Genomic DNA, 72,089 nt, shown 5'->3' on the forward strand with positions numbered 1-72,089 from the left:
CATGTCAAACCAATGACCACACATGACTGGTGTCACACAGGATACAGATCCATGTCCTCTAATGTTTGGGATCTACACCCTTCTGAGGTGCAGGAAAATGCAAAGGCATCATGGCTAAAAATGTTTGCATACAACAGTAAGGTGGGTGTTAGCATTCCCAATCCATGTGATGTTGACATCATGCACAAAGGCCACTTGACACCTATGACTGTTTTCAGAACCCTGGACATTACCTCAATGCCAAGAGATGTGCCGCCATTACCTTTGGGAACACCATGGTTCACATGAAGTAATACACTGGTGGTAGTCCACTGAACAGTGACGTTGTTATAACAGAATGCGGAACACATGTTGACAGTCAGCTGTCTGATGACCACAACAGTGCCTCTGACATCAGAAGGTACTTTGATATGTTACATCTCCTGACTAAGTGTGTGTTATTCAGCAAGTAAAAGCACATGGTAACCCTGTATCATCCCCTCAGTAGCCCAATCAATGTGTATAGTGGCCCTTTTACTATGTTCCCCACTGGACACCTGAAACAACTGTAGAGTCTGCAAACATAGCCCACAAAGGCAATACCATGCCTTAGACACATGCTCTGTATGGACACTCTCCAATAACTCTAATGAGTCCTCGTATCATACTGTCTATGTAGGTGCAATCACTACCTCAGTTACACAGCCATGTCTCACCAAACTAGGTCAGGAATGCTACATCTGAAGATACCAATATGTCCACACAGCATCCCCCAGAGACCTCAAGCACACTTCCACACTTCAAAGAACTTGCATGTCGGGCAGGTGCATAACCCAGACACTGTCCATGTTATGGAATATAAATCACATACATGTGAAGCAGTGCACATCACTGGCCACTCACAAAAGAAATCTGGATGACTGGATGGGGAACACAATACCCAACCCTGGAGACCACTCCAGTGACTATACTCCTGAGCCACACTGGGGACTATTGTCAAGTGGCCTAATACCAGGGTATTCCCTTCAGCTAGCCTTGTAGAACCTTCAATCCCATTCACCTACTCCACACCTATGAAGCAGTGAACCTATGGATCTCAGTACTGGCAAATGTGTGTGTGTGTGTGTGTGTGTGTGTGTGTGTGTGTGTGTGTGTGTGTGTGTGTGTGTGTGTGTGTGTGTGTGTGTGAGTGTGTGTGTGTGTGTGTGTGTGTGTGTGTATAGTAAACTTAGTGTGTTTAGTAGATGAATATCACCTGTGACTGGGGTTATTAGCAACTGGAGGTGTGTCCAAGCCACAAAATGTACCATTCTCCACTCTCCACTCTCCAACATATGTTGTAAATCAATATATACCTATGTGCAACCCTCAGCCTTATAATCTGTAAGGCATATACACTCACTATGTCTCAGACCTGGGAAATCCCTGTAGATACAGCTGTACCCTGCCTAAGGTATGGTGGATGTGTTAACACACTGCCATACCCCTTGGTCTTGCTGCAGGGCCACATCCTGGTGACACACAGACACCTAGAACAGAAACAGGATACAGCATGTGAGAATATATTCACTCAGCACTTCACTTGTGGGGAAGAGAAGGGTAAAGCTGGCAATGAATGAGTTGCCAAGACTGTGGCCAATATCTGTTGTCTCAGGATAGGTATTAGTATTGTGCAGTAACCCACAGCACTTGTGTTTAATGCTGTGGAGGTCATTGATGTAACTGTCAATGGCTGTTGTGACTGTCATCAGTGTCTGCTGCATGTCTACCTTCATAGATGCCTGTAGGGGATTCCATGAGGTATCCCAAGTTGTGTTTGAGGCTAATAAGGGTGCTCAGCTATCACGGGATACCATCTTTCTCTGCAACAGTGTCCTCCTTCTGTTGTACACTTTAATAATGGCAGGGGACCATCACATTGTCTCCCAGTGTTTGGAGAACAGGTCTGGGTTCTATTGGCTCTGACTCGTACCATACATTCATATACCTGTTTGTGCATATGTGTATGATTCAACAGTCATGCAGCTATTTTCCATTGCCATGGGTGCAGTGAAGTCATCCACCCTGTTTTCATGGTTGCAAAGTCAGCTTTGGAGAGGTTTTGCAAGGTGGTTGCCTTTGTGGCGGGTGTGGCTGACATGTTGAGTTCCATGTTGATTACAGCCTATGTGGCTGTTACTATGCAGGGTTTGACATCTGTGGATGAGCAACAGTCCTATATTTAAGTAGTCAATACAGGACAAGGTTGTTGCATCCTCTACTGGGGGTCAGTATGAGCCAGTCCAGGGCATTGGAATTGATGAATCCCAGGAAGTGTTGGGCCACTGTACTGGCACTTGGCCACTTTCCCCAGGTGATGGAGGGGTAGTTGAAGTCTCATACTATGTCAGTGTTGTCTAGGACCATCATAGATGGCAGGGTGTTGAGGAATGTGCATTGACAGTCTACATTGGACATAGATGTGGACCCAAAGCAGGCTATGGTCTGAATTGCACTATTACTCCAAGGCAGTTGTACTGGAAGTATCTCCAATGCATTATGCTGAGATACTAGTCTGGAGTTATTCCTATCCATAATGAATATGGAGACAACACCACCTGTGGCAGCATGGTGTGGTCCATGTTTGGTGGCTGATAGCTGTGGAATGTGTTATAGCTTGATATCGCAGGGCTGCTGTCTGCTGCTATGAACCACATCTCCATTACAGCAGACATGTTAATGTCCTCCACTCCAATGAGTGCTTTGAGTGACTGTATCCTGACAGTTGGATGTCTACTGTTGAACAGCATGGCCTCCGATTGCATACACATGTAGCTGTTATGGTGTTAATTACATTAGGAACACTGCCTAATAAGGCATCATAGGGGTGGCAAGACACTTATCCAGTACCTGGAAATCCAGTGCTGACAGATGTAGGACATCTGTGGCAAGTCATTGAGTTCTGTCAATCATGTCATCCCAAGCAGAGAGGTACTTGATCCCCTGAGAATGACACAAAACATGTAAGCCAATGTTGCAGTCAATCATCTGTTGATAGTACCTCAGCATCATTCTGGGTGATGGCAGTACACTGCAGGACTACTGTCACACCTGCCTGGACCACATAATCAGAGAGTTCTACCATGTATCTTGCCATGTAGTCCAGAAAGGTGTGTCCCAAGTCATTCCCAAGTCATTCACACCCACATGGATACAGAGTGATACTCATAGTTGTTGTGGAGTGCCATGACTGGCTGTGTCATGTGTTGGATGCTGGCATGTGATAGACATTTGGCTGTTACCTGCTCCATATTCAACTTAGTGAGTGGGATATGTGCATGCCTCAGTATTGAGTTACCCATGATCACTGTATTGTGCAAGGTGGTTAGCCTTAGGATCATAGGTTGAGGGGCACACTGTGTAGGTTAAATATGTGTCCCTTGGCATGTGCCATGTTGTGGTGTCTGACTGGGTGTCTGTCTTGCTGGTCTGTGCTGTTTGGATAAATGTCCATTGAGTGCCTCTGTGAAGCTAGGTGTGTGGCTTTACACTGTATGTTATGACTGTCAAAGTGGGTGTCATGGTAAGCTATATGTTCCACATGTTGTGGTGCAGGTGTTGATCTTATCCTCTTGACCTGCAAGTCCAGTCTATGCTGGAGAGTGCATATATCCACACTGGGTGATATATGAGTAGCTCTCACAGGTCTGAGTGTTTTGAGTTTAGAGGGGATGGTTGTCTGTGTACATGAGGCACTTGCAACACTGCCTCAGAATGGACAAGTGCACCAGATTAATGGGTGAAAGCACAGAAAACTGCCCTTCAATCATGCTAAGGGGTGGACATAACTAGTAATACTGGGGCTACTTATGTGATAAACAAGCACTGCTGATGTCTCCCAGGTGTGCCACACTTCTTGATGCAATAACCTGGTGAAGTGCAAAGCTATTTGAAGTGCAAGACAGAAAGAACTAGCATGATGTAAGGGTGGAACTGAAGGCAGACTTTCTGCCACTTGCAATACTGTACCTCTGCTGTGCAGTGATCAGCAGCTTTGGCCATGTGAAAATTCAGTAAGCTCTGTAGTACATGCAGTAACTATGTAACACTATAATAGATATAACTAGATAGGAAGGAGTTTTAATCTCAATACTAGCAAGAGTGTGTGTGAAGTATGTACTTTCTGGCTCATACCATTTTTGACATGTATATTACCCTTCACACTTCCCCTTGCCCCAATCTAGTAGTCCTGTTGATGTCATCCACCTTAGAAGTACCTTTGGAATAGGAAAAAATGTATAAGCTCTGGGGCACATCTGATAACTGAGTAGCACTATAATAGCAATAACTAGATAGGCAGGAGTTTTAGTTATCCTACTGGTAACTGGATGGGTGAGTGTGTTTGTGTGAGAATGATGTAGTGTGTGGGTTGAACCATTTTTGACCTGTGCACTACCTTTTACACTTCCCCTCGCTCCAATTTAGTAGTTCTGTTGATGTCATCCACCTTAGATGTACCTTTGGATTAGTTATAAATGTATAAGCTCTATGGTGTGTCTGATAATTGTGAAGCACTATAGTAGAAATACCTAAATAGGCAGGATTTCTAATCCCAATGCTGGGCAACTGTATATGTGTGTGTGTGTGTGTGTGTGTGTGTGTGTGTGTGTGTGTGTGTGTGTGTGTGTGTGTGTGTGTGTGTGTAAGGATTGTATCTTGTGTGACTTATACCATTTTGATGTGTGTACCATACACGGCTGGCGACCACCCACTGCCATTACTTTATATAGTGTGATAGCAGCATCTGCCTCACATGCTGCAGGTTAAATCATTGTACAGTCCTCTGTAAAGATGTGTCTGGAATACCCAGATGTTTGCAACCTATACATGGTTGGAAGTAGTCTGTGTGCTTTAACAATGCCCATGTATATGATATTGTAGCCAAATAGGCCACAGTGAGTGTACTTACACATATGGCAGCATGAGGTATCATACCTGACTGAAACATCATGCTGATACAATGTCTACCACCCTCACAGGTGGCCACCCATGTAAGCGCAATACATGAATCCAGATGCTTGGTTTTACAAGTGAACTGTTAATGTTATGGGTCACATTAAAGGCTGGAAGAGGTGTGGACTGACATATTGTGGTCCTAATTTGTATGCAACAGGAACACCTTGCATCTTAACAGGGGTGTGTACACAATTTATATCCACTGTATACCACTAATGTGTCACACATGTCTCTACCTTAGGCCGTTTGTCCAGCCCATTTTACTGGTCTCTTGTCAGACGTCTTGGCACTGACAAGTTGTGACATATGCTGGAATGTTGAATTCACATCATATAGGCCCCAGTGGTGACCACTGTGATGCAATGCAGTTAACGCCACCACAAGTGAATATGCACATAAAGCAATATAGCTATTACATAAAGCAATACAGCTATTACTGATAGTCGTGTGCATGGTAAATTGCATGCCCTTCACATGCCTAGGGTATTGCCAGGCAACAACAGAACAATGTCATACTCACCAGCTTTAGTCTGCTGCCCCATATGTGAACCAGAGGGTCCTAGGTAGTTGTGAGAGGAAGTCATTGTCAGCAGACTCACATGTGGCCTTGGTACAGGATTGATGCAGCATTTCTGCACATTTACAGTACTAACCCCAATAATACACAATGTTCTTTCCTAACCATAAATGTGCACCTCTGTGCAATAGAAAACCCCATCCACAACTGCAATCAGACCTGACACATGGATGTCGATATAATTCAGAGACATGTATGTGTTTTACATTAGTGTATTAATCCCCACTGGTCCCTTACCTGCATGCTCCTTGTCCAGTGTGTGTGTGCAATCCAACTCCACAATGCTTTTCTCAGCTTCATGGCTTGTGCATTGGTCGGGTGCCCCAAAGTTGGCAAGGAGATCCTCATTGGGTGTCAGTGGGGGCTGGATGGCTGGGTCCCCACCTGTGGCTAGCTGATTCATAGGTTCATAGGTATATACTAGGCTAATGGCCCTGGAACATTTACAAGCTTAGCCCAGAGGATTACCCTGGTATCGTGCCACCCAACCTTAGTTCATAGTGCCTCTGTCGAGTAGAACCACTGGAGTGATCCCAGGGGTGAATTTTCTATTTCCCATCCACGCATCAAGATTTCTCTTGAAGAGAGCCAGTGAGGTGCTCTTCTTGACATGTATGGGAAGTCTATTCCATAGCATGGGCAGTCTGTGGGTTATGAACCTGTCACTGCAGCATGTTCTGTTGATTGTGGTAATGAGGTTGAGGTCTCTGGAGTGTGTGGTGCAGAGGGATTGGGATTTCTTTAGATGTGGGTATTTCTAACAGAGCTGGGTCAGACATGGCTTTGTAAGTCAAGCAGAGATCGCCTCTAAGTAGGCGATATGAGACAGAGAATAGTTGGAGTTTTTTGAGTCTGTCCATATATGATGTGTTTAAGGCCAAGGCCTAGGATCTTCTTTGTGAGGTACTTTTGCGGCCTCTCCAGTTGTTGTAGTTGTCTAGTCAGGTACATGCCAAATGGGGCATTGTACTCAATGATTGGCCAAATAATGGAAGAGTAGAGGGAGACAATGACCTCTTTCTTCCTGGATGCAATACCCTTAGTAATGAGATGTGTCACATAGAAGGACTTTCTGACCACAGTGGCAATGTGGTCGTGAAAAGAGAGGTTGCTGTCAACCTGTGTTCCCAGATCTCTTATAACACCTTCAGGGTTCAGTGGACTACCATCAATTTGGTAATTCAAGGGAACTGGGTTTTTCCCAAAGGGGATGAAGACACAATTTTTGGCATTGAGCTTAAAGCCATGGTTCTGACACCAGTCATTGGTCTCATTGAGGCCTTTCTGTAGGATATCAGCATCACTTAGGGAATTAATAATAGCTCCCAACTTGCAATCATCTGCGAACTTTATCAGCCAGAGTCCCTTCATTTCTGGCCTGGACTTCAGAGAAGTAGATACCAAACAGGAGAGGACCCAGTACGGAACCCTGTGAGACTTCACTCGTGACTGGTTGGCAGTCTGACTTGGAGTCAGCTGCTTTCACATTGTGGGTTCTATCTGTGAGACAGTTTGCAACCCACCTAGTGATATAGATGTTGATGGCTAGCTTAGTAAGTTTTTCTATGATTCCTGAGTGGAATGGTATCAAAGGCCTTGGCCAGTTCAAGGTAGGCTGTATGAACCACCTTACCTTCATCCACAGGTATGGTGACTGACTCAAAGAAATTAACCAAGTTGAAAAGGCATGATCTACCCTTCACAAAACCAAACTGTGTAGGATCCAGAGTTTGGATAGTCTCTATATCCTTGTTTATTAGGTCCATGATGATGCATTCCTTAGCTTTGCATATCAGACTCATCAGGCTAATGGGGCGATAGTTCCTGGGGTCCGTAGTCGCTCCTTATTTGTGGAGAGGGATGACTGTAACAGTGTGTCATTCGGTAGGGACAAAGCCTGAGGTGAGGCTGTGATTGAACAGAGCACACAGGAGAGGTGCCAATTCACTCTGTAGTTCATGCAGAACACAGCCAGGGATACTGTCAGGTCCCATAGAAGCTGTGTTCTTGGACTTGGACAGTGCTGTTTTAACCTGTGCAGCAGTAATACTGGGTGCCTGGCAATCTGGTCCCTCACTACAGCAGCAGCCTGTTGACAGGCATGGCAGATGAGGTCAGTGGCCTAATGCTGCATCTGCTCATACATTCTGTTGTGCAGGCTGGATTCATTTACCCTGTGGACCAGATTGTTACACAGAGTGGTCCTCTCCAGCACATCTTCTGCTCTCCATCCAAATAACAGGGCATAATGTTCAATCACATATTGGGTGATTATGTCAGCTTCCCCAACAGAGAATGCTGGTAGGTGAGCCCTCTGCATGTTACCTTGAAGACATAAACAGAAAAAAGATCACAGAACCTCATGCGGTTGACAAATTGCACATCAACAGTGGATATTACTTGCAAATGATCCAAACTACATCATAACCCTCCAATCTATCATGGCTGTAGCAGCTTGCCTTACACTCCTGGTCCTGAGCTATGTTATTCCCTCCAGTGTTGAACACTTAATTGCATAATCCTCTATTCTCCATTCATGTCTGTGTAGAGGGTTGACAGTGGGCATCTCCATGTGGATGGTGGCAGGTCTGTGCTTTACTGTGGTGTGTAATGTAGCTGTGAGCACATGCTTGAGTTCATGTAGGCGGCAGATAGTGATGTTATTATGCCACTTGGAGATTTGCTGTTGTTGCCATTACTAGGCAATATGTACATGCTCGTCATTACTGAGGAGAAGAGTGTGGTTGATGTGCATATCCCCCTGTACAACTGAGGTGGACAGGGTAGCAATGTTACCACCTAATCTGTCTGATGCAGGTTGCCCATAACCATGGCATGTGTGTATGAGGTGTTCTTTACCCCCAGTACAGGGTGAATTGTGTTGTTTCCTCTGAGATTAAAAACATACGCGGAGACACTGTTGCAATTGTCCTTGGTGGTGTGGATCTATCTCATTTATAGTCATAGTCAGCCTTACAGGAAGTCACCTGTGAACTTACATACTTGCTCAGATAGAGGTGGACTTGCTTCAAAGTTGTTGCCTGCACCTATGTGTCCCTGTACAGCCAATATAGCACCCTATTATGTGGTTTGTGTATTGCTACTGTCCACCATAGGGGATTACTCTACCTTGTTGGAGGCTGGTTATACAGGTCAGGTACTGCTGAGTCCATATAGCTACAGTGGATATAAAGGGTGCACACCCCTGTTACAATGCCTGGTATTTGTGCAGTTGAAACATGACACCACAATAACTCATTTCAAAACAGTTCCCACCTTTAATGTGACCTATAGCCTGTACAATTCAGTTGAAAACATAACAATCTGGTCTGTGAAAACAAATGGAAATAATAATCAGTACAATAGGCCAGTTGAATGAGTGTGCACACCCTTAAACTGATATATTGTGTATGCACCTTTTAAGATGGTTACAGAATCCCTTTGTCTTGGTTTGGACTCTAACACAATGGCACATCTTCACTTGGCAATAGTTACTCACCTTCCTAGAAAAATCTTTGATTGTTTTTCAATGGAATTGTACAGGTTAGGGGTCACATTCAAGATGAGAAACATTATAAAATGATTTTCTGTGGTCTCATTGTCATACAGTACACAAACCTGGGATTCCAACAGGGGTGTGTACACTTGTGATATCCACTGTATATAGATGTTGCTATACCTGTTAGTGGTAGGCATGGACAGAGGGTCATAATGCAGTTGGACACTTCAATTACTACCTGATAATCATGCCTACTCTAGTACCCGTATCAGAGTCAGGGCAATGCAACAACAAATAGCTGTACACATTTATGTCTGTTGTATGTGATAACACTGATATTGCACACATGTGCAACATGCACAACCTATGTACCTGACTGCTTGAAACCCATGTGATTAGTTTTGTGCCTTCCAGCTGAACATACGCATACATACATGTGCTCAGGGGATACTGGTATACATTTCTGTTCTTTGTTTGTATGGCACACTAGATTTGCAATCTTGCTGCTCAATCATACTTCTCAACCTGTTATAGCAGTACATCTGGACAATGGTACACATAAACGGGTGACAAAAGGGACATCAGTATTGATACTGTATTAATATAGCTCCACCATACATTAGTAAGTTGATTGCACAGTAGGCTTTGACATCACTGTGATAACCTGTAAGATGTCCAACAGTCATAAGTAGGCTATTATGTTACATCGTCATTGCCCACAGACTTGCCAATGGTTTGGCTGACATAACACAGGTATATGTGTATGTGACTACAGATATCAGTCACAAACATGCTTAAAGTCCAGCAGAACACTGTACAGTTGAATTTTATTAGTTCAGTATATCACATGCAGTTCAACACACATGTCTGCAACAGTACTTTACTATGCACATGCTCTATATAGGTCTCTTAGCTTTACAAGACAAACATGTGTCATACTCATATTCACAGGTAACATATGGATATGGACAACATCCCATTAACTGGCCTAGTAGTGGCACAGTCACAGCTGTTTGACAGAAATCCCAGCGGTTGTCATATGTGAGCTGTTCTTTCCCAGGGTGAGTCAGGCTCCTGAGCTGTGATCCTACATTGAAACCTCTTAGAGTATCACATCTGGACAAAGCCTAAAATTATGGGGGGATAAATAGGGACAGACATTAAATATTCCTGTTACAAACTTAGGAAGTTTGCAGAATGATACATTTTGTATCACCCTGAATATTCTTAAGGATGTGGAGTCTTAAACTCAAGTGTTTGTCATTACTTGATTACTTCAATCCTCAGCTATTTGCCAGAAAAGTACAGATTTCAGAAGGAACAGACAAAAACTATGATAGGAAAATCTGAACATTCTGTGAAGATGTGTACCGTTGAGAGGTATAGCTGTGATCTCTCCCACTGCAGAGAGGGCCAGATGCTATGGCCATAGCAGCTGTTCAGCAGGACATTAGTACAGCAAGCCTTGCTGGGACATATAGTCTTCCAAATCATATTTCCCAATATTACAGACCAATTACTATATTCAATCACATGCTTACATGTTCAACTTTCCTTTGTTTTCTTTCTCTTTTCTGGTTTTGTTGTATTTCTCTCTCTCTCTCTGCACTACAGGGATAGAGGTGGTTTGAATAGGTGGCAGCATGGCTTTTGTATGTGATGCTCATAACCAGGTGATGGCCTGAGCACCTATTGGTGTTCCCCACTTGTTAATTGCATACAGAGCAGCTGTGTAGTTCTTCCAATAGCCAAAGCCATGGCAACACACTCCTATAATTGAGTACTCCATGTGGGTGTTGGCCCTTTCCCTTACTTGCAAGGAAGACATTCTGGAGTTGTATGAGCTACTACCTCTTACAACAAGACTTGTGGAGACAAGTCAACTAAATGGTGGAGAAGGTTCAAGACTTAGGGGCAGAATGTGAGTATTGCTGTTATATGTTTGGAATACTGCTAATTTAACAGGGTTTGTCTGCACATGCTACTTCTACATGGGTTTTAGTTTGACAAAGTTCTGTCTCTGCATAGCTCTCAACTGTAGGGCTATCCACATAATGGCCACAGGTTAGCCTGTTATGTTTGGTCTGTTCCCAGACAGGTGTTGTCCTTGGCAAATCAGTAGCATACTCTGGTGACTGCAATCTGTAAATGCTAACATCCATTTGTTTTTCTGACTTTATAGCCCTCAGAAAAGATATGTTACAACAAACCATGTAATACAAGCAACATTCTCAGTGTATAACAGCAATATTTAAAGTATGGCCATGTATTTGGGCCTCTGTCCACCAATTATGTCAGGCTTTGTCCAGATGTCATACAGTAGTAGGTTGATAGGTATAATGGTCTATCATTATTTAGTGCTGTCATTCCTACTGAGAGGGAAAGGCTGGAAAACATGTTGAAGTCTGTACATTCAAGAGGTTGGTGTATAGAGAATGCTCTTAGATGCCCTTGTAACATATTTTATGTGAGGGAGAGTAACACATGCTTTAAAACTAGGTTTTTAGAATATGTGAGACATTTTACTGATAAGAAAGATGACAGTTCTATAGCCGTACATTTGAATAAATCTCACCATGGGGACAGTAGTGGTTTCCAAGGTACTGTTTTGGAAAAAGTCTGTTCTTCATTTTGATGAAACATTCATAAAAGGACATTTGTTATGTACAGACTCAATGTATTAATATTAAATGTGATACTTTATCCCTTAGGGGTTTAAAATAAGGAGTGTAATTGGAGGCTGTGTATTTATGTTAATTGCTTCTTGTGATTAAGGAAAGTATTTCTTGTAATGTTTTACTCCTTGAAGGCTTTTGCCAAGACATCAGAGTATAATAAATGTGTGAATTGCTGGCTGGTTGTATTTCTCTTTGCAATGTCAGTCGTTGTAGTTGTTTTGCTAAGAGGCTGTTGTATGTCTGGCCATTGTGTATGGCCTATTATGACTGTGGGGGGGTGGCAGATGTGAGTGTCATGAGTCCTTTTGTATCCAATCAGCAGCATATATTTGTATGAGCATTTTGGGACATGTATGCTTATATACATATATATATATATATATATATATATATATATATATATATATATTTTTTTTTTTTTTTTTTTCAAATATATATTTCTGTGTGTGTGTGTGTGTGTGTGTGTGTGTGTGTGTGTGTGTGTGTGTGTGTGTGTATAAATATATACACACACACACACACACACACACACACACACACACACACACGCGTCAGTATTTATTGGTGGTATATCTATAGATTGTTATACACATATATGTATCTCCATACATCTCTCTCTCTCTCTCTGTATATGTTTCTTTTCAGATATATGTACTTTAAAACTACCTCCTACTTCTTGCTGACTCTATCCTCCACTTGGCTTTCTTTTTCTATTCCCACTTGTCTTCCTAATACTTCTTTCCTTGTTGACTGTCTTACTTGCTCTCTTTTCCATAACTAATCCCTTCTAACTTCCCTCATTCTTAGCTCTCTTTTCTCTTACCTCCTATCCTGTATCTTTATCATACAAAGTATTTTTTATCTTTGTATAATTTTTTTTTTTGGACTGTAACTGTGTGTGGTAGTAATTAATTCATTTAGTATCTTTATCATACAAAGTATCTTTTATCTTTGTATAAGTCTTTTTGGACTGCAACTGTGTGTGGTAGTAATTAATTCATTTAGTAATAATATTATATTGTAGAGTTGTTAGTTTTTGTCTTTTACTAACTTTCTTACAAACACTATGATGTTTTTCTTTATGTATTCTCTGTGGAGCTTTTCTCCCCGGGCCTCTACTGAAAATGGAAATATCTCCAGCTAGACTAGCCCGGTCAACAAATGTAAAATAAAAAATAAATAAAAAAATAAAATATATAGATACCCATCCTTCCTAATTGCAGTGTGTCTCTTCCCTATTGTAAACTGGTTGTAAAGAAGGGTATGCTTGTGAAAACATCCTAAAATCATACATCTGATGTGGCTTACTGGTAAATTACTTTGATTATTATGTGCAGGGTCTTGGGTTCAATACTTGCAAGGGCTTAGATTTTGTTGCTAGACAGAGCAAGGACTGTTGGATACAGAGTGATTAAGACAGTTTTGAGCAGCTTTAAGTATGTTTTCATGATGGTAAGTGATGCTAACGTATGGTTAAATGAACAGGTGCTTACACTGTGTAGGCTTTGCTTACCAGTCTGCAAATCTGCTTAGCATTTACATTTAAGCAATGCTTAAACCTGCTAGGCATAGCTTGGCCAAGGTAACCAATTCTCACATTCTAGTCTGATAAAATAGCAGGGTAATGACATATTTAATAAGTGCAGTTAATTTCCTGCACATAACATGCTTCTATGTGCTGTCATTATGGTAGCAAGGGGTGTGATTATACTGTATGGGACACCTGGGTAAACATGGGTAGTACCACAATCTTTTTTCTTTGCATTTGTTTTATACATGGGTAGTATCCCAGGTTATATGCAGTCACACTTGCATGTTACACCAGCCACAGTGCACTGGTTGACAAAAATAGTTTAACACATATTGTGTCATTACGTTAGTACTTTTAACAGTGCTTTTCCAAATAAAAGTAGATTGCAGATTGTAGTACTAGAACCATACACTCATGCATAAAAAGCTGGGACTCTTGAGTACTGACTGTCTTGTTGTTGGTGTTTGAGCTGTATGTTTTTATATATCTCCTATTAGATATCAATCTGATATTTTGATATTAACTGTAGACTACTATGATTTTTGAACATGTCATTGAGGACTGCTGTCATGTCTTAATGGCATACCTTTCATTTTCAGACTTCTATCTTTTAAAGCATTCATCCTAATGCATAACCTGTTGGCTATCTACTTTGTCTGTCCTCTGTACAGATGTGCAGATGTCAGGTTTCACTAAGGCCATACCACTATATAGGTGCCCACATAGTATTGTGCTGTGGGCCTGGACACTGCTGCTAGTTCTGACATAAGGGACATTCCGTGATGTAGGCCTTGCCCTTCCCATTGTCTGTGTGAGGGACATTTTAGAGGTGGTGGACTACAGATTTACATACAGTAGGTGGCAATACGTCACAGGACAGGACATGTGGAGACAGCCAACAACATGGGGGACATATCCCCAGATTTGTGAACAGATTCTATGTCATCAGTGCTGTTATACATTTGGTGGATTGATAATGTGACATGGTTTGTGTGGACATTTATTTATTATTTATTTATTTATTATTTATTTTGTTTTACATTTGTTGACCAGGCTAGTCTAACTGGATATATATCCATTTTCTGTAGAGGCCCGGGGAGAAAAGCTCCAATATATGCAATAGTATCATAACATACAATATATGCAATAGCAGGAAGTTACATTAAATTAATTTAGATCAGACATAAAAATGTGTACAGAGTCAGCTAGAGAAAAAAAACTTAAGATAACATATCATACAATAAAGAAAAAAATAAGCAAGATTTGTTATTATACATCAGAAGCCTGGTTACAGGCATACAAACTTATGCTTACTTACAGCAAAGTAGAGGGTGAGTACTTTTAGAGTTAGTAACTCATTGAATAGAGCTGAGAAGAAGTCTTCTTTAATTCATAGGTAGTGGTTAGCATTCTTAGTTAAAACAAATAGACATCGTAGGACAGAATAGAGGAGATAAGTAAAAGTGGGAGACAGGGAATGAGATGTTACTCAAGCTTAGAGCAGGGGCATAGCCAGTGTGTTATGAGTGTGTTATGAGGTATTCCTTAAGATATTTTTTGAAGAGCAGTATAGAAGAAAGAGAAGAGAGTTAATTTAATGAGTGACTTCATGACTGACAGTACTATGTCTCTGACATACCTCTCCACTGGCACGCTCTCCACAGACTGGCCGCATGTTTGCCTGTTATGTTTTGTCTGATCAGTTGTGGACTCTGTGGAATGTAGTCAGTAAATACTCACATCTATTGGTATTACTGACACCACATTCCTCATAAAGATGTTACACCAAATCCAATAACATCTGCAACTATCTCAGTGTATGAGAGCAATATGTCCAATCTACCCCTGTGTTTGTGCCTCTGTCCCCAAATGATGTCAGGCTTTGTCCAGATGTAAATGAGGTACAGACATATTTATTATCATTATTTCTTGCCTTCATTCCTGCTACTGTCCCAGTGATGTAGTAGACCCACAGACGTGTCAGGGAAGAGGCCATAGATATGAGTCCTGAGCCTACACACTCTGAGGTGAACTGTACATGTGAGAAGCCTGTGTATTTCTAGCCATTGTCAACAGATGGTCACGATTGTGTACACATGTCATGTGTACATGTTATTTGGGCTGTGTATGGAGGGGGGTGGATGTAAGTGTTATGGCTCCTTCTTTATCTGTCTGTGCATGCTCCTCCAGTGTCTGCTGATCGATTGGCTGTATGTGTTTGTAGGGGCAGACTGAGACATGTCATGTATCAAGGTCAGGATTCAGACTACACTGAGAATTGGGACTGTATATCTAGGGCTAGTTTGTGAGTGGCAAACAATGATGTATTTGTTCACACAGTCCATATATTCTACTGTTCACTTTACTGGTATGTGACTGTGAATGTTGTGATATTGGTTGTGGGTATGCACTTTCACACTGGTGTCTGTTTGTCAGTGCTGTTACATTCTCATAGTGCTTGATATATTTGCAAATAGAAGTGTAATTACCCATAGCAGATTTCCTACTTCAATTACTTGTGCTATTTCACTAAATATATGTTAGAGCACACAGGAGGGTGTTACTACAGCAATTGTGTTAGCTTATATATGACAGTACTTCAGATACATCCTCATTTTAATGGTTTCTACCCACCACTTTGTCAACCTTGCTCCAGACTTATTGCAGAAAGGGGTTCTGTGCATACCTGTCAACTGGCTGGATTGTTTCAGGATGTCCAGGTTTATTGCTCATATTTCTGGTCTGTTTTACAGATTATTATCATTTCTCTGGAAAATCACTGTAATGATCTGATTATTGTCAGAAAATGAGGACATAGAGGACATACATTTCATTTACCTACCTCACATCCATCAGAATATGTATGCTGAAACAAACTGTGTCAATCTGTCAAGAAGAGTACAGGGGGATAATGACCTCTTTCTTCCTGGATGCTAATGCATTAGTACTGAGATGTGCCACATTGAAAGACTTTGTGACCACAGTGGTAATGTGGTGGTCAAGAGACATTGCTGTCAACCTGTGTACCCAGATCTCTTATAACACCTTCTTTGTTCAGAGGACTACAATCGATGTGGTAATTCATGGGAACATGGTTTTCCCCAAAGGGGATAATAACACGTTTTCTGTCATTGATCTTAAGGCCATAGCTCTGACACCAGTCATTGGTCTCAGTGAGGCCTTTCACTATGATGCCAACATCACTTGGGTAGTTAATAATAGCTCACAACTTGCAATTGTCTGCAAACTTTGTCAGCCAGAGTCCCCTAATGTTGGCATGGACTTCAGAGAAGTTGATACCAAACATGAGAGGACCCAGGACAGAAACATGTGGGACTCCTTTTATGACTGCTCAGCAGTCTGACTTGGAGTCAGCTATTTCCACACTATGAGTCCTATCTGTGACCCAGTTTGCAACCCACCTAGTGATAGAGGGATTGATGCCTTGCTTAATGAGTGTTTGCATGATTCCTGATTGGGGAATGTTATCAAAGGCTTTGGCCATATCAAGGTAGGCTGTATGTGCCCCCTTGTCTTCATCCACAGCTCAGGTGACTGATTCCAAGAGGTTGACCAGGTTAATTGAACAGGTATGACCTACCCTTCACAAAAGTAAAGTGTGTGAGATCCTGAGTCTGCAGATTTCCATATCCCTGTTTATTATTTGCATGACGATACATTCCATAACTTTGCATAACAGACTGGTCAGGTAGTTTGGGTGGTATTTCCCAGGGTCTGTAGTCACACCTCATTTGTGGCAATGGGTGACTGTAGCAGTGCAAAATTCCATAAGGACAAAGCCTGAGGTGTGGCTGTGCTTGAACAAGGCACACAGGTGAAGTGTCAGGTCACTCTTACTCTGTAGTTCATGTTTTTGGCCCTGGACAGTGGTGTTTTAACCTGTGCAGCAGTAATGCTGGGTACCTGGCAGTGCACTGGTATTGTGATTGGTCCTTGTGGGGGCAAGAGGGGTAAAGTTTGTAGACAATATGTCAGCCAGTATATTGGCAATATTTGTTGGCTCAGTCTAGGAGGCATTGTCTGTTAGCTCAGAGCAAATTTTGGTATTGTCATGGAGATTCTTTACATAACTGCCTGAGGCCTTTTTGTTGTGTTTACTATGTGCTCCAATTCTATTTTCACAGCTAAGTTTGTAGAATCTGATAAGGGGTATCAACTTAAAATGAGGCTGATAAGGGATTTTTCCAGTCTTGGGACTTCACCTTATTCCATATCAGTTCCCTCCTTCTGTTGTACAGTTTCTTTGTGGCTGGGGACCACCAAGTTGGCTTCCTTTTTTTGAAGGTGAGGGTCCTGGTTCTGTTGGGTATGGTGGTATCCATGTATTTGTCTATGTGTTCAGAGTGCATTGTTGTTTGATTCAGCAGTCATGCAACTAGTCTCTATTTGCATGGCTGCCATGAGGTTAGTCAGCTCTGTTTTTAGGAGGCCATAGTTAGTTTTGGAAAGGCTTTTCATGGTGGTTACCTGTGCAGGTGGGGTGGGAAGGCTGTGGAATTCCAAAGGTGATTAATTTGTGTTCAGATATAACAAGGGAGGAGTTGACTATTGGTGTACAGCAACAGTTGTCCATGTTAGCAAGGTCCAGATCGATGTGATGGGCATGTGCATCAGTACATGAGTAGCTTTCCCAGTTAATGGTGGAGTAGTCGAAGTCAACTAGTATGACAGTGTTAGGTTGGACACTAATATTCTCCAGGGTGTTTAGGGACATGGAGTGGGAGTCTTGGGACATGTATGGAGACCAATAGCAGGCTACAACCTAAACCACTGTCTTACCCAATGTTAGCTACACCTGCAGGATCTGAAATGCATAATGTTGTATGTTATCACTCTGGAGGTATGTGCATCCTTAATGAATACGGAAATGCCACCACCTTTGGAGCTTAAGTCCAAGTTCTGCAGCCAAAAGGTGTGGAATGAGTTATAGGCTGGTAGTGCAGTGGTGCTTCCTGCTGCCTTTAACAAGGTCTCTGATACAGCACAGATGTCATTGTTCCCCATTTTAAGGAATACTTCCAGTGAGTGCATTTTCAGATTTAGACTTTTAGGGTACAGCAGCATGACCCTCAGATTGCATGTGTTTGTATCTGTTATATATTTATGTATATATATATATATATATATATATATATATATATATATATATATATATATATATATATGTATATCTGTATGTATGTATTTATTCACCTTTATATATATATATATATATATATATATATATATATATATATATATATATATATACATATATATATATATATATATATATATATATATATATATATATATATATATATATATATATATATATATATATATATATATATACATATATGGGTCTACCTGAAAATGCTGAAATTCCACAACGCCGACAACGAGAACACCTACACCGGAAGATCGACAATGGAGAAGACCGACAGTTTTGAATCCCGACGCTGAGAATACCGACATGTTAAGGTAAGTGTGTGATAGGGACGGACGATAGGGTCAGGGTGTGGGTAAGGTAAGTGTGTGATAGGGACGGATGTTAGGGTAGGGTGCAGGTCAGGTAAGTGCGAATAGTGAAGGACTTTAGGTTTAGGGGTGGGTTAAGTGAGTTAGGGTTATGGTGCGGTTAAGATAAGTGTGCAATAGTGATGGACTTGAGGGTTAGGGGCAGATTACATGAGGTAGGGTTAGGGTGCAGGTAAGGTAAGTGTGTGATAGTGACAGAGTTAAGGGTTAGGGGCAGATTAAGTGAGTCAGGGTTAGAGTGCGGGTAAGGTAAGTGTGCTTTAGTGACGGACCTTAGGGTTATGGTTTGGGTTAAGGATAGTTGTGTATGTAAGGTTTAGTGTAGGATTGTAAGGTTTTTGGTGTGCTTATGTTGTGTGTGTGTTTTTAGAGAAAGGTATTTGCTTTGTTGATTGTTGGGATTTTGATTTGTCGGGCATGTGAAGTTTTGTGATTTTTTAACTTTCTTTTTTTTTCTTTTTTTTTGTGTAATTTATTTCGTTGTCGGTGTTTTGGCGTGTCGGTGTTATCAGGTAGACATAAATATAAATAAATATATTCATATATATATATATATATATATATATATATATATATATATGTGTGTGTGTGTGTGTGTGTGTGTGTGTGTGTGTGTGTGTGTGTGTGTGTGTGTGTATGCATATATCTAGGTATAAATTTAGATGTATCTCTCTCTCTCTCTCTCTATATATATATATATATATATATATATATATATATATATATATATATATAAAATGTATAGATTTGTCCACATATATGCATCTCCATACATATATACCTGTATATATAGAGAACCTGACTGATTCTACAGACTCCTTTCCCTACTTTTGAATGACTGTACTAACTGATATGTTTGGAAAATCATCACTTTTTTTCTTTACAAGAGCTCAGATGGTGTAATGATACATTGCTTTGATTATAGTTTATAGGGCCCTGGGTTCAAGTCTTCGCAGGACTTATTATTTTGTTGCAAGGCAGAACAGTTGCTGCTGGGGTGGAAGGGATAAGGGCAATAATTAAAAGAAGTCCCTACTTTAGGCCCCTTGACCCCCATTTGACAGCCTTTGGACAGATATGTTGCAGTAAGAGGTTCAGAGTGTGGATCTGATGTCCGACTGTGCTATGTATATATATATATATATATATATATATATATATATATATATATATATATATATATATATATTCAGATATATGTATATATTTATAAATAGAGATGAAATTTGTTTTAGGTACATACAAATATATATATATATATATATATATATATATATATATATATTTATACATATGTGTGTGTGTGTATTTATTTACTTTTCTATATATCATATATGTGTATATTTTATATGTATATCTCAACATATATTATTTATTAATATATATATATATATATATATATATATATATATATATATATATATATATATGCATTTCCATACACATATATATTTATATATGTACAAAACTTGACTAATGTTAACAAACCTTTTCCCTACTGTTAAATGACTGTGCTGAATGATATGCTTGAAAAAACTTCAGACCTATCTACGGCTTAGTGGTAAATTGCTATGGCTATGGTGTGTAGGGTCAAGACTTGCAAGGGATGATTATGTTGTTGCTGGGAAGAACAAGGGTTGTTGGATACAGAGTTATTAAGGCACTTTTCAGTAGTTGCATGTGGGTTTGCATGGGTTTGCGCGTCGGTAAGCAATGCTAAATTCTGGTTAACTATGCTGACAGACAGCCTTAAAAGTGCTTAATCTCTGTAGGCATCGCTTAGCACTGGGCAAACAGGCTTACTCCCGCTTACCTCACACTAATTTCGTTAAAAGAAAAGAAAAAACAGGTGATAGGAAAATGGCGAAAACGGAGACACGAAGATGGAAATACAATATGAAAGATAGCTAGGGATGTACAGGATGGCTGTATGGCAGGTCCATATCTGTCCATTTCTTTTACAGCAACAGCTGTGCATATATACTGAATTTGGAAGTATATTTGGACACTCAAACCCCTGAGAGAGAGGTAAGGACAACAATAATGTGTTGTGAAGCTAATTAGTCCAGATTACATGTGTCCAGTGGACATGTGCACAAAATGAACAGCTATGTATGGGGCATCAATTTTTGCGGGTGAACAGATTGCCCTTTTTTTTAAGGTGAGAGTGGAGTGTTGGGGAAGGATAGTTGGTATATTTGGGGAGGTAGGTTGGGTAGGAAGACAAACAAGACAGCATACAGGGGTGGCATATGACACATGGGGGTGAACACCTTGGATGGGGAGGGGTGATTGGTAATCAGAAGCCCATGTGCCCCCGAATGGATACAGTGGGATTGAGGTCCCCACCCATGGGCAGTCACCACTGCACCTTCACAGCCACAAAGGTGGCTATGCTGGTGCTGAGCAGGAGGGGCAGGTTGATCCTCTAAATGCACTATGTTGCCCTCAAGCTGGCATAGAAGATCTCCCAATTCTCTGCGGAGCTCGCTACGCACCAGACCCTAGACCTGGCTTTGGGTGACAGGATCCTGTCCATGCCCCCACCCAGCGGGGGACAAGCCCCATTCCCTGAGGTGGTTCCAACCAAAGATGGTGCAGAACCAGCAGACAATGAGGTCCCATGGTGGGTCCCAGATGTGCTGGTACCCAGTTCCATGGCCAGATGATGCAGGAGAGGGGGATCCGCTGAGATTGGCTTTACTAGACGTGCTATGGTGTTGCAGTTTTAGAACATATGTCGGTTAGTAATGGTAAAGACATTCTAGGATTAGTTATAATACATGCATGAGTATTCCCATTAACCCAAAACAACAGATTTGGAATATTTGTGTAGCAAACAGAACACATGCATATATTGAACCACAGTGGGCATCACACTGGCATGCAGGTTGCATTGATAGCAACAGGCCACCAATGATAGTATTTGAACAGGAAACATTAATTGGAATACATTTCAACATTTGTAAAACAATACGACACATGTCCCAATGGTAGGTTTGGTGGAAAACATACCCATTCATTTATGTGTTTAGATTATTGGTGAAGATAAGGTGGGAGAGAGAGAGAGAGAGAGAGAGATGTCAATTAGCAAATGTAGATTATTGCAGTGGTCACAGCTTTAATGATCATTGCTCTAATCATTACTCTGTAGGTATTATTACAACAACCTATGGCCTTGGGTTGGACAGTGGTATGTTTGTACACAGTGTATAATTACAACCTTCTTATAGCTACTTTATACCCTCTCTTACCTGGAAGACCTGTGGAGGGAATTTTTCTTAAAACAACCTATCTGTTTCTACCCATCTTCACATAGTCAGGGTTACACATGTTCATAGGTTCATAGGTGTGCACTAGGCTAGTGGCCCTGGGGCCTTTACAAGCCTAGCCATAGGATTTTCCTGGCATAGTGCCACCCGACCTTAGTTCCCAGTCCCTCTGTCGAGCATAGTGTGTGTGTGTGTGTGTGTGTGTGTGTGTGTATGCTACTGCCATGCTGTGCCTTGATTTCTATCGGTCACCCTGGTTGTTGGCAGCAGGGACCAGTAGCTGTGATAGCATGAGACTTTTGAACATTACTTCGGGGAGACCACTTGGTATATGCACTTATCTTGCTGTCATTTGCAGCCTTGAGGTTGGAGCATGGGTGTTGGACAAAGTATAACTACAGCCTTCTTATAGCTACTTTATACCTTCTCTTACCTGGAAGACCATGAAGGAAATTTATGTTAACACTACTTGACTGCTTCTACACATATTCACAAAATCCTAGTTGTAATTATACATACAGCTTACTACCACACCCTGGATTTGAACCACAGCTGTTTCTGCTAAAAATACAAGTTTGTGTGTCATCAGAATGAGTTTTTGAGAAACTGCTGTTTCTTTTTGAATGTTTTTTGTCTCATTCTCTCTTGGCTGTACAATCTGACCTTGTAATCACAATATTCTTATATATACATTCATATACATACCTTTTGACATAGTACAGTGTGGAAAACAATGGTTAACGCAACATTACTATTCAGATATCAGATCTTGGTGCATGAAACATTTCATATCAGTTAATCTCGTGTCTTATAGAGGCACTAACTTTGTCAGATGAGACTTGATTGTTTAATGCTTTCAGAGCTATAGTTGCTGTGCATAACCTGTACACATTTCAGTTCATACAATACCAGAGTAAACACAACTAGTCCAGGGTTTTGAATTTTATTGACAATCAGTTACAGTTTTATTTATATATAACCTATATGAGACTATTACTGTAATTTTGTCTGGTTTATTCAGTACAAACCATATCCATTTTAATACTGCCAGGTGTCATTCTACTCCTTTATATTTATTTGATATGAATACTACAAGCTAGATTGTTACTCACCAGCCTCACAATGCAGCGTTTGCAACCTGCTTGCATGGGATTCCTGGTTCACAGCCCACTCAGCTGGTGCTGTAAAGAAGACAGAGAAACATTTATGCATACCTATCCATCACATACACAGGCTAGACTTTGGTAAACAGTTATTGATATGAATACTTACACATGCCTGGGACATTACCCCTCTGCCCTGTTTTTTGACCCACTGGTCCAAGAGCTCCCTCCTCCTCTGCTTCAAGTCAACATAATGGTGCCATACCTGCTCACCAGTCTGAGGGATGCCAGTGGCACTGGTGAGATCATGGGTGAGACTTTCTCAGGCCCCCGCGTTGTATTGGGAGCCCTGGTACTGGTCCTGCAGTAGTCTCACATCATGGTTTTTAACAAGGAGTCCTACCATGACCTTGGACTCCTGTATGCCCCAGCACTGCACCTGAAAGTGTATACCCTCTCCAACACCAGCCATACTGCCTACAGTGGGAAGCTACAACTGGTTTTGAGCTGTATTCCCCCTTCCGAGGTTTAAATATGGCCGTTTCCAACACTTTGCCATGATTGGACACTTTTGAATATGCTGAGCTAAGCTAAGCTATGGGCAAACCTGCTTAGCTATGGTTGGCAGTGCTTAAAGGGGCAGATTCAGCACTGTTTACCAATGGGCAAATCCACTTAGTTGGTCTACTCATTGCTTAGCATTCATATTTAAGCAATGCTTACACCTGTTAAGCATAGCTGTCCAATTTGTCACATCGCTTAAGTTTTATTTTTTAGACTATCAGCTGTATGGGACTGATTCATCGTTCCTGAAATATTATAATTTAGTTAACCTTTCCTGACATCCCCCTGTGTGTTTTCATTACATTTATTCTTGTGTGACTATACTTTATGGGGCACTTGTGTTTATATGGGGGTTTCACAACTTTATTACACAGATACCTCACATCAGGACCTACTATACTACTCTGGTTATCAAATATATGTTATTTACTACCTAATTAAAAAAATATATGTACTGCTTTCACATGTAAAATGCAAATTAGTTTCAATGGGGATCAAAACGGTAACAGCTACTTGTAAAGCAAACGGTCTAACCACTTCACTTTTTCCACATTGCTTCTTTTGGAAGTATATTCCTAGATAGCTCCTTGTGATGTGTAATCTAGGTTGAACACAGCTGCACAATGCACACACTCACTCAGCTATGCTTAAACTTTATTGCGGATTGAGAAAAAAAATTAAACAGTTGTGTTTTATTTTTTAATGTAGGGGTATACACATTGCTTTCTGCAACATTATCTGTGGGGGGCTGTACTTTTCAAATGGTGATGGCATGATGGGCTTTGCATTTGAGAGGTATGCTCCACGGACAGTAACAGTGTCTGCCATACCTCTCAACTGTACAGATTTTCACAGAATGTCCAGATTTTTGCTTTATATTTTTTGTCCATTCTTTCATATTGTGGCTTTCTGGCAGATTAGTGGCAAGGCATTAAAGACTGCAGTTAGGGAATAATGACGGACATTTGAGTTTTACACTTCATAACCTTTGGAAAATTCATGCTAATGTGAATCATGTCATTCTTTTGACTGTATAAGTTTGTGAGAGTAATATTTCACATTTGTCCCTTGCTTTTTATGGCGTTGTCCAGATTTCTTCTGAGGCTGAGAGGTAATGGTGTCCGCGGACACTCTCACTTACTTTACATTGCTGTATCGCAATCATCTAGTGCAGGGGGCATGGTATTGTGAGAGTACTGCTCTCACACACACACCCTGCGCTCGTACAAAGAACCATGTCTGTATTAAAGCATGGTGGCATGCCTTCTTGAATTTGCATGGTGCACTGCCATGCTGCACGGGAATTGTCCCTTCCATGCAAGAATAAGCTATTCTCACACAGAAGTTTGCTGAATCCCAGTGTAAGCTATTGAAGGCAAGCAATGGTCATTCTATGCATGAACTAGATAACATTACTTTAGCAATGACTGCCTCTGCATTGAGAAGTGCTGCATCGCGTTTATTCACAAATGAAAATGTTTCAAATGTAAATACTGCGCATGATGATGTTATACATAATACCTCGCTAGGAAGGGACTTATCTATACATACAACCACTAATTGTAATAATGTTAATACATTTATATTAATTATATTTATAATTAATACATTTTTTCCCTACCATATCCATAGCCTCCTATGTAGTGGTTTGTATGCTGACCAGGTCCCTGACACCTACAACAATCAGGCTTGTACTACCCCAGCCAACTCCAGAAGAACAGCCCTATACAGAATACTGCTCAATTGGAGGAATTTCTCTACAAAAACAGTATTTGAATGTCCCTGACACCAACAACAATCAGGTTTGTAGTAGCCCAGCCATTTCCAGAAAAACAGCCCTATACAGAATACTGCTCAATTGGAGGAATCCCTCTACAGAAACAATAGTTGAACATCCCTGACGCATACAACAATCAGGCTTGTAGTACCCCAGCCATCTCCAGAAGAACAGCCCTATACAGAATACTGCTCAACTGGAGGAATCCCTCTACAGAAACAGTATTTGAATGTCCCTGACACCTACAACAATCAGGCTTGTAGTACGCCAGCTAACTCCAGAAGAACAGCCATATACAGAATACTGCTCAGTTGGAGGAAAGCCTTTACAGAAACAGTATTTGAATGCATGTTCAGTATTAATAATACATACTCCTGACTGTATTGCCCTCTTATTATGCCCACTGAGTACTGCTCCTGGTCAGCTACATAGCATTGCTGTGAACCCTCCACCCCACTGACGTATGTTATTTGGCCTTTAGCCTAGTCACCTATCTTCCTTCCCCCTACTGAACTTCTCTAACCTAGCTCTCTTCTTTCCCTCCTATCCTCCACTGCATACCCCCCTCTTACCTCTACTTCCTCCTCTTGCCTGTCCTTCTACCATCCACCTTGCTCACTCGGACCCTTTACTACCTTAGACCTTGTGCCCCCTGTCCTGCCAGGGCTTTCCCAGCTTACTCCATAGTCTAGCCTTAGATATCCTGTGCTCTTCCCTCCTTATAGATTTTAGGCTTCCCTCCTCAAAGATTTTTGTCATAGCATCTCTTTCTGATGAAGGTAAATACCAGACAGTTAGGTGTAGAATAGCTTTTCCAGGAATGTAAATTGCTATTCAGTGTATTTCAAGCCATAGCCCTCTACTAGCTGATTGTTTTCCATAACTGCTGCTGCTGCTCCTCTAGGACAGTGCCATGCCACCTGCTGGTAAAATCAGGAACAACTACTCCTTTCCCCTAAGACATTACATCACCACCCCCTCCCAGAATTCATTGCTCCTGTTTAAAACTCACACTTAGGTTTCGGCGCCATTTCCCTACCATATCCATAGCCCCCTATGTAGTGGTTTGTATGCTGACCAGGTAAGCACCCTTATTGGGCCTAAACTGCATTATGCATGGAATTGTTATCTCTTGCTGCACATGTGTTTTTATGGTGTATTTCAACTGAAATGTCTGTTTGCTTGTACCAAATAACAGTTTGCCCTAAACATTGCATATGCTGCAAACGGCTCTCATTAGTGTAACCTCTCTCTGCCATATATGTATTTTCACTTTGCAGTGGCAGATGTACTTGAGATCGCTCTGCTGAAAATGGGATATGTTTTCTGCTTATAGATGTATTAATAGTGATCTCTCTGTTGAAAGAAGTGTTTAACTTCTTGGGTTTGCAATTAGGTTAGTGTTTTCCACTTGTAGTTGGGATATTTGTGATCTCTCTACTCAATAAGTGTTGTCACTACTTGCATTAGCAACCAGGATAAGTGTTTCCCACTTGTAGTTACTACTAAACACTCTGCCATTCAGTACCTAATAGCTGCTCACCTCAACGCTATTGCCGATATCAGCTCTCTTTTAGAGTGTACATCACTCTATTATACTGAATTAAGTGTAACTACATGCGTTTACAGTTAGGTTAGTGTTTTCTACTTGTAGTTGGGATATTTGTGCTCTCTCTACTCAATAAGTGTAGTCGCTACTTGCATTTGCAATCAGGATAAGTGTTTTCCACTTGTAGCTACAACTAAAACATTTTGCCATTCACTACCTAATAGCTGCTGACCTCGAGTATGCTATTGCTGATATTGGCTCTCTTTTAGAGCATATATCACTCTATTAATGACACCCTAAACTATTCCTCAGTCTGGATCTATCTGTAGTATCTAGAATCACCTGGGGAAAGGACTCATATGTTCAGTGCACTCCCGCCGTGCTCTGAATCCTGTGGCATCCTGTTACAGTTTTGTGCAGATAACAGCAGGCTTTCACATCTTATGTCTGCCTTCGCCTCATGAGGATGTAGGTGAGTTAAGCACTTGAACTAGAGATAGGAACTAGAAATAGGAATAGTCTTTATCCATGCAGGAATAGTTTTATATATGCAATCATCCATAACTGTGGCAACTTAGTTGACTATTAAAGCTCACAAAATACACTCTACTGAACCTCGCCCTTAAATATATGCTTGGTGAGCAGGCTCTGTGTTGCGATACTACTATTTTCCCCATCACAAGCTGGTAGGGGCCCAGTCACTGGGATTGTTTGTAAAGGGAGGTTCTGAAGTCCCGTAGGAAGCCCTACATTAAGCAACCAACCTACTCATAGGTTGTAGGTTTTAGGAAGTATAGGTATTACGTTGCTAGTTATCTTATGCCAATGTTAGGTTCATTCCTGTCTATCTACACCACTGACTGCTCATAAATGTTATATACTGCATCCTTCCAGACCTAATGTGTGTTAATATAGATTGTATACTGCATATAACCTCATGTGCTGTGTGTTATTAGTGAATGTATATTGCATTTACCCAATAGATGTATGTGTCATATCCTGTCTTATCAGTGAAAGTATATTGCATTTAATCAATAGATGTATGTGACATATCCTGTCTTAGTAACAGACACCCATTAAGACTCTTCTAAATCGAGGACTTGTGTAGTGCTAACATGATGTACCATGCTGATATCTGTTTTTGTTTTATGTTTTAACAACATTATTGAAATATTAATATCACTATCCTGCTGTAGCTTCATTTATCTACTCCTTCTACCTCCTATCTACCTCCAGTCTATCACTGCACATTCAAGTAACTCCCTCTGACTCTCCTCAACTACTCCTCCAAATAGTCATTCCTACAGTGAAATACTTTCATTTTCTGTCTCTTCCTTACACCTCCCAACTGTATCTACTGCCTTTAAACACTGACTTACACTCCTGACTATTTAATATCACTCCCCACTTCTCTCTGCTGTCCTACTCTAACCTGGGTCTCTTCTCTATCTTTTTACAGGTCCCTGACACCTACAACAATCAGGCTTGTAGTATGCCAGCCAACTCCAGAAGAACAGCCCTATACAGAATACTGCTCAATTGGATGAATCCCTCTACAGAAACAATATTTGAACATATGTTCAGTATTAATAATACATACTCCTGACTGCATTTCCCTCTTATTATGCCCACTGAGTGCTGCTGCTGGTCAGCTACATAACATTGCTGTGAACCCCCCACCCCACTGACATATGTTATTTGGCCTCTAGGCTAGTCACCTATCTTCCTAACCCCTACTGAACTTCTCTAACCTAGCTCTCTTCTTTTCCTCCTATCCTCCACTGTATACCCCCTCTTACCTCTACTTCCTCCTCTTGCCTGTCCTTCCACCATCCATCTTGCTCACTTGGACCTTTTACTACCTTAGACATTGCGCCCCCCTGTCCTGCCAGGGCTTTCCCAGCTTACTCCATAGTCTAGCCCCATATATCCTGTGCTCTTCCCTCCTCATACGTTTTAGGCTTCCCTCCTCAAAGATTTTAGGCATAACATCTCATTCTGAGGAAGGTAAATACCAGAGAGTTAGGTGTATAATAGCTTTTCCAGGAAAGTAACTTGCTATTCAGTGTATTCCAAGCCATAGCCCTCTCATAGCTGATTGTTTTCCATAACTGCTGCTTCTCTAGGACAGTGCTGCCCCACTCCGTTCACTCCACTCACTCTGCTCCCCTACTCTACCCCCATTCTCACCCACCCCCATTTCAATTACACTTATAGCTGCTAGCCACTCCCTGCCCAACTCACACACCTAATCACTCAACCTAACCACGCCCTCAGTCTTCACTCACACATACCACACCACACCCTTTTCACTAACACCATTAACTGCTCCTCTACCACCCACTCAGCTCCTAATATCACTCACCACTTCTCTCCTACTACAAAAAGTAACATAAAAGGAGAAGAAACAAACTAAAACAATGGCTCTCCTACACTTAAAGGAAGCTTTCTATACATTAACTGCTTTGGTTCTTCTCTGGTTATCCATCCTTACATCCTACCATACACAACTTCATCTCACCTATCCAACTCAGTGGCAAACAGAAACCACAGCCAATACACTAAAGCTAACACACTTCCCTATATCTGCATTTGACTTTACCCCAACTCAACTCCACCCCTATGTTAATTATAAAACAACAAACAAAATTAACCCCTACTTATCCCAGAAACAAAATAAAATACTACAAAAACTACTTACGCTCTACCTATACCTAATTCTAAAACTCTCTTGCTGTGGAGACATACACCCCAATCCAGGACCCATTAATTCACTCCACCCAGACCTAACCCAACCAAACCATCTTTATAATAAACCAACCTCCTCTCTTTTGCTCTTAAACATTAATGTACGAAGTATACTCAACAAAGTTCAGGACCTCCATGCACTATTGGCATTATATAAACCAGATTTAGCCATACTTACAGAAACTTGGCTTAGACCAGAACACCATGATAATGAGATAACACCCCCTGGTTACAATATTATATGGAAGGTTAGGCAAAGAAAAAAAGGAGGAGGTGTAGCCATTCTGTTTCAAAATAATCTCACAGTAGAGCAGCTTAACTACAACTCCCAAGATGTCAATGACATAGAACTCATTCTTGCTAAATTAAAACTAAAAAAAAAATTTTTTGTAACTTTTGTTTTGTGTGGTAACTGCTCTACGCGATGGATTCCTCAGTTGTAGAACTTGATTATAGACCAGAGTCGAGGGAATTCTCAGCCATACCAGAAGGACTGCTACATCATGTTTCTAACCCTTTATTGACTTTGGAATTAGGTGGGTCGTTCAATGCTTCGGCACCCATTTTACCTGAAGAAAATACTGCTGATTTTAACCAGACTGTTAAAGACTTTGAAGATAAGTTATACTTGTTGCAAAGGTATGCCTGGCAAAGGCAACACCTTGAAGCTTCTCTACACTATCGCATTGTACCCCGAGGAATGCGTGTTTTTTGTATGCCGTCGTATGGAACTAATCATCCGGTGCTTCTAAAAAAGTGGCAGGACCTAAACATTGAACAAGGCTTCAGGTACATGTCACTTTTAAATGGATATTTCTTACCACTTGAAACTAAATTACGTATTGAAATAGACACAATCTATAAAAGTTTGAGTGATAATTATAAATCAGACTATGGAAAAAACAGACTGCAAACTATTTTCTCGCAAGTGAATTCATTTAGTGAGAAACTGAAACAGATAAAATTAAAAAAGTCACAGAGGGACTTTAATGATTTTCAAACAGGCCAGATTTTTGTTTGGCCTAGGCACAACACTGCACAATCCGGAGTACTAAAACCAGCTTCCCCGACACATACTATTGATGATGTCATTCATCATGATGCTGCTACTTTGTCTGCTGGAAGTTTAGCCTTGCCTCTTTCATCTACAGCTGAAAATATTGCTGTTCATTCCACTGAAACTGAGTTTCCTAAACTAACTGCTTACTCTGCTACACCACCACCTAATCAGTTAGCATTTGTCAATGTACATAATGATAATCAATTAGGTGCGAAACCTAAAACCGTCCAAGAAGCAAGTCGTTTTTTACCTTACCCAATAAAATCGCAATATCAAGGGAGAGGACGCTCTCAAAGCAGAGAGCCAAGAAAACGGAAAATATCCGAAGAGAGACATGGAACGACAAGAAGGCAAAGGATGTGACTGATTTATTTGTTAACCTATCTAATTATGACATGTGCTTATCTGATATTAGCCTGATTAATAAGGGCTTGAACTTTATACCAGCACAATGCAGTAACTTGACTGAAGTACTATGTGAGCTACGTATTTTCTGTAGAAATATAGCTTTGAAATTGTTTTTTAAAAATACCACAGTAACACAAAGTAATGAACCTTTGCATTCTGACTCTGTGAATTTAAGACACAAAAGTGATTTTTCACCCCCTTTACCTTTTAGCATAGACTGTTTTCTAAAAGCCTGTGAGAGAGATTTTTATAAACTATTCTCTGCTAACAAGAAAAGAATAGCCTATGTAAATTTAACACCTAATGAGATGACATCTTTAAGAAAATTTAAACAGCTCTCTGATATTACCTTTAGACCTGCTGACAAAGGTGGTGGAACTATAGTTATGAACACTGTGGATTATATTACTTTGATGTTAAATATGCTGTCTGATCGAGAAACTTATTCTATTATTTCTCAGAAAAAAGTTTGCTCTATAATAGCTAATGTACATGCAACTTTACATGACCTACTTATGTGTCGACAAATCACCCCAGAGGAATATAAATATTTATACATTGAATTTCCCACTATTCCCACAATAAAGGGCTTACCAAAGATCCATAAACAAGTGAACCCTATACCCCTTAGACCTATAGTTTCAGGCTGTAACTGGGTTACTGCTACAATTTCTACTGCCCTTGAAAAGTTCCTCAGGCCTATAGTAGATGCAGTTCCATCTATACTAAAAGATACTTACGACTTGTTGAATAGTCTTAAAGATGTAACATTGAATGTTGGGACTGATGAATATATTTTGATAACTCTTGATGTAAAAAATCTCTTTACGTCCATCCCCAATGAATTGGGTCTGGAAGCTGTTAGAGAGCTACTAGTTAGAGACACTAACTTTTCCTCTGAGAAAATAATCCTGATTTGTCAACTACTAGACTTAGTGCTCAACAATAATCTTTTTATGTTTGATGGCATTACGTATTTGCAAACATGGGGAGTAGCTATGGGCACCCCATGTGCAAATACGTATGCAAACTTAGTAGTTCTGAATTGGGAAAAGGAACATTTGTTTAATAGTCCTATTTTTGAAAAAATTAAGCTCTACAAACGATTTGTAGACGACGTCCTTTTAATATGGCAGGGCACCCTAGAGGAATTTACACAATTTTTACATCATTTAGAAACTACTATCACCTACTTAACATTTACAGTGGAAGCCTCCATGAAAAAAGTAGATTTTTTGGATGTCTCTTTAACACTTAATGAACATGGAAAAATTACATCTTCCATCTTTAGAAAATCAACCTGGACCAATACACTACTTGAGTTCAGTAGTATGCACCCAAGGCATGTGTTCCCAGGAATAGTCAAGAGTCAGTTCATTAGACTGACTAGACTATGTCAAGATAATGTAATTTTGGAGAAAGAAGCTGATAAATTAGAACAACTCTTCTTGAATAGAGGCTATAATACTGAGTTAGTTAATTCTATTAAAAACAGCACTATATATTCCATAGAGCCCACATCACGAATGTCTAAGAAATTCATTCCTTTTAGATCTAAAACAGCCAATGATGTTATGAAAATGCCTTACATTATAAAATATACTAGTGATGTGAAATGTTTAGAAAATATTATACGGAAAAATTGGAATATACTGCTGACTGATACTCTAGTAACTAATTTGGTGGGTAGCTATCCTGTTTTTCTGTACAAAAATTGTTCCAACCTAAAACAAATTTTATGCAAAGATTATGCATCAAATACTAAGCATTCTACTCCAAATATGGGAACCATTCCTTGTGGTAATTGTAACCGATGCAATTTTATCTGTTCTGATTTGACATTCCCTCATCCTACACTAGATTTTATTCACTATTTTAATGTTTCAGCTACATGCCAGACAAAAAACTTGGTATATTTAGCAACCTGCACAAAATGCACTGTATTCTATATAGGATTGACCAAAAGAAGACTAGCTGATCGTGTTTATGACCATCTGTATGAGATAAAGAGAGAAACAGACACTAATGCTTTGGCTCAACATATAGTAAAACACAAAGAAGATACTTTCTTGTTCAGGGTACTTGAAATAGTAACTTTGAATCCTAGGGGTGTTGACAACATTAATAATCTAGCCCTAGCTGAGTTAAGATGGATTTTAATGTTCAATGCACACAGTCACCCTGGTTTGAACACTTCAGTTTCCATTAAGCCTATTTTAAAGAGCAGAAAGCGTTAATGCCAATATCAAGTTTTGATGTATATATTATAAATATTTTATTAAGGTTTGCTATAACATATGTAACTTGGCAGTCTAGTTATAGTATCAGCATATTAGACTTTATATTTAACATCTATATTTTATGGGTAATTAGGCTCAATAGTCATATTTATACTTATATTTATATATATAGTTAGAATTAAATTGTTGAATTTTCTAGGTCTTATGAAATATTTGGGTTAAAGTTATAGTAATGTTAGTGTCAATGTTAAAATTTATTCTGACATTTAAAATCATTATCTTACATACCTATATATACTTTTTATAAATTAATATCATAATAATATATATTCTCACTAAAATTTGAATCAATTGATAGTTTATTTGTTATTTATTAAATATTAGTTAGATAATATTAATAAAATAGGCTTTCTTAACAAAATCTTTATAAAGAAACCTTTGTAGTTTTTATAAATACACAATTTAGTCGTTACTGAAATAGAGTATTAAATGGACTTGATTATACATACATATAAATTATACTTTTTTATGCACTTTTACATTATTCGTTAAAATAAAGAACTTTTTAGAAATAGTGCTGTTACATATTTGCATTTTTTAAGGTGATTGGCTTTACGAAAAACACACCCTATAAATAAAGCTATTATTATATTATATGTAGATACCAATGTAAATATACAATTACATACTTTTGTTTTGTTTGGTTATGCCTTAATTCTCATGTTCAAACAATATCTGTACTCTATAGTACTTCAGTACTACATATACGGCTCTCTTAATTTCATAAAGAGTTGTTAGTTCAGTTGCCTCGCTATTCACGTAACTTTTCATTTAATGAAGTTACCGCAGATATTTGGATGCCCTTACACTTTAAGGCGTCTCTACATTCAGTTAGATTAGGGTCCGTAAGGCTTATTTGAGAGGAGACATGACATTATGTTATTTTGTCATCATGAGTATGAATGTAATGTACCACCGGGTTTTAACCGAAAAATCTTCTATTATCACTGAACTACTTGTATTTTTACGCTAATACCCTTTTTTATTTACACAAACTTTAAAAGATTTTATTTGGTTTTAAAAACATAAATACTGCCTATAATAACTGCGTATCTATGGTACCACCAAAGATAAGAAAAGAAAAAGAAAAGTAAGATTTTTTCTCTTTGAAAAATTGTTTCACGGACACTGATAACTGTTCTATGCCTGATGAACATTGAATTCGGTTACGATAGTAACCGGAACTTTCCCTAGAGAAATGGTTGCTAATGTTTAGATCAGTTAGGACTTGAATACATAATTGTAGATTATCGTATGAAATATTAAAAGTATATTTTTCGCTTCATAAGCTTTCTTGAATGTTGGCTGTATTATGAGTTGCTTCCCAGCCTCATATTGGTGTTTTTTATAATTACCTATAGTGAATGAAATATTAATATTTGTTTGCTGGCAGTGCCGTTTTAAATAATAATTGATGCACCTAATTACATAGGGTTTGGCTTTTAGCTATTGCACTATTTAAGTATACCTTTACCCATTGTGTCTATATTAAAGAAGATTTTTATACTGTCAGCACGGCTACTGACTGCTTTTTGGATTATCATCTGCAATTCAGCTTGTTAATTGACTACATCGTGGTGAGATCAGGTTTCTGTGTTTTACATAAATTAAAACTAAACTCTAGCAAACACATAGTCATAGCAGCTGCCTGTATCCCCCCAGCAAACAATACTGACACTATGAAGAACCTGCTACACTGGATGACTATCTCCCATCCTCATGAGACCATTCTTCCTAGGGGATTTTAATATTGACTGGTCTGACTGTACCAAATACAATCCCTATACCCACATTAACCTACATGGGTTTACCCAAGTCATAGATACCCCCACAACAGTTGATAAGAAAAACAAATGACAATCCATCTTAGATTGGATACTTCTGTCTGACCACACCTTGGCAAACCAGGCAGGCTGCCTACCTGAAAATTTAAGCGACAACCAACCAACCTACCTTATTACAAATAAATCCCAATGCTATAACCAACCCATCCTCAGAATAGCTCACAACAAAAAAAAAACTTCAAAACCAAGGACCTAAACAACAAACTAAAACACTGTGACTGGTCTCCCCTTAAACAAATACCCCTAGATGAGGCAGTAGACTATTTTAACTCAACCTTTCTCAAAATCCTAAACCGTCATGCACCAGCCTGTACCATCAGAGTTAAAACTAACTATGCCTCTTGGCTAACAAAAGAAACCAGAACCATAATGAAAGATAGAGATAGAGCCTTGGCTCAATTTCATAAACTTACAACCACCACCACAAAACAAATCTTCTTAGCACTCCAGAACAAGACCAAAAAACTTATAAAACTCGATAAAACCAATTACTATAAAACCTTGCAAGACAAACACACACACAACCCTCAGAAATTCTGGTCCTCAATAAATACATTACTGCACCCAGGTAAAACCAGCACTCCCACACCCACAGTACCAACCGACACTGAGGACATCCTTACCCAATTCAACAAATTCTTCACCAAAACAGTCCTAGCCTTATCCAGCACCCTAAATAGCACCACCATTCCCACTTCTTCACCAACCCCTACTACCCCTATTACACAACAACCTCCCCCCAGCTTCTCCTTCTCCCCAGCACCCACACAACTCATTACTAAACTCCTCAAGAAATTGAAGCCTACCACACTGGCTGCTGATAAACTTCCCGCTGATTTCCTTCATCTATCAGCTGATACCATATCTTACTCTGTGTCTATCCTCATTAAAAGATCCATATCTGAATCTAAACCTCTGGAAAATATATCATATTATTCCACTCCACAAAGGTGGAAACTCCCTTGAGCTCACCAACTACTGGCTAATTGCAATTTTTATCATCCCTATCAAAAATACTTGAAAGAGTAGTACATACATAACTAATGCAATACCTTCTAGAAAATAACATTATATCAGCATCACAACATGGATTTCGTCCCTCCCATAGTACCAAACAGCCCTATTATCCTATACCAACATAATCAACACCCACAGAAACAACGGAATTTTTGTATCTCACCAACTACTGGCTAATTGCAATTTTATCATCCCTATCAAAAATACTTGAAAGAGTAGTACATACATAACTAATGCAATACCTTCTAGAAAATAACATTATATCAGCATCACAACATGGATTTTGTCCCTCCCATAGTACCAAACAGCCCTATTATCCTATACCAACATAATCAACACCCACAGAAACAACGGAATTTTTGTATCCTCTGTTTACTTAGACTTATCCAAGGCCTTTGACATGGTCACCCACAGTATGCTTCTCAAAACTCTATCTACCATCAACCTAAACTCCCTCACTATATCATGGTTAAGTAGCTATTTATCAAGCCAACAGCAAGCAGTTTTATGGCAGGACCAACTATACTGCCTTCTACCTGTATCTATCGGAGTCCCTCAAGGCTCCATTCTTATTCCCTTACTATTCTCCATATTTACAAATCAAATAGTTGCTTCCTCTCCTTCTGCCTCTATAGTGCAATATGCTGATGACACTGCTATCATTTGTGCTGCCCCTACCCTAAACAAGCTGCAAACAATAACACAACACAGCTTCACTCTGGCTGAAGCATGGCTTTCTACCATAAAACTTTTACTCAATCTCAAAAAAAACAAAACTAATTCTCTTCAGCACAGGTAGATCCCCTGCAGTCAATTACTTCATCATTAACTCCAAGGACAGTACCTCAATCACCCCAACAACACACACTAATCTCCCAGGAGGAGTAATCAATAACAAACTCAAATTTGATATACACATAGCCCAAACAATCAAAGAAGTTCACAAAAAGCTAGGTCTCTTGTATAGGAATACGCAATTCATGAGCAGTTATATCAAAGCCACTATTGCCAGAACCCACCTATTATCCATCCTACTGTATGCCTCCCAATCCTGACTAATCTTCGCCATAGCGAACAAAGCAAAATGGCATCTTGCTACAACAAGATTGCCAAATTTGCCACAGGTGCCTCTAATAGAGCCCATCACTGTCTTTCCCTCAAACAGCTCAACTGGCTTGAGCTGCCTCAATTACTTCTTACCACTCAACTCTCCACAGCTCACAAACTATATTACCTCCCAAATAAACCCCCTATTTTACAAGACCTAATACAACCCTACACCACCACCCGAACCTTAAGATCAGCAGACCAAAATCATGTAAATGTCATCAAACATAGGAATGAAGTTGGCAAATCTCTTTTTGCCTGTTCTATAGCAAAAGTCTGGAACTCAATTCCAAAACGCATAACTTCTACAAGTTCTGCTCCACAATTTAAAAAAACTACTCAAAACCCACTACTTTAACAACTGGCTATGCCCATGTGACTCCCCAGGCTAATCCACTACATTTGCAGTGATACAATGATTCTACCAAGGATCACCTAATACTGCCTAACCTCTGTATATTAATTCTTTACTAACAATGTTCTATTCTGTTCGTATCTACTTATACATCTCTGAAGACAGTTAAACATATTCCTACATACAAGTGGTATACTTGTAGAATAATGCAATACTTGTATCTATACATATATCTGTGAAGAAATGTACATTTTTTTTTGTATAATTTTATATGCATTTAGGAGAAAGTGTTGTAATTCATAAACTGTTATTTGTTAGATTGTTTTTTAAGTGGAGCTTTTCTCCCCGGGTCTGCGCTGAAAATGGACCTGAGTCCAGTCGGACTTTCCCGGTCAACAAATGTAAAATAAAAAATGAAAAAATAAAATTTACAGTACCATCTACATCTAATAATGCAGTTTCCCATTAGGAGGAGTTCCTTCAAGTTTTGATGTCCATGAAGTTGAATCTCCTGGAGAGAGTGGAGCTATGAGCAACAGGCCTATTATGGAGAAGAAACGCAAATCAAAGAGGAACAAGAAACATCCATACAAGTTTAAATAGTCTACAGACTTCGAGCAGGTCGAAAGTGAAAAGATGAACAATTTTACAATTTGACATTGTTAATTTATCTAGCAAGGTATTTTCTGCTACTGATATTTCCCTGCTAAGAAGATGCTTGCAGTTTATATCAACAGCTAAAGACTCTATTGTAGACGCTTTTACTAATGTTATGCTGTTTACAAGGAATTTAAATCTTGTATTAATGTTTCAAAATTCTGTCACTACTAAACAGATATGTAAACTTTTAGGCACTTTTTTCCTTCTAGCTGTCCTGTAATTATAGCATTTTTATAATACTTGTGAGAAACAGTGTATGAGCTTTTTTAATAATTTAAAGCATAATAAGAGTTATAATTTGTCAAAAGAAGTGCTTGATTCTTTAAAGTGACTGCAAAGTAATACTAGTATCATAATTAAACAGGCAGACAAAGGAGGTAGCATAGTTATAATGGATAGCAAAAATATAATCAGTCTATGCAAGCATTTTTAAATGAGCCAAGTACTTTTCGTTTATTAAATACAAGTGATGCGAATAATTTAATACGTATGGTTAATGATGTTACCTATGAGCTTCAGGTACAAAATGATATTACATGTGAACTGTTCAACTTTTTACATGTTGCTAATCCTGTGCTTCCCAGTCTATATGGGTTACCTAAAATGCATAAAGATCACTTGCACCCCCTGATGTGACCCATCGTGTCTGGGAGGGTATGGGTAATTGGCTCCATTTCCATTTTCTTAGAACAATTAAAACCCTTGTTAAAAAATCTTCAAAGTTATATTTGTGATACTAATGACTTTTCAAAACAACTTTATCAGTGGTATTTTCTGAATGAGATTGCCCAGTTTGTTTTTGTAACAATGGATGTCAGTTCATTCCATAGCAGGGCTAGCCACCTGGTGGTGTAAATCTTGGCTTGAGATGATTGTCACTGTTGAAATGACACCCCAACCCCATGTGAAAAATGGGAAAAAGGGGTTGAGGATGGATGGATGTCAGCGCATGGCTTACTGTCATCCCTAATGAATATGGAATACAGGCTGTGAGAGAATATTTATGTAAGAACACAGCATTCATAAATGGAAAAATAGAAATGATTTGTGCTTTCTTAGAAATTGTAGTAACAAGTAATTTTTCCTATTTGGAGAGCAACTGTGCCATCAAGTATCGGTTGTTGCTATGGGTACACCAATAGCAAGTACCTATGCAAACATAGTCCTATATGAACGAGATATTATGCATGTCTTTGGTTCAACAAACAATTATATTGATAAAATTCTATTTTACAAATGGGTTCATGGGTGTTTATTAGGTTAATGATCACAAGGGCCTTTTTAAGCCTAGCCACACATTCCAAATCAACAAGTTCTGATACCCTTGATAAGTGTAATCATGGGCCTGGGAGATGAACCATTTACAGGTTATCTCTGTCCATTAGAGAGACAATTGCTAAACCAGGGATGAATTTCCAGTTTCCCATCCAATTGTCCAAGTTGCACTTGAATTGGGTTTTGGAGGAACTCTGCTTCACATGGTTGGGGAGCCTGTTCCATAGACTGGGTAGTCTCTGGGATACATACCTATCTCTCCAGCAGGTCCTATTTATATTACAGGCAAGGTTTAAATCTTTAGAATGGGTAAATGCTTTGTTGATATTTTTTTGTCTTGGAAGGGTGATGAAATTGAACTACAAAAATATTTGATTTTTGGAATTACTACAAATATTCTGAGATTTAAGTTAAAATATTCTAAAACAGAGACTTTATTTTGGACATAGCACTTAAATACTGATGATGGGCTGATATCATTGAATATCTATAGGAAGGAAGTTCAGGCTAGCAGATTTCTCCATTGTTGCAGTATGCATCCTGGTCATGTTTTTAAAGGGATAGTTAAAAGCCAATATATGAGAGTGAGTAGACTGACTACAGATGTAATATTATGTGACCAGTAGCTGGATATGTTAAGACAAAAATTTCAGATGAGGGGCTATGATGAAGGTCTAACTATGTAACTAATAAAAGAGATGTTAGAGCCAATCCATATTTTTCATCAGAACATCCACAGACTAACCGTCATAATAACAACTCTAAGTTTAGGTACATCATGAAATACAGTGTTAATACTAGTGGTGTTACTGATATTATACATATACATTGGGATATTCTAACTGCTATGCCAAAACTGAGTAAAATAGGTGCATCTCCCAGTTTTACTTTTAAGAAATGCCCTAACCTGAAACAGACAATATACTAGAAGGAGATGCATGAAGAGAAGGAACAATCCACTAGAAGTAAAAGAAAAGGTACTGTTCCATGCTATAATCGTGTAGGTTTTTTTTGTAAACACATTGATCGTTCTGTTAATTTTGAGCATCCACAAACAAAGCATATTTATGAATTTGGTTGCTTTGCTACTTATAATGCAGAAATCTGGTTTATTTAGATGTGTGCATTACATGTACTAGTTTCTATATAGGTAAATCTAATAAAAAAATTAAGGAAAGAATTTCTGAACATCTTTTAGAAATTAGAAGGAATATACTTAGTAATTCCTTGGCTAGGCATATTCATGACATTGGTACAGATCATGCATTTAAATTTAGAGTGATGCAAAGGATATTTTTTTAACATAAGAGGAGGCGATTTTCTAAATGCCACTGAATTAGCTGAATACAGGTGGGTTTTAAAACGGCAGGCTGACAGTGCACATTGATTAAATGCTTCATTTAGCTTAAAACCTGTATTAAAACAAAAGCAAATGAATCTGAAGTGAATGTTGCTATTGACTGCCTGTTTCTGTTGTACTTTTAAAGTTGCTTTTGAATGTACTTTGTATATGTGTTGTTGTGTCTTTAAACTTCAGGTTCTATGTATAGCAAGCTGAGCTCTTATTGGGTGATAGGATCATGTGCTGTATTTAAAAACTCTGTTTTTGAACTGTGTTTTATATGCATTGAAGAAGGGATTTGTGATAAACTTGAGAGACTGCCAGCCCAGCTAGATAGAATTTTGTAAATAACTCTGTGTTATTGTAAGTATTAATAAGAGCCACATGATTGTTTCACAAATGTAAGACAACTGTGTTATGTGCTGAGCTTGCTTGGTGACTTCCTGACAGCTGCATATCACAAAGAAATGTTAATTCTTAAGTCTCAGTTAGCCTGGGAACTAAATCAGAAGTAACAAGAATGATGTAATCTGAGATGAGTCAGCAGTAATGTGTATTATCAACTTAAGAACTATCTCAGAGGGAAAGAGGTGCATTCAAACCTGTTAACAGCTCACCAGCACTTGCTTTGCTTCTGTAAGTAGGATTTAGATCTTAGTATTTCTCTTAGGGATAAATAGGAATATAGCAAGATTAGTCTAGCTGTTTTCAATATTTATCTCAGACTGCCCTACAGTGTTGTCTTAACATTTCCTGTGATTTTTGAACTCTCTATTGTCACTGTGTTGAATTAATGAATATTGTCTTGTGTTTTTATTATTTATTATTAAATATTTTAAACCTTTTAACTGTGGCTGTTTTATGTATAGCTAATTTAAGCTCTTAGGGTACTTGCATGTATTTGGTAATACTGTACAAGCCACTCCAATAGCCTTGTTGTTCATCACACTTACCATTTGGATAATAATAACATTGCACAGTAGAATTGGACACCCTTTGGTAAGGGCCTTTAGAGTAGCTGATAAGAGTAGTGGGTGGCAGTGATTACTACCTTATAGCCTGGGCAGAAGGGGCATAGCTAGTGAACCTGTGCCAGCTTTCCCCATGAGTGTCTGTGTGTTTGCATATAAATCAAATCTCAAAGTGTGTGTGTGTCAGCTACTTGGGCAGGGACACGAAGCACTGGTTGGACAGAGAGGGTACTGGAAGTTTTGACTTGACTACTCGGCTGAGATCTGAACCCTATAACTGTGCCAGTGGGGAGTCTTACCGGGCATCTGGAGAAAAAGGGAGAAACCTGTCCCAGACTAACTGTGATCTCTGTGTGTTCTTAAGGGAAATTGTACTTTACTGTGTGTGTACTTGTTATCCTCCCAATGTGGACGCCCCTCACTGGTGCTAGTGATATGGATTGAGGCTCCTTGATTACTGGGCCAGTGCATGGGTGTCACAGGATTATTCCTGAAAGCTCTGCTATTTGTATTTGAATTAAAATAAGTGAGTTTTTATTCCTGATGTTGATTTCATTTTTTTATTGTTTTTATTAGTTGTAGTACATACCCAGGTCTTTGCTGGAAATGTTTTCTCTATAACCAAAGATGACATGTATGGTACCAGCTTCTACTGACACAAAATGAGTAATTATGCATGGCAGCAATCAGGGATAGCACCTTGACAGCAGCAGGTTGTCTAGATGCTATCACTGCACTAAACTATCCCAAGTCCTGCATACTATCCAAGAGGATATGTAGAGAACACTGTCAAGAGGGATACAACATCAGACAAAACTAATGTTAAGTCAACAATGGTTATAAGTGAGCAACACTTTTCCTGGCAGTTCACTGCAATAAGGATAACTTTTCAGGTATCATTAATCACAGTATACTTGGCTGGGAAAGGTGATTTAGAGGAAGAGCAGGTGACAGTTTTTAGCAATATTATAGTGGAGGTTTTAATAGAAAATTGTTTCAGTAGTGCAGTACCATTCTATAAGTGGCTATAGCAACATGGAGACATCCAGTTAGTGTCCATGCCTCCCACCAAGGCTGGTCATGTGGCAATTTTTGGGTGGGGTATTAAGTAGTAGTAAGTCTGAATCTGATCCACAGCTTTTGGAAGGAACTGTGGTTCTCAATGGCAGAGCTTAGTGAGAGAAAACCCTGTATTTGAGGCACAGCTGCAATAATATACAAGACTTTCTCTGAAGGGGGAAATTAGGATGGTCACAAAGAAAAATGTAAGGCGAGCTGAGTTCTATGAGACTACTTTAAGGAAACTGGGTAAGGTAGAAAATAAGATTCTTGTGGTCACAGGAAATGAGAGTCTACATAAAGGAAGAAAAGGTTATTGTCCAGAGACTGGACTCCTGTAGGAGGGCTAGGGGAGAAAAGAGATACTACCAGCTAGTAGTATCAAGGGTCCTCAATGTCCATTTCTGGCCACAGTTCACAGTATTCCTTTACCACACCATATGGATATAAAACATACAGACAGAAGGCTTATGCAGTGAGAAAGTACTGCAAGACAAGTAAGAAGTGCCAGAAGGATGTCAGAAGAAGGGGATGAACCTAAATCTCATTTGATGCCTTTGCCTTTCCCATTTCAGAGATTATTTATCGACATTGTGGAGCCTCTGATTATTCCACGATCAACAGGAAGGATGTATATCCTGGAGATAATGGACTATGCTACTATCCTGGCTGTTTTGGATTATGCTAATTAGATAACATGAGAGAGTGGATTTATCCTATATCTAGGGAAAGAAGTTGACAAATGCTCTGTTTGAAATTTTCAGAAGGATATATTCCCCATAGAAAGTCTCACAGACAGAGGTGCCAGTTTCATATGAGACTTACACACCTTTTCTTGGAAGCACTGTGGGGTGAGTTATTTAAAGGCTATCCCTACAATAGACAGACAAATGGTATGGTAGAAATATATAATTCTGCACTAAAAGACATACTCAGTGCATTTACAAGGCAGTTAAAGGTGGAGTGGATGGGTTATTGCCAATCATCTCTTTGCATACATAATGATATTCCTGGAATCTACAGGATTTTTGTCCTGTGAGTTGATTATGCTCACAGGGTGAGGGAGCCCCTGGCTCTAATTCATTATGAGTGGGAAGGAAACTGTCATTCCCACAAGAAATCCGTTGTGCAATGTGTCCTGAGGTCTTGGACCACACTTATGGAGCTCCCTGGAACAGTGTAAGAGCACCTAGAAGAAGTATAATAGTAACAAATGAGTTGGTACAAGTAAGTGGCTAGAGTCAGAGAGTATTATATTAGATAGACTGTTATGGTACTCATTTCTGCTTGTCATAATAACCAATCCACATTATGGGAAGACTCAGTCACTTTACCTGCGCACAATATGGGAAGATCCATTCACTTTTGTGAAAAAGGTAAGTGATGCTAAGTACATGGTAAAGTTACCAGACAGGTAACAGAACCATAATTCTACATTCTTATCAAGATGAATCCCTACAATGATACAGAGTCAGTGGTACTTGGTGACAAAAGAATCAGAATAAATCTTATGACAAACCTTTTCAGTGATGCTCAGCCTGAAGGTGGCCATTTTGCAGTGACTATCTCCTACCCATGATTAGGAGATCTAGGCTGTAGTACAAGATTTAAGGATATGTTTATGGTTTAGCCAGGGTGTATCCACCTGGCAGAACACCATGTAGACATAGGGATCTAGTATCCTATAAAATAGGCACCTTACAAGGTGCTAGAGTCAGTCAGACAGACCCCTGTGAGATACTGTGAGAGATGCTGGATCTGGACATGATCCAGGCTTCCACTAGTCCCTGGGGCTTTCTGATATGCTGGCACAAAAAAAAAAAAAAAATAGCACAACAAGTTTCTGTGAGGACTATAGGAAATTGAACAGTCACATCAGAGTCGGATACCTATCCCTTGTCCGGGTAGAGTAAACCTTAAAGCAAGTGGGTGGAGCAAAGCAGCTAACTACAATTGATGTACTGAGTTAGTGGCATGTTCTTGTGACATACAGAGTGAAGAAGAGGTTTGCTTTTGTGCCCCGTTTTGGTTATATGAGCTCAATACCATGTCTGCATTGATGAATGACCCAACAACTTTCCAAATACTTGTAGATCATATCCTAGGAAGAGCTGGGGACTTTGCTCTTACCTACCTAGGTAATATGGCAGTATACAGCTGGTCCTAGCAGAAATATATTCGACATGTAAGGGGGTGTTGGGAAGACATAAAGAAGCAAAGGTTATCTTTTAAGGTATACAAAGGCTGGCAATTAATGGAAAGGGTTAGGGCTGTGAGCTGTAATTTCTGTGGTACCAGGTTTGATTCCTTCACCTCTCATTGGCCTTCTGTGTAACTTTGAACAATTCACTTAACTAGACAGTGCTTAGGGGCAACTCTGAATTTGGGATAGCTCTTTAATGGTTCCCTGGATTACAAGCCTAGTAACTACCTATAAAGTAGTTTCTTATCTTGGTCATATACTGCCTCTTAGAAAGTGCCAACCAGATACTACAAGATGGATATTATTCAAGCAAGGCCTAACCTACTTCCAAGGATGCAGTCTCAGCAGGGTTGCCACCTCACATAAGGCTAATTCCTAGAGATGCTATTTTAATGGTAAACGCAAACTATATTGTTTGGCCTTGTTTGAGGGTTGGGAGGGTGGTCTAATGGTTAAGGTGTTTGCCTTACAAACACAAGGTGCAGGGTTTGAGTCTCACAAGGGATAATTGGCTAGGCTTAAAATGGCTCGCAAGGGCAGTTAGCTTAGTACTAACCTTTGAACCTATCAACTCTGAGACTATCAATCTTTGATATGTTAATATTCATAATGATTATACAACGAATATTATGTACAGGAAAAGTTCAAAACAATGATAAAACTGTAAACTAATTATTCAAATGTTCATTCGGTATGCTTTGGTAGAGTCACAAAAAGTACTTGCTCTTAAAAGTATATTTCTAATCAGATCTTGCAGCTGCCAACAATTTGGGTGTCCTCATCAAGAATTCATAAAACTGAAAACAGCTATACATCAAATTTTTGCACACCTGCAGCTCAGCTCGCAAAACACCAAGTCCCAGATGATTTCTTTCTTTGGTCCACAAAGAATTCATCACACTGAAAGTTCATTCACATGAAGAATTCAACACAGGTATAGAAAATGTGAAGGATGCAACTTTAAAGAGTTCCTCACCATACTTCCTATGTGTCAATTTTGAGAAAAAATCCTTCCATTGATCAACCACGCATTCATTTTTTTTCCACCAGCTCTATTTGGATATCTCACAGAATACAGTAGTTGTCATAGTACTTGTCTTTGTTGATTTCAATATGCAACTTGTCTGTCAGTTCCTCAAATAAGCTCCACATCACTGGTTCTTTCAAGGTCAAAGCTCTCATTGTTTGAAATTCTGAATCCTGGTAATTATACCACTTGTCTAGGTAGTTTAAACACTTGTAGAATTGATCAGCATCAGCTTTGAACTGTATTTTCCTATCCTGTGGAATTCTTTCAAGTATGTCTGCAACAGCCTTTCCATAAAATTTGTCTTGCTTGCAATATGCAATTTTCCATCTTACTCTAACCACAATATCATGCAGTTTGGAACTAGTAGTTTGATCCAACACTAACATTAGCAAACTACTTTGAAAGACCTGCATAACATTCTGTAAGAAACAGCAGTATAGTCTAGGTATGGACTCGCTTTCTTCATCTCTAAAGGCATCTCAAATTACTTTGTAGCATTCTTCTTCTCCCCATGAAACAAAGCAAGACTGCAAATCAGGCCATACTAGAAATATTCTTTCAAATGCAGGAAGTAATGATAACCATCTCGTTGGTATATGACAAAGAATGTATTGATACTCAAGTTCGACAAACTTGAAAAAATGAATGGAGCTGTACAGTTTGGCATATCTGGAAAATTCAACATAAACTTTGAGAATGAGAATTTCAACGTCCATTGACAAAGTTCTGCATGCCTGTTTAACACAGTTATGATGCAGAATATGGCATTTCCAATTCACAGAAATAAGTTCAGAATTTCCTTTTTTTCAGTTTGTCATATACAGAAATCTTCTTGCCAAAATTCACTGCAGCATTATCTCCAAAAAATGCAGACACTCAGCTTATGTCCAATCAATTTTTCACTATCATTTCAACTAATTTACCCATTATCACCTCACTGCTTTCATCTGAATCTTCATAAAAGTCTAGTAAACCATGTTTTATTCCTTCTTGTTTTGAAAAATACTGCACTTTAACTGGAAAAAGTTTAACGCTTCCTTTGTTTGAAGAGTCAGTTGCTATTGAAGAGTACTTTGATTCCTGTAAGTCAGAGATCAACTGTTCTTGTGAAGCAGGAGCAATAACATTTTCAGTTATATTTACTGCTTTTATTCTGCCACAAGCAATCTTTTTTGCAATACTAGATACTGGGAAAATAGTTCCCATTATCTTGTTACTGCAATCTTGACATGCATAGCTGTGATGATGCTTAACACTGTGGTTAATTAAGAGTTACTTCAGCAGCTGTTATAAGATCGTTCTCTTTGGTATTTGGTTTTCTGAAGAAGCTCATCATGACTGTATTTTGCTTAATCTGCTTCACATTTTTATTATGTTTCTCCGATGTTGCATGCACTACTACCATTCTGTGTCCCTCATACTTCACTGTAAATGTGTGATGGCAAATTTAGCATTTGGCTTCAGAGTCTGTTTTCTTATCCAACCAATCCTTAAAATGATCTTCTTTTAACCATTCATCATTGGATGAACAGTGATGCTTCTTTTTTGCCTTTATACAACTTTCAGATTCAGAATCCAAATGATTCAGCCATTGTGACTTGCGAGGTTTTATTGTTCATGCATAGTGCGACCAAGGTAACAAATTAATCACAGTAGACTCTCAGTTATCAGGCACCCATGGGGATTGGAAGATGCTGGAAGTGTCATTTCTGGTAGCTTGAGAGTTACCTCTCAGAACAAAAAATCTGGACAAAGTAGTAAATAATAGGCAATATTTAAAAACTGGTCCTATTTTGGGAACTTTGTCCCACTTTTATTTATGGCTTTGTCCAGATTTCTTCTCTAAGAGGTTGAGAGGTATGCAGTGAGAGACTGTGTGTGTGTGTGTGTGTGTGTGTGTGTGTGTGTGTGTGTGTGTGTGTGTGTGTGATCAGGAGAGTGAGTGCAATGTACGAATGAATGCATGGGTGTATGGCTGTGTGTGTGTGAGAGAGAGACAACAATGTCTGAATGAATGCTTAAGTGGGTGTGTGCGTGTGAGAGAGAGGCAGCGATGTGTCAATGAATGCGTAAGTAGATATATGCATGTGACAGACAGTGAGAGCAATGTGTGAGTGAATGCAGGTATGAATGAGGAAGTGACTGTGTGTGTTTGTGTGTGTGTGTGTGTGTGTGTGTGTGTGTGTGTGTGTGTGTGTGTGTGTGTGTGTGTGTGAGACATCGGGAGACTGAGTGCAGGTATGAATGAGGAAGTGACATGTTTGTGTGTGTGTGTGTGTGTGTGTGTGTGTGTGTGTGTGTGTGTGTGTGTGTGTGTGTGTGTGTGTGTGTGTGTGTGAGATCAGGAGATTGAGTGTGATGTGTGAATGAATACAGGTATAAATGAGGAAGTGACTGCATGTGTGTGTGTGTGTGTGTGTGTGTGTGTGTGTGTGTGTGTGTGTGTGTGTGTGTGTGTGCGTGTGTGTGTGTGTGTGTGTGTGTGTGTGTGTGTGTGTGTATGTGAGATCAGGAGAGAGTGAGCATGATCATGTGTGAATGAATGCCAGTTGCTTGAGTTCCGGTTAACCGAGACTATAATGTCATTATTCCTGGACATTTCAGAGTTTTTTAAGTATTTCCAGGAGATGGGAGTTGCTATAAAAATCTGAGAGACTCCTGAGCAATCCTGGAGAGGTTGCAACCCTAAGTCTCATCTGGCCTTTTAGAACAAAGAATCAGGTAGTATACCAAAGGAGTGCACTTTCAGCTTAAGCATCGTTTTTGAAGGGTGTCTCAGAAAAATATTCTTGAAGTGTAGACATAGATGAAGATGAGATGTCTAAGAATAAATCTGCCACAGGTTTCTGAATCAGAATGTAACAGATATTTGAGCTGCTCTTAAGCCTTATAAAACCTAACAGAGACATACTAAAAATTTGTCAGAACCTGCAACCTTTTTAATGCAATGCATATCTGATATATATGTTTTCCAGTAGCATTAAAGGATGCACACACGTCTGAGCTTTATTAGGTAATTTATAGAAAAGTATATAAAGTTTGTAAATGCATTAGTTTGAGAAATGCAGAAAGTATGCATAGAACGTGAAATGTATAGCAGGCACATGAACTAGGAACTGTAATTGTTTTGCCATTTGATTAAAAGATATGTGGCAATTTAAAAAGGAAACTAAAAGTTGTAAAATAATTAGACATTTCTATTAAGGAGATTACTTGCAAAGACTAGGAGAACAACTATCAGGTAATGATAAGGATTTGATTAACTGTATCTGAGGTTTATGTATGGAAATAATATAAAGCAAACAGCTAATAAACAGAAAATAAAAGAAAATAATAAAGAGATTGAGGGGATGGGACAGATTACCAGACAGCTTGTAGTGTGTACAGACCTGTGAGTTTTTACTCAAGAATAACCGGAAAAAGTCTAACTGAAAACAAATATTTTCTTTATTGTAATCTGTTCAGAAGGATTATTTTCCATTTTTTTTCTGTGCAATTTCATCATTCGATATATATTTATCTGTTATTTTTACTGATAAGCACACTCTTTATTAAGTAACATATTTTAATTTATTCACTTTTAAAAAGCTTCTGGCTAGTCATCCATTATAAAATGGCATTTACGGTTCAATTGTGACAAGCGGCTATAATTTATCTCTAACTGGCCAAACTGCTATGCATTGCTATGTTTATCATTTGTATTTATAATTACATGGCTTATTAACAAGAATGGAGTAATAACCAGGAAGTCTCCAGCCAGGCAATCTGAAATGGTATAATTCACCAGCTTGGGTCATGTCAGAATGTTGTAATTCTGTAAAGTTTTATCATCCTTCCTTGAAATTAGTGTTTGTGTCTGCAAGCGTGTGTATTTGTGTGTGTGTGTGTGTGTGTGTGTGTGTGTGTGTGTGTGTGTGTGTGTGTGTGTGTGTGCCCACGATTATAAGACTTTATTCAAAGTACAGTTATTTTGGGAAGCTCCATCTTGGAAGGAACTAAATCCCAGAGAGAGAATGGGGGAAGGTAATCTGGGATACTAGGCCAAAGACACAGCTAAATGACTTGTTTAGTATGATACCTATTTTTGGGTTTGGATGGTTCAGGACCATACCTAGAGCAACAGTGCATATTTCCTGTTTGCCCTTGTACACTTGTGTGTTGGTTCATATCTATGTGTCTGTTTAATACTTCAATTTGATTACTACCTGCTATGTGACTCGAGAGACCATACACCTGCTGGTCATTAGATTTTAGATTTTTATATGAAAATTTAATTTAGTCATAGGTAGTGGACCGAATTCACACACTGTATTCTCTTTCCATAATCTCTTTTTCACAGGTTATTTTGCCATTTTGTCATTAACCATGCATGTATTGCTATGCCCTTTGCTGGATTTGTTTTTTTTTTTGTTTTATTTATTTATTTATTTATTGATTTATTTATTTATTTATTCATTCTTTGACATTTGATTACCTAGAAAGTCGAATGGGTAGGTACCCATTTTCAGGGGAGACTCAGGTACAAAAGCCCCACTGTATTACAAAAACATTTTGAGAATAATTCATTTTACAATCTTCAAAAATAATATAATAATAATAATAGTAAAAATAAAGAAAAAATCTACAGTTTATACAATTACACCAAATATGATATAATGTGAAAATATTCATTAAGAAGAGGTGCATCTTATATGAAAATTATGTACTATTTAGAGAAATTTTTGCCAGTTTAGAGAAATTAAAGGTAAGTCAGTATGATACAAAGAAGAAATGCAATATGAAGTGGGAGGAGAAAAAGGGTTCTGGCATATTTAGACAGAGAGCAGGGGACAAAAATTGACTCACTTAAGGAAGTGAGTAGAGAAGGGGGTAGTAAGATGGTGTAAGGCTTGAATAGGTGCTTGTTCATATTTAGGGATATAGTTTATCCTAGGAATGGACAAGAACATAGTAGTAGTTAGATAGCTCTCTGTTTCTTTGTTATCTGAGTGTATATTGCCACAAAACACACTGTATTGACATTGATTTGTTTTGTAGTAGAATGGTAGGGTCTTTCAGTAAAGGTGTTATTTTCATTTTGTGTACATCACACGGTGACATAATTAACATCAGTCACATTAATATATTCTTCCTTTCTAAAACCACTTCCTTTTGAGGATGCTATTTTTCATCTGGTTACTTCATCCAGTTCGATTCTGCATTCATTATTGAAGAAGACCACTGATCATGGTAATGTTTATACTATACATATATAAGTTTTATTACTTAGATACGCCTTACTTGAACAATAATTCAGTGTCAGTAACTCAGTATCAGTGTCAGTAGCTCAGAAAGAAAGACACTTACATTTAATGTTGGAAGATGGGAGACGGTGGTCTCAGTTGTCAATTACTGACACTAAAGTGCATCATAATGGCTTTGCTGCACTCCCCAGTGGGCCATTGTGGCATCCTTCAAATGAAATTCTAAACTGATGTCCCATCTGCCTGAACTGCTGGTAGCTCAGACAGACATAAAGTATTGTATATGTTTTAAAGGTCAGAGTATAGTGTGCTCTAGATTTGATCTCTGTTTCTTCTCTGAACATATTTTGGATTGTTGCTTCCTTACCCCTTCTCTTGGTGTAATATTTTTTTTTTGTATTTTACCTTTTGCAAACAGCACACTACTTTATCTAGTCCTGACTTCTATTCCTGCAGGGCACTTTCTGCTATATAATTTGAAGGTGAACCCATATATAATGATGTTTCACAGCACGCATATACTCCCCTTGGGGTTGCTCATGAGGCATGTATTGGATGGATGCATTATGCAAACCTTTATGACATTTTACTGTGACAGGGTTTATGTGTTTTTAATGTGGATTCCAATAAATATGTATATTTTACACCTGCCTTTTCACTTCTTGGATTTCAGCAGCCTTGGTTTGGTTATTAGTCATAAAGGATTTATTGGCTTTTATCTGGAACAGTTGGAGAACTTCCCCTAATCAGTATGAATACCACTTATGGTCTGTCCTGAAAAGAGGCAAGGTCTAGTGTGGCTAATTTGGTCAAAGCATAATAAAAGTACAGTTAGTTTTCCACATAAGGAGCTAGACTATTACCCTAAAAAAAGGACTTGTAATAATTAATACAACAGCAGCAATCTTTCTAAAAAATTCTGCTTTAGTAAGTCATTAACAGCACAAGTTTTCAATTTTTCTATCACCTGTTACAACTCCTGTTCAAAACAGTGATGGTGACTTAATAAAATATAGCCACAAAACACCAGGAAACTTTAAAATTCACATAGTGCATGTTATGGTAAGGGAAAAATGCAGCAGATATATTTACATATAGACCAAGAAGTCTCTGCTCAGTTCAACACAACAGTCCTCTTAAATATGCTATACTTTCATTTCTTTGTACCATAGGCCACATTTATAGCTGGAAAGGAATAAAGACTTCCCTTTCATACTAAATCATTTAATTAAAAAAAAAAAACTCTTATGTATAGTATGCCTGCTTCTTTAATCTAGCCAGGTATATATTATTCTTTTCATTTCAAAGCTAATTGAAAAGTAATAATTACTTCCTTTTATTGCCAAAACATTTTTATAAATGGCACTTCAATCAGAAGTATGCATATCTTATTAAGATAGAGAGGTCTATGTCATACTTTTTAATGGAACGATAGCAATATGCATTACACATCTATCTTATAAAACATGTAAAATAATGTACATTTGTAGTGCTAAGTGTATTAACGCTAATGTCTGCTACCTTAGTCATCATTGCAGTTAGCAGAATCTCACAGTACAATAGTCTATATGCTTATCTTCTATGTGTTAACCAAAAAAATAAACAAATATTAAGAAAAACACACTAAATATTGTGTGGTTAATGTATATTCAGACCACTGTATCAAAGCATTTCTCTTTTGAGATCAAAATGATGTAAACTACTTCCGCTATATATCATATGCCTACAAAGATTTCTATAGATTGCGTCCAGTCAGACACCATCTCATAAGTAGTATATGTAACTATCTAAAATAAAGAATTTGCTTTTACTTAGCTGACTATGATGTGCAGCTATTTCCCTTGATTGGGATATTTATAATGATGGGTTCCTCTAACATCAGTTTAATTAACTTTTGGGTTTGCTGAGAAACATTGCAATAATAAATAATAAGTCAACACATTCTTCCAAAAAAAGAAAAATAAAATCTCTACATCTACTGTATAACATATTTTATTTATAGTTCTTCTACCTGAGAATGTGGGGGTGTTGCTGTTTAGAAGTATGTTCCGAATCTCTCCTCTGTGTCATTGAGGAATGGAGCCCTGACTATGACTCAGATGATTCAGGTTTTATTAGCAGCTTAGGCTCTGGAGGATTCTATGGGAGGAGTTTGACTGGATTGCATCAGTTCAAAGATCCCAGAGAGGAAGGACAACAGTGTCTTCTAGCAGGGTCATACCTTGGTGCAGCTGGAGCTTTTCTGCCTGCCTGCATATAAGCTGCTGTACTCTGGTAGTGAGCAGGCGTGAATAGGCCACGGTCATGGTTGGCAATGCCTGTTATATCATCCGCAAAAATTCCCACCTGTGATCACATAAATGTTGCTGGCCTCTATGACCTTACTCTCCTTGAGAGTGAAGGGTATTTCATCATATGGAAGGCTAGTACAGGCCATTATCTCATACCTGTGTTTAGGGTTACATCAGCATTTTGCTGCACCCTTGTGTACTTTATAGTGGGAGGAGCGAAGGGAGCAAATGGGCTAATGGGTAATAAAGGCAGACGTCACCAACAAAGATGACTTGGGGACAACAAAACAGAAGTATGCTTGTGAATAGACTTCATGAAAAAAGGCTGAATAGATTGTTTTGCATTAGACTTCATGGGAAGAGACTGATAAAACACATAGTTTGTTTCTGTTGGGTTTGTACTACAGGATAGTGTAGAGATGTGCAAGATAAGTAACTATAAGGAGGTACACAACAGAAATCCTACTGCATGGGATCACTGGAAATAAGAGTAGGAAAAAAAACTGAGTATGATGCCACTGAAATGCAAGGAGGGAAAGCTCTGCAATGTTTGACACAAAAAGCACCAGGAAAAGGGATATGTGTCTCTTTTTTGCCTGCAAAATCATGTGGTATTATTGATGCTGTGTGCATTGTAGGAATAACTGGAAATATTAATAAAACTGGGTAGTAAATTTTAACTAAACTGGATGTACTAAGTAGTGAACAGCAAAGGGGAGGAAACATTACTGTTACTGGAGTGCAAGGGACTACATTGCAAGTGAGGTAGCATGAGAGCTACGTATGTCTTATGGTCTGTTCTCCAGTGGGAATTCAGAGACTGGCACAGGGAAAAGCTGGGGGGGTAATAAAATATTGTATGTGTGGAAGTTACAGGTGGGGAGGGAAGAGCTTTAAATGCTAATTCTACCACATTAAGATTTCTTACTTCAGATTTATCATAACTAGTTAAGATTCACAGGGGAGGCTTCTAAGATGCCACTATGGCCTATTTATAATTTATGATGACTGCTCTATATGGCATAGATTTTTGCCAGTCTATTGTCTCCTGTGCATTTTTTTATCTCAAGAAAATAAAAAGGAAGTTATCTGTGGTCGGAAAGTAAATAATTTTTGCAGCAATTGCACAATGCAAATTTCTAAAGCAAACAATTTATGAATCTGTAATTAAAAGCTATGCCTATTGTCTTTGTTACAACTGTAAGGCAAACAATTTATGAATATGGAATTAAAAGTAGTGCAGTTTTCAAACTATAATTAAAATATGTTTTCATTCTAAGTAACAATACGTAATGCCCTGAAAAGCAATTACTTTAAATATGTAAAAGAAACAAATGTTTGCTACTATTCCTATACCAACCAATTCAATCAGCACGCTAGAGACATATTTAATTTTACATTGTGCTGAAGTAATGCTGTGCACTTTGTGGTTCCTACGCTTTTAGCTGCCTGCTGTGCTTCTGTGAGTTTGTAAATATTTTAGCATCTAATGGAACAAAACAAAAGTTTCCATTTAACTATAAACATGACAGCCTTATAGGAAATAAGGTATTGCATTAAACCACCATTTATCACCATTTCACTTCAGTATAGGTCCTCTGACACTATTAGATAACCTGAAACGTCCATTATTTTTGCAAACAAGGTATTTAACAATTTATTCTAGCAATTCTTTTGACATATATATATTCTTAATGTGTAGGTTATACACTACTATTTCTTAAAATGTAATTATGCCACTTGAAGTGATAAATGGCTTTCATGATATCAATATATTAACTAAATACCATAAACAAAATTTGGGTCTTCCCTGTCCTTGCATTTCTGTTATGCCATACCCGCTAGTGGTTTATGAATAGTTTTGATTATGTATGTCCGCCTTAGCCTATCTCAGCTATTCCCAAGTTAGTGACATTTTACTAAAGGAAGATTACTGAATTTAGCCTCATCAATGTACAAAATGCATGTCACTATTTTTTTGGCAATCAGTTCACTATGTGTTTGCATGCAAAGTGGCAGTTTAAACATATTACATAACTAGTCACTCAACGTTAAACCTCTACTTAAGTCTTGAGTAACGTTTGTCTCAAATATTTACATACATTTTCCTCAATTTCTCTTGGCCATTTCATTAGTTTCTCTCAGTTTGAGACCTAGTCTTCTTCCTGTGTAGGGCTACAAGCTTGAGTATGTGCAATAATCATGTTCTCAGAATATCCCCACCTTTTTCATAGATGTATACCTTGGGGCTGCATGTGGTACATACATGGCCTTATATGCATTCCTCCTGTCTGTTTTTCACAGCATTATCTTCCTGACATGCCTACATGCAGTGTTGCCTCAATTACTTGAACACCTTCTAGAACAGGGCATAACTGTGGGAAGTTGGCATAATGGTTAAGGTGTTTACCTTGCAGCCAGAAGGTACAGGGTTTGATTCGAACATGGGGTAATTGGCTAGGCTTAAAATCAAAAAATAAAATAAGAGCAGTTAACCCAGTGCTAAACTACGAAAAATATATTCTGAAGTTAGTGGCCCAAGTGCTGCACAGTCATCTCTGATGCTGCTATGAGCACTCTCATGAGTGTATTAGCACTCCTCAAGAAACATTTTGATGATTGGATGGGAAATAGGAAATTCACCCTGGGGATCACCTCTGTGGCTCTGTTCGACAGGAGCAGAGGAAAATAATTTTCTTGGGTAGCGAATGACAGGGTACCTTTTTGGCTAGGCTTATATAGGCCCTAGAGCCAATAGCCTAGTACTTACCTATGAACCTATGAACCTATGATAATCTTTCCTGCTAAACTATATTCAATCACCTAACTCACTAACCAGATCCCAGGTCACTTGGGTTGTAGTCAGGTCTTCATCTCTCTTCATTTGCAGTTTGTTATCTGTTACAATCTCATAACTGCACAGTCTTTCCCCACAACCGAGACTCGTATTAAGATCCTAAGTAAAACTGCAGTGCAGTGCAAGGGTGGACACTGCTCTGATAAGCCAAAATCTCATTGGTCTATAAGTTTACAGATATATAAATGCTGTTGGCACTTAAATAAAAGAAAGGAAGTTTCCTTGATGCTTTTCCAAATTAGTTTCAATAGAAATAAACTGTCAGGTCTCCCTTACAAAAGAGCCATTTGCAGTAAGTACACAATGAAATAACAATAATACTCTGTTATTTCTACACTATCTTCTTCATCATAATTATTTCAAGTGTAAGGCAAATCAAGTGCTGTGAGGAAATGAAGATTACCCATTTAGTTAAGTTCAAAGAATAGTGTCATAAATTGTAGAATTTCCATGCTGCTCATTTGAAAACGATTTCATATGGTTACTGATTTAATTAGTGCATTATTTTTATTCACTGTTTATACACCAAGTAGGTGGACTGATCTATTGACCCATTTCAGCTGTGACCTGGGAACAGAGTGCAGATAACATTGCATATAATTGTGCAGACTGGAATACAATGCAATAGCAGGTCTTGCAGAAACAAAGAACAGCTGAAACATGTTTCATTATGTGTCCATTGTTGTAGGAAAGTCCTTCTCTACTGCACAACTTATAAACAAGGGACTGTGTCTAGATATAGGAATGTCAACGTCTTCCTTTACTCATCCCTCATTAGGCCAATCACTGAACATAAACCCCCCTTTGGCAGATATCTGTCCAGACATATGCAACAATTGTAACAACCACAGAGACACCTTACTAAAAGGAACAATCCCTAAACAACATGCCCTATTTAGACTGACTCAATGTCCTGTCACTATACTCGGTATCTTACAGACTACTAAGAGGTGACCTGTGTCTGGCATACAAGGCATCCTCTGGCCTATTACTAATGGATTTACTGCACATCAGCAAGTCAATTGGCATCAGAAATACTTGGTCTAGGGATCTAAACCTCTTCTGCAACATCAACAGAACAGTTTAGAGGGACAGGTTTATCTTGTAATGTATAACGCTGCTATGTAACAGATTCCCTGTCCACATAAAACAAAGTTCATCCTTGTCCAAATTCAAGTGCATCTTAGATCTATTGATGGAAAAGAGAACATTTACCCAGAAATTCCCCCTGTGCTACTAGTAGACAGAGGTGACTCCTAAATGCTTTATAGCATGCATGGGTCCCCTCAAATTATCTATGGTATGATCCCAGTTATTCTCATTAGGGGTAATATATAATTTGCAAAGCAGGATCCGGAACAATGAAGGCTGTCCGAAATTGAACAAACAGTCCACCAAAATATTTAAACAGTAGATTGTCCGAAATTAACCAAGCAGTCCACCGAAATGTTTAAGCAATAGATTTATTGTCCCAGGAATAAAAACAGTTCCAACACGACCAATTCAGGTAAACACAACATAAATTATTCCATAACCAGTTTGTTGAGCGCTTTCGTCTCCGCACCCTTCATCAGAACGAATTAAAATAAATCTGATTTCCTTTTATACACTAACATACCTAATCAATTTAATTAATTAATTCATTAACAACTTGGATAAACACTAAACAAGCCAAACAATTTGTAACTGCTTCTTGTTTAAAGACATAGAACCCTTTTGCTTTTATACAGCCTATTCTTTCTGTCACTTGTATAAGTATACACATGCTTTTATGTTCATTCATTTGAACTACAATCTCTGACTTGTTCTAAACACTAAAAAAAGTTTTAAATAATGTACTTTAAAAATACAAAAATCAAAATATAATTCCTATATTTGTGTGTATGTGAAAAAATGTAACTGTTTGACTCTATATGTATAATGAATTAAAGTGAGTGCACACCCATAATTCTCACTTCACTATCATGTTATCATTTTGTTTTGTTTGAACATTTTGAACTAAACTCCAGATGAAATAAGCATTAAAAATTAATGTGCATACTTATACAAGTGACAGAAAGAATAGGCTGTATAAAAGCAAAAGGGTTCTATGTCTTTAAACAAAAAGCAGTTACACATTGAAACTATTGACAAGATGCATGCTATATTGGCTATTACTAAGGCAAGTCCTCTTCTTTATGTTAATAAGTAGTATAGCATCAGAATTTAAAGGCAAAGAATGATCTTTTGCAGGTGAGAAAACATATGCACCACATTTATACACAAGAGAGTATAGAGAGAAATGACTCAACAAACAGTAGCTCAGATTAACTTCAGAGAAAAATAAGGCATATGGGGTACAGTAAGCAAAGGAAGTACATGCATGATGGGGGCATAAGCAGCAAAAACAAAGTATCAGGACTTTAGAATTATCATATCATGTCTTTATGTTAATCTTTCTAAAGCAAAGTAAAGCTTATAGTAGACGTGGGGGACAAAATGCAGTTGTTCAAATCTCATCATTATCACAACATGTGCAATACATGGGCAGACCAATGCAGGAAAAATGATGTATGATTTGCTCCAAAAGCCTCATAAAGAAACATTAAAATATCACAACTTAAAGAAGGTAAAAAGGTGGATTTCTAAATGGATGTAACTCACTTTCTACCCATGTAAATTAGGACATGAAGACATTTTAATTATATTCAGAAACTTCAACAGCAGTTATGTAGTTGTATCAAATTGCATCAAGTGTCACTGAAATGGGAAGAAATGCTATTTGAATATAATCATAATGCTAAAACTATGAACAATCAATAAATATATTTATGTATGTGATCCATGCTAGGTTAGAGAAGTTTCTGCTAAAGGATAAGATGTGAAGGGGTATATTGCATGCAGTCTTTCAGGTACTTGAATGGGAAGATACAAGAATTTTCAAGCAAAAACTTTCATTATTTTAAAAGTAATACTAGAGGCTTGTCCCTGTACAGGAAGCAGATCACAGCTTTCTAGGTGTTAGTCTATTAATTTACTTTTCTCTAACTTTATTTGAGCTGGATTGTCCATGTTTCTAAGTCAAATAATATTTTGTGTTAATATGGTGGCACAGGTGATTTTCTTTCAGGCAGATACAAGTGTGGTATCTGGGAAGAGAATCTGACTGTTGGAATTAATTATTGTATGAAGTCATGGTAGGTACCATCTTGGAAAAGATTGTATTTAATGGCAGTGCTAGAAAAGAAAGAGTGTGACATTACAGAAACACTGTAACCAACAACACTTGACTTAGTGCATCCTTTATTTTTACATTCTAGGCTACTGCTAACAGATTTTCTTTGAATAAAACAGAGAAAAGTATAAAAGGAACAAGGTACTTACATATTATCGCAACCAGATTTTTGCGATAATACGGCTTGCTTCCCGATCACTATATCTATTCGTTGATTTTGTTGAAATGGAAAACAATGTGTTTTCTTTACCAAACCAGGATGTTTTCTGGAGGGCTATCAACACAAACTAAAAAAACATACTGTTTCTTTCTGCTCTTTACTGGCAGCATGTCGCTTCCTGGCAAAGCTGTCCACTGAATGTTCTCTCTCAGCCAATGCTGTCAGATTACGCTCATACATACCAGATGTTTGCGATTCTCCTGCAACCAGCTTCCAATTCTCTGATAATTCCTGACAATTATGACATTATGGACAAATGAGTCATTGTCCTTAATGTCATGATTTGGGACAGTTTACAGTATAACCTGCATGCCTTTTTGCACTGTCCTGCAAATCAGAGTTGAGACGGACCCGAGCAGTATGTCAAGAAAAATGTAGTGGCTGGCTCTGGAAGTTGGTTGCGAAGCAGCAGTGTTGGCCGCTGGAGTGTTATGCTCTGTGATGTGTGTTTAATAATAAATGAATCACATCTGTAGATGTTACATTTTTGCCCCTTTTTGAATGGTGTGTGAACTGTCAGTTGCTTTTTACCCCTTTTGGGCTGCTAGTTCTGGGGAAGGGAATATGCTGCAGATGCGGCTCTTTGCATCTGGCCACAAAATATCATCGCTTGAAAGGAGAACTTGTCTTTGCTGTCACTTTATGTCTTTTCGGGATCGAGTTTTGGCCAAGCCAGAAAGAAACACAGTACTTTGTTCACAACTGTTTACAATCAGTGAGATGCTGTGATTGTGATTCAGAGTAATTACTCTATTTCCCATACTTCTGCTGTGTTGTGTGCACACATAACAGGACTTGGAAACGTACTATGACTGACATGATGTCAGGAAATGGCATAGGTTCAAACAAGCAGTCATTTTTCAAGTACTACACTATTCCTACCTCAACAAAGTGTTTTTTTTTTAAAAGACAACATTCCCTGTGTGATTCGGCATACTTTTATGGTTACAGTCACACACCGGGAAGCAAGCCGTATTATCGCAAAAATCTGGTTGTGATAATACGTAAGTACCAGGAACAATATAGTCATTTTAGAAAATCTGCACACTTTTTGATGTTTAAACAATTTCTTAGTATACAGGAAGGCATTATCTGCCTAACCTCATTCTATGAAAGTAAAATGCAGACAGCCCACATCTATGATGATTTTTGGTGAGGAAAATAATGTATTTAAAGTAAAATTTTTCTCACTAATAAAATGCCTACTCCTAGCCTCTTTTTTATTACAGTTTTTACACTCTGTGGCACTAATGGCTAGATTTTCAGTTCAGGTCATGTGATCTACAAACTGTGTCTTATTACCACAAATGAACTCCCTTGGTTGATAGTATAATTGAACTGTTAAAGCTTATTAGCTTAAATTTCTACATAAAAGTATACACCTAAGAGAAAACAAATCATGTTTACAAAAAGATTGAGGAGATGCAGTTAAATGTTTGTATACACTTCATGTATATACTTGTAATTACACTCACAAGTGTTTTATGTTTTAGGTTTTAATCCTCAAAGTGAGAGAAAAGTAGAGTGTAATGGAAAACAACAGAGAGGCTTAAAACAGGAGGCTATTTAGAGATGCTCCTTGGAACTTAAACCACAAATCAAGATGAGGATTAAAAATTGTGAAGAAGTACAGACAGAATAAGACCTTTGGGGAACGGTGTAACAGAAAAATGATCCAGAGAATATTGAATTTAACTTGCTTTTCTTAAAGTAGAGTAGGACTCTGAGATCCCTCATTTTGTCTGAAGATTAAGCAAGACCCTCCACCTCTCAGGCCACACAAGAAGTTGGTGATTCTATTTTGACAGACCTCCTGAAAGGAAGACTGAGCTTTAAGAAAGATTCAATAAAAAGATGACACAATAAGCCATATGACAGAAACTATATCTAGGATACTATATTGTTGATAAATAACTCCCTCCAGCTTATCCCTACACTGAATTGGAGAATGACTTTATGTGTAGGGTAGCTAAAAAGACAGCAGAGACAGTTCAACAGATACCACTACCTAAGATTTTTAGATAAATGCTTATGAAAATAGCTCTTATTCATGTCTTGGGGTACTTAAGAATGGATAAAACCAAGGCAGTGGCCAGATGGAATGAATGAAGTTCAGAACATGTTCTGGGTACCCTATGTATCAACTGATGGCCTGTAACCTTGGATTTCAGTATCCTTTGATTACTATGCCCATATTTGAAGTTGCCTTCAAAAGGATTGCAATGGACATTGTAAGGCTAGTTGTCATGTCTAGCACTGAACTTAACTATATACTGGTTATACAGGACTGTGTCACCTGTTTCCCTGAAGCTATTCACCTCAGGAGAACATCTTCCCAGAGTAATCTCTGGGGGACTAGGTTTATTGTTTTCATAGGTAGGAATATCTAAAGAAATTTTAATCGCTCAGGGAATTCTCCTTGTGTCAAAAGTCATGAAACACCTCTGCCAGAGTCTAAAGGTTAAACAGCTAAAGAAGTGAGTGCATCACCCCAAAATGGATGGTTTGCTGGAACAATTTAACAAAACCTTAAAATCAATGCTGAAAAGAGTATTTAAGAAAAATCAGAAAAGACTGATACAAATTGCTATCATATCTAATGTGGGGAGGTATCCCTAGTTTCTATGAGGTTTACCCCATTTGAAATGTTCTTTCTCAGTAGATATGGAGGACTTGCAGACATAGTGAAAGAAATGTAAGAAGAAGAGAAGATAGCTTTAAAAAGTTTCATTAGGAATTATACCTATATTTATTAGCCCTGCAGGAAGATGAAAAGCAGTGATGCCTATAGTCAAAGAAAACATGGAAAGTGTTCAGGTCAGTCCAAAGAGAGCAAAACTGCCAAGAATAGGGAGTTCTGGGTGGAGAAGCAAGCTTTAATTCTGGCTCCTGCAGATGAAAATAAATTCCTTGCTAAAAGACAATGACCATGTGAGACTGCCAAGAGAATAACTAAAGTAAACATGTAACTAGAAAAGAGGCATGCTGAGCAAATATCTAATGTAAATATTCTGAAACCCAGAACATAGGTGCATGTAGCTACAGTGGGACATAATATCCAAAGGCAAAGATCATGTAAATGAGAAAGGTGGGCTTTCAAGCCCTAGTGGTAGCAATCAAGACCATCTTTAAGCTTCTAAGTCATGAAATTTAGGGGTATCTTCAGAGAAATAAAAATAGCTGCAGTGCTATAGTTCTAAAACCACATGGTATGAATTGTTTCAACAGTAACTTCAGAGAGCTTCATGGTATCTGCTAATTTGATAGCTCCCCAATGCCTAATGTAGATGAATTCCTACACAAACTGGAGAAGGCATGTTTTTTGACTACCCTAAACCAAACAATCATATTAGCAAAGTTAAAGAGAAGATGGTATTTTATAGGACTGATAGGTTGTTCCAGTATATGGTCCTATCATTTGGCCTAAATGAGGCTCCAACCACATTCCATAAACTAATAGATATGATACTAAGGTCTCATCAGTACTACGCAATGACCTACCTGGATGATATTGTTATCCATTCAGTGAACTTAGATTTCAGTCTTCCAAAGGTACAGACAGGGCTAAATGTGATGATGCAGGAAAATCTAGGACAGTGTTAACTGTGTTAAGCTTTTTCAGTACGTAATTGGAAGAAGACTGATAAAACTTTGAAAAGAAATGTTAGAAGCTGTTAAAAACTGACCCACACCTCAGACCAAGGAATAAGTGGGTCTATATCACATAGTCGAAGTGTCAAAACTTAGAATATGTAAATATCGAACCCAAAAGTTCGAAAACTGAAAACTCCGAATACTCAGAACAGCAATTTTTTTCCCAGGGAAAAAAAATCACTTTCTGGTACAAAACGCGGAAACACGCACACACTACATACTGTTTCTAATGTGGTGGGGGGCTTCCCTACAACCCCCAACGTGGAGGGCTGCGACCCCCACACCCCCCTACTTAAATATACCAACTCCAAGATTGCACCACAATGGAGGAAATAACAAAGCCGTGGAAACAGGCCACTGAATTCTTTCCCTGGGAAAGAATTTGATGTTCTGCGACTTCGTTAGTTTTAGCCTACAAACTTCACAGTTCAAAGTTTTTGCGTTCAGACTTATGAGATATACACCAAACAAGTAAGGGTCTTCTTAGGACTGACTGGGTACTACCGACAATTTATTACAAAGTTTGCCTCCAATGCATGCCCATTACCAATTTCACTAAGGGAAAGTTGAAAGGATCAGTTAGGTGGACCCCAGTTGCTAAACAGGCATTGCAGAAGCTCAAGCCAAATCTCAAGCACAGCAAGTCATGGTGCCCCGAACTTTATATTTCCTGTTTGAATACATGGATACCCTGAAATATGAATTCGTAACAGGGTTATTGCAAAAGTTCTGTACAGTTTAAGTGCAGACAATCTACAGTAGTAAAAGAATGCATACTAATAATAAGAGGGAGCTAAATTCTCCAGCTTTGAAAAGAGAGCATCTGGTTATCGAATGAAGGAATTATGGAGCTATGTACTGGAACCATAGCACTGCATCTATTCTGCTTCCAGGTCCAACATCAGTCCCCATTTTAGTACCACAGTGCAGACAGTGTGCCTAAGGTTCACATACCTTCTAGCAGCTTGAAGTCAGTGGGCTTAAGAAAATATTCAGACTAGAAAAGAGCTCCGAGAAGGCTTAGAATTCGATAAGACAGCTGAGCGAATTAAAGAGGACTACTCCCTTTAAAGATACATGCCTGAGTTTACTGGTAGGAAAATTAGCATTACCCACTCTTATTTATGGAAAGGCAAGGTTCAAGATTATAGTACCTTTGCAAAGTCTGGCGGTGTCTGACCACTTGTATAACTAGAATTGTTTGAGGTAAAAAAAGAGGAAGCCCATGTCTGAGGCAATCAGTTCTGGGGTCCAGTTTGGGGTTTGTATCTCACAGTGAAAACCCAGGAGCCAGAGAACCTTCTGGTTATCTGTACTGTAGCAGAGTGATTCTGATAACAGACTGTTTTTAACAATTTTCCACAAGAAAGTGGGGTTGAGAAACTGTAAAAACTGTTATTTCAGTAATATATACTGCTCTTTTAAAGAATCACCCCATTTTCTTAACTCAGAACATTAAAACTTAACTTTTATTTAATATTTAAAATGATAAATCAAACTAGCCCCTCAGAAATAAGCCTTCTGTTCATTCTAAAGCATTCTTTCTCATTATCCAATTCTATATACATGCAAATTGTCACAAGCACCATTCATAAGAAAATATGTAAAACGTGATCAAATTCACAATAAATACCTCATGATTAATTCATCACTGAGTCTCTTACTTATTCTGTAATAACAATTCTGAAACATTAACATATAAATAATCATTCCAACACTTAATATAAAATAAAAATGTTAATAAATCACTCCTAGATTCATGTCCTTTTCCAACATATATGGCAACAGGGCTCTTTTTATGCACCAGAGATGTTCCAATATTCATTTCCTTAAAAGACATATGGTTTGACCTATATAATATAGTTCAAGGGGACATTTCAAATTGTAGACTGTTGCCTTGGTATAATAATCAGAAATCAGAAGTGGAATACAATTTTGCCTATTAATAATTTGTGTCAGTCTTCTGTCTAGATGCATGCAAATATTACAACTTTTGCACATTCCTTCAGAATTCTCTAACACTTAATCATGTAATTAAATGTCCATAATAATAAAAAAAAAATTTGTGAGAGATTTTCAGAGTCCAATTCAAATTTGCACCCAATGTATCATCTGTTTTAAGTCTATATCAGTATTTGTTGATATAAACTATAATGGGGGCATAGAAAGTAACAAAATGCATTTCATTATGTGTCAATTTGCCATAATATGCATAGCATTAGATTAAAATTGTCCATCAGTATAGTGTCAAAGCGTAATAGTTACTATTTCCCTGAAATTTTAATTTTGGGTTTCAGTTTATTGATAAAACTGTTTTGTGTTGAAGAGTCTTTTGCTTCACACACCTATACAAAAGGTGCACACTTTGAAAAAAAAGAATGCATATTAAAAAATGTGCTGATTGTTGCTGTGTATGTGGCAAAAAGTCTGAACTCTTACTTTGTTGCAAGTTTTTCATTTTTCTTGCCATTCTTCAAAAATACAGCATATTTTTTGTGCTTTGTAAATGCAAGTTATAACTTCTGAAGAAAGTGGGTGTACCACACACACACACACACACACACACACACACACACACAAAATCACACAACACACACATACGCACACACACACACACATTATATATATATATATATATATATATATATATATATATATATATATATATATATGTATATATATATATATATATATATATATATATATATATATATATAATATAGATACACAGATATAGGTATAGATATATAGATATATATCTATATCTATCTATCTCGATAAATATATAGATGTTTAGATATCTGTCTATCTCTATATATGTATCTGAATCTACCTAGCTCTGTCTCTCTCTCTCTCTCTCTCTGTATATATATATATATATATATATATATATATATATATGGGTCTATGTTGATTCATCAACAGTACACTTACCTGAATCGCACATCAGTGAACTCACTTCTATGAAAGACCAAAATAATAATGAAACCTGGATCACCAACAAGTAAATGACTGGTAAGTAATCACTTGGCCACCACATCAAAACAACTATTTGGAAGACAGTAGAGCCCACCTATGTGGGGGGACTTCACCCCCCACACCCCCTAACTAAATATACCAACTCCGAGACAAAGTTCACCATGGTGGCCAAGTGGTTACTTACCATTTATTTATTTGTCGGTGATTCGGGTTTCATTATTTTGGTCCTTCACAGAAGTGAGATCACTGATATGAAATTTGGGTAAGTGTATTTTCAATGAATCACAGTAAACCATATATATATATATATATATATATATATATATATATATATATATATATATATATATACATACATATGGTTATTTATAGAGAGAGAGATAGATATATATCTATATCCATACATACATATATATATATATATATATATATATATATATATATATATACACAGAGAGAGAGAGAGCACTATATGTAAGTTCCTTACTTCTGTATTTTGCTTTTGTTAACTGATAAACCTAAGATGTTTACTGATCAAACACAGCAAAGTCAACTTTTTATCTGCCTTACAGAAAGACTGAAGTCAGTGTGTGAGCAGGGAAAGTATCACAATATGAACATCATCTTTGTATGCATTTGTAATTCTGTGTAACCAGGTCTGTGATTCTGTATTATTGAGTGTTGCTAGGAACAGGAGCTGAAAATAGGCACATTAATAGGATGGAAAAGCCTCATTTTCCAAATGTGATCTTCTTTGTAATGTGCTTGTAGTTTTTCATCATCTGGTCAATACTATCCACTCCATTTTGCATCAGTCTTGTACTTGACAGATTAAATGAGATGTGTGTGATTAGATGCTTGGAATTAACTGCTCACCACACATCAATTACCATGTCAGAATTAAACCACCGTTAAGTGCATTCTCACTTAAAGAGAAATTGGTTCACTTAACATGTTCTTTCTGTGGAAAGTATAAACTAACAATCTTCTGTGAAGCTTTCTTTTCCTAAAATACATCAGAAGTACTATTTTCACAAGAAAGTTTATGTTGGACTTACTTTATTTCCAAATGCAGTGTTTGGATGAGCTTATATACACCTCCCTTAACCCTAGAACCTGGAATTCATTTGCTATGTTCTCTGCCTATGCTGAATTGGGTAGCCAATATTTTATTAGGAAATCACTGCTTGCATGATTTCTTTGTGTACATCTGCAGAGAGGCCATGGTTTTAGTAGATTTCTACTTTCTCCATTTTTGTAAGTTCATGGAGTTGGTATGTATAAATTTGTTGGGAGGGAGAGGGTGGTCTCCACAGGACTACAACAAAGGGCTTGTCCAATAAAATTAACACTCTTAAGTTTGTTTCTATAGATTAAATTCCAAGCAGTTTATCTGAAAAGTTGAGTCTATGGTCAATTAAATATCTGCAATTATAAGAGGATGTTTTTTAGTTATTTAATTATTTGAGGGTTTTGGAGACATTAATATACTGGCATAGTTCATTAATTCACTATTTAGTGGAAGTCTACTTTGAGTCCATCCAGCTGTAAGATATGTTTCGGGCTGAAGTGTAAACAGCCATCAAAGAGACTGTAGCCATTCCAGCAAAGAAATCATAAAGGTTCAGTACTATGGGCCCAATTCAAAAAGTTTTTGTGGTAACCATTTTACTTCATACTACTGCTATACTCCTGAGCTGCAATATGAAGACAAGCTGCACCACAGGGGGCTGTGTCTGAAGTTGGGGTAAATGCTTATGAGGCATTCAGAAGGAAAAGAGGCACATGCTAATTACCCATGTGCTCTACCTCTGAACTGTTTCAGGAAAGGTAGGTATGCAGCCGAACAATATTTTAGCAATAAATAAATAGGTAGGCTGATGAGCATTGACCTAGTTAAACAAGCAGGTTAGACGTATACAGTAGACATGTCACAGCTATAAAATTTGATTCTTGTCTGAAAATATGCCCTTCATTTCCATTTATTTGCCATATCCCCCAGACAGCATGAACATTATAACACAGTTGCTCCTGCAGCTTTTGCTTCATGACTTTATGTGAGAGTGTATATGGGTGAACAATTATGCAAGTGTGTGCATGTGTGAATGCACGCGTCCATGTATGTGTGCATGTCTCTGTCTATGTGTATATAAGCTTATGTGATTAAGTCTGTGAGTTAGTGCGCTATTAACTGCGCAGGTATGCCATCTGTGTGTTACTGCTGAACTAGTTTTGTAGCCAGTTAGCAATGTACTAACAGAAGTTCATCTAGATTTTTTTATTTATAGTTTATTAACTGTGTCATGGGTTCTCATAACCTTTTAGTGTCACAGGATTAGCCTTAATTATTTATCTCAGAAATGCTTTTACCACATAGATGACATTCAGAAAATTTAGTTGTAGTAATCCTATCTCTACAGAGGATAACATGAAACTAGATCAAGTAAGACATATCCATGTACATGTTTAACTTTTATATCATACCTTCTTCTTTCCAAGTTAGATCAGTCTTTAAGGCAAAACTGTCATTCTGATAATAGCATTTTAAATTCTTATTGTTTTATCGGTAAATATAGGATGTTCACCAACTGTTCTAAAGATTATACTATAGCAGGTAAGAATTTTACTATTATCCAGCTAGATTTCAAGATTAATTTTATTATTAGCATGCTGTGTTATAACCATATTTATAAAGTGTTAAAACATGTCTCGTTGCTTATAGACAGGCTGTTTTTCTACTTCCAAATTATATTTCTGTTTTCAGAAGACATAATGAATTAAAACTGAGTATATTACATCATATCAACAAACATATTTACCTAGTTCTTCAAAGATTTTTTTTTATCTCTGCAAATGTGCCTTTACTTCTGATATCATGGAATATCTAAAAAGTAAGTAAATATGGCACAGATACTGAGTATGTGTGTCTAGCCTCCATGAGGTCTATATTCAAGTGAACTAACAAAATAAACTTTGTGCCATGTGACATGCAGCTAGCTCACTAGCTTTAAAGGTACATGCTGATGCCTACACTGAGAAGGGGCTTTGACCAGTCAGACAGTTGTGGTAGACAAAAGACAAATGAATAAATAAGGAAGTGAATGCATTCTATATATAACAATGGGAACTGCTTTATGTGCATGCTTTAAGAACTATGAATGCTTATCAAAAAGGAGACTGGATTATTTATTTTCTTTATATGAAGACACCAGTATGCTTTGTCTCCAGAGAAATGCTTGTAAAAAGTTACTTCCCTAAGACTGTTTTGGCATCAGTTTTACAGTGGTAGCATTCATTAGATACTAGGTCTTAATTTGGATTTTATAAGTCAGAATAAACACAGTAAATATTACTTGTGTAATATTTTGGAAGCAGTTTACAGTATCTCAGTAGCCACTCCCAACTACACACATACTATAGGCAGTATTTTTTCATCCAGCTGTAGGATTTCATATGAAGCTAAACAGTTCTCTGTCTCTTGACTGTAGAGATATTTGCAGATAAAATTATGACAATATAAATACACAGTATATGAGCAACAATTAATATTTCTTTTGCTCCACTAGACAGTATGGTTGTATTGCTCATCATGTAAGATTTCAGATGAAATATTTCAGTACATTGGGCCAGATTCATGATGGCTTGCACAGAGTCTAAGAGTAGAGTAAGACTCCATGCAGCCATCATGTCCAACGAGCGATCCAGGAACAGCCTGTAGGGGCGTGTAAGAGACCTCCTAAAACATCTCTTATACGGACAGGGCTGGGACATGCAAATCACCTCAATTGCAGGCAAAAGGCATGCAAATGAGGTAGATTTGCAATTCAGGAAACCCAAACCTGTCCGAGTAAGGGCAGTGTTATTTGCAGAAATGTACTCAGTTGACAACTGAGTACCGTTCTGCATATAGCAAAACGGAGCTGTGACAGCTCCAAATAAAGGTTGCATCCAGTGCAGGAAGCATGCCAATGGCCAAATATAAGGCCATTGGAAATGTTCCCTGATGCAAAATTAAAATAAAAAATTTTATTTTTGCCGATTTCTGATCTTTAAGCGTAGAACAGCGCCACGCAAACAGGCTGCACTCTAAAAACCAGAATACTACAAACTAAAACCCACAAATGTGGATTTTATTGAAAGTGGTAATGTACAATTGAAGGGAATGGCAGGCTGAAGACAAGATGGCCACCGAGTAGAGGTTGCTAAGGGGGGAAGCTCAGTCTAAGACATGTAACCAAGCATTAGTTGGCAATCCTATGTAAATGAGTGTTAGGATAGTGAATCGCTAGTTTACATAGCAAATGAGCACAGTCAGTGGAGTGTAGGAGTAGGATATGGGGAGTAACAGAGTAGAAGATAGGTGACATCACGAGGGGGGTATGTATGAAAGATGTGAAGCTCATTGGAGCAGAGTGGCATGTGTCCGCTGTCATTTAGACATCATGGAAAGTGGTGTGTCAACAGGTAGACTAGGGAAAGCCAAGAAATGGAAGGTGTATACCATGGATAATACCAAAGTTTCTTGCTGAGTGTGCATGCACCCGTGTGCACGCCTGTAAACTCGAGTAAAACAGAGTGCGCGCGTGTAAGCATGAGTGCACGCATTTAAGCCGGAGTAAGCATGTATAAGGCTGTTTAAAGAGTTGTAAGCGCATTTGCACTGGTGTGCGGGTGTTTTAACCCGAATAAGCAAGTTTTAGTCCGTGTAAGTATGTGTGCGCGCGTCTTAGTTGCTGTGCTGGTGTTTGCACTTGTGTGCGCGGCACTCCCCCTGAAGAAACAGAAAGGAAAAAGGAAGCACAGCAAATAGTAGGAAGCTACCAGGGAGTACTAGCAGAGCTAGCAGGTGAAAATAATCAGAATCAGGCAATTACACAGGCAGTACACTAGCCCAGGCCAGCCTAGCAGTTAAAACTTTGCAAACAACCATCCATTATGTTTCTCACAAGAGACACTGCAGTAAGCTAATAGAAGTGAAAACTGAAAAAGCTTTACTGCGACAAAGAAATGTTAGGGGCTGCCATTGCTGTTATAAGGCGACATATGCAACATGCTGAGGGTGGTGACAATGGAAATGCTGCTGGACAACCCACAGTGAGGAGACGGAGAAGAGTGTACAGGCCCAGGCTAACCTACCAGGGGCTACATAAGCTGGAGATAGTGGAGCTCTATAGAGTGGACAAAGAC

Source organism: Protopterus annectens, chromosome 2.part1 (assembly GCF_019279795.1).
Source record: "Protopterus annectens isolate FY-2018-M chromosome 2.part1, PAN1.0, whole genome shotgun sequence".
Lineage (NCBI taxonomy): Eukaryota > Metazoa > Chordata > Ceratodontiformes > Protopteridae > Protopterus > Protopterus annectens.